Source organism: Protopterus annectens, chromosome 1.part1 (assembly GCF_019279795.1).
Source record: "Protopterus annectens isolate FY-2018-M chromosome 1.part1, PAN1.0, whole genome shotgun sequence".
Lineage (NCBI taxonomy): Eukaryota > Metazoa > Chordata > Ceratodontiformes > Protopteridae > Protopterus > Protopterus annectens.
The window spans coordinates 869,321,080-869,393,168 of record NC_056726.1 but is presented as its reverse complement, the minus strand read 5'-3'; positions in this window follow the sequence as shown (position 1 = coordinate 869,393,168).

Sequence of the window (72,089 nt, the reverse complement as noted above, 5' to 3'; positions counted from 1 at the left end):
TGCCCTTCCAAACCCAGAAAACACAGCAGCCTATGTAGAATTGTTCACAGAAACTCTGTGCAGCTATGTCAATGGCTGTATAGAGGTTCTTATATCAACAAGATACAAGTCCAAAACTAACAACAAAAACAAACCACGCTGGTAGCATCCCAAATTAAACAGGTTATACAAAAAAAAAATCATGCCTAAAATAAGTAACTCCTATAAAGTCAAGACCTCTCCAATTAAACAGGCAACTAAGACTGCTGATTAAGTCCAATCAATCCAGTTTTGAGGTCAAGATAACCTCCCACACAAAAGATGACCATAAGAACTTCTTTGGCTATGTCAGAAACTTCAAGTCACCACACGGAAGTGTGTTGAATTGGTGGTTGATGGTGACATATTTACTGAGCTGGCAATATAGTGAATCTCCTGGCTGACAACTTCAGTTCCAACTTTACCCCCCCCCCCCCCATTCACCTCCAGCCTCCCCCACAAAATACCTTCAGACATAACCCTTCAACTAGAAATACACAGCATGTTGTGGCTGTGCTCCCTAAGGCCAAGAACTCAGCCTCAACAGACACCGATAATATCCCAGGATGCCTCTTGAATAGTCTAAAATATATCCTAACAGGACTATTACAGTTACTATTTCATGCCACAAGAATGGAGGACTTCAATTGTCATCCCCCTTCATAGGTGCAGATCATCGACGGATCCCAGAAAATACAGACCCTTTAGTCTGACTAGTCTTATGTGCATAGCTATGGAATGAATGATGGAAAAAGGCATGAGTTGCACAGACACTGGATCCATCACAGGCTGGCATTATCAAAGGACTAAACCAGGTGAACTTATTTGAGAAAGTCATCAAGTTAACAGATTTGGGTAAAATAGTACATACTGTCTACATTGGCCTGGCTAAAGCATTTGATACAATACTCACTCTGGCACTGTTAACAGGCATGAAATAAGTTATAAACCACTATATAATGCACTGGATAAGCTGGCTCACAGACAAGACTGAAGAAATTTGGATTGGTAAGACCACTCCACAAAGAGGCTGGTCATCAGTGGAGTCTCTCAGGGATAGGCCACTCCTCTTTGCCATCTACTTCTCACAAGACAAAACCAAAGTCAAAAATCTCTGGCTGAGCAAGATTGCAGATGATTGCAAATTGGGAGCAGTCACAGAATCCCACTAAGATGCAAAAAAATCTTACAAGAAGGTCTAACACAAACAAAATGCCTGGTTCCAAAGCCATGGCTTAAAACTCAGTGCCAATAAATGCATTATAGTACCTTTTGGGAAGTCAGCCACCCTGGGAAACTACATAACTGGCAACACTTCCCTAAAAATTGACCCACCAATCAAGGATCTGAGAACACTCAGTCAGGGATCTGGTAACACATCTAGTAACCTGATCTTTGACCAACATGTGTGCAAGGAAGTAAGGAAATCCTTTTATGTTCCTCAGCTTATAAGTAAGGACATGGCATCTAGTTCCAGGGCTGTCATCATACCACTATACCATTATATTCTGCCCACATCAGTCCCATCATTGAGTATAATGACCCCTTCAGTATGTACATGACCAGATACATGCAGAAACTGGAACATCTGCAAAGGTTTCATACAAAAAAAAATGCAGGGCATAAGCACAATGCCCTATGCAAATGGCTTCAAAGCTGTATTTCCTACAGACTATTGAGAAATAATCTATGCCTGGAATACAAGGCATCCCTGGACCCCAATATGATGAACTTTTTATACATCCACAAAACAAACAGCATCAGAATCACTTGACTTAAAGCCCTAAAATTTGCTAGTGACATACATAGGGCATGTTGGAGAGACTTGTATGTATCTCAGAGTATTCCCATTCCCTGGAATAGACTCCCAATCCATGTAAAACAAAGTCACTCCCTAACCCTGTTTCAGTGTAACATGGACCACTGGATAAGAATTTGAAAATTCACACCTAATCCAGTGCCTATGTCTCTGATAGACAGAGACAACCAATAAATCATGTCATAACAAAAAATCACCCCTCTATATAAACGTCTAAAATATATAACTTGTAGGGCACATTTGGATTGCATGGCTAGGCTTATAAAGGCCCTAGTGGTCATTAGCCTAGTATACACCTAAGTACCTATGAGAAGTACTACTATTCTTGTCAGAAATATTAAGGAACAAAAATCTGAGATTGATAAACAACATGCTGTTGTGTGCCTTCCATGCAGCTTATGATGAAATGGAATACAATTCAGCCCCAAAAAAACAGGAAACTGTCAAGGTTCTCTGAGGGTGCTCAAAGCTGTATTAAGTATGAGTAAAATAAACTTATTTCCATAAAAAAATGTTAAGTAATAACATTTGTTTTCTGTCTTTAACTACACTTACAAGAGTGTTTTTATGCACAAAGGTAATAGAAAGATTGAAGTGCTTTCTGTATAATATTGCAGCCAAATCATTATCAGGCAAAAATTTCATATGCATTACCATTCGGTATGTTAAACCAGCACATCATATTATTATCATAGACTGTGATTGTAAATCACAACCATTTGATAGCAGTATAATGATTGTACCCATGTATCCATAAGCATTTCCAAGAAATTGTATTTTACTCGAATAAATATTTAATAAAAATAAAATTCAATGTTAATAACGATTGAAATGATGTTAAAATTATGTGTGAATTTGTCTGCATTTCTTCTTTGCCCCCCCCCACATCTCTCTTTTTCTTATTTTAATTATGTATTCCTTTGTCTTTCTTTATTTTCTTTCTCTCCTATTTCTTTTCATTTTCTACAATTCTAGAATCCTTAGGAGGAGCCCAGGCACATGCTTCCCAAGTTAGGGAACATTTATACCTGCCCATCCAGGGATATCCTCACAGGGTCGGAATGGTAGTATCAGTCTTGTAGGCCCCCTGACACATGGCATGCTGGTTAGCCTTACTGACCATGAGCTTTAGGACTTGATTGAATAATCAGTGGAGCAGATAGTGGAGAGGTGCCTTCAGCCAGTTTAGGATTCTCTTCAGTGGGTTGAAGACTCAGTACCCCAGTTTATTTATTTAACATTTGTTACCTGGAAAGTCTGACTTGGAACAAAGACAATTTTCAGTAGAGGCCTGGGGAGAAATGCTCCAGACTCATGTCTTTATGATGTGGGAGGAAACCGAAGCACCCGGAGAAAACCCACACGAACACAGGAAGGACATGCAGACTCCGCACAGAAGGCACCCCAGCCGAGAATCGAACTGGAGAATCATTGCTGGTTGCGACATACTAATGGCAGAAGGATTGTATACTGAAAGGCATAATAATGTGGTGATACTGTTGCACTGGGGATTGTGCAAACATTATGATACTGAAGTGGCCAAAAAACACTGGAAACATGAGCCGCAAAGTATCATAGAAAATTAAGAAATCTACATCACTTAGGATCATCCATTACCAACAGTTCAAAAGACAGATGCTAGAAAACCAGATATAGTGGTACATGAATAGAAGACAAGAGTAGCATTGATCATTGAAATTGCTACACCCAGTGACTACAGTGTCTTACATACAGAGAGAGACAAAGTCATAAAATATCAAGATCTGCAGGCAGAAACAAGAGCAATATGGAAGAAAGATACCCAGACAGTTCCAATAGTAGTAAGAGCAACAGGTCTTATAGAAAGAATTTACAGTCGTATTTAGATATGTTACCAATACATGTAATTCCATATTAACTGCAGAAGGAGTCATTACTGGGCACATTGCTGGTGCTGCTAAGAGCACTACTGGCTGAAATCAAAGATTGAAACAATACTAATTTCATGAACTTTAATCATACTTTGACTTAGGAATGATGTCCATTCCTGTCATGGTATTCAAAGCCCAAAAGACTTGGAGAAATTAAAAAGAATCTCCCTATATCCCTCTACTTTATGAAACCTGGTTTTGCACCTACCCTTCTTATTTCAATACTTTGGGTATGTATTTATATGTATAATTAGGTTGAATGACATTATTGTAAATATGTGTAATATAGTTATTTTCTTGATATATATTTTTTTATTCTCTCATTTTTTCATTTTCTGTGTTACTTACATGTGCATTTTTTCATTTGTGCTATATCTGTAAGGTTGGATTTCATCATAAAATTAAATAAAGATTTTTGGGGAAAAATTATGCAATATGGAGTAGATCTGGTACTTAGAAGAACTGTGTACCAAAGCCCTTTCACACAAAGTGCCACAAAGTGGGGTAAGATCCTTTCCACAATGTTATCCCTCTGTGTACTATAGTACTTAAACAACATAATATTCATGACCATTAATGATCATGTCCATTTCAAACATACCATGCTAAATGTATATGAGCTAATTCTAAGGGTTAAGCTAAAGGGATTAAACCAGTTACATACTAATGATGTAGTGCATGTGATCATACTGATTCCCTTTATCTTTTTATATGGTGCATGCTACTCGATATGAGAAACACATCAGTAATGAATTAAAAAAAATCTCTTTCGCATGGTAGGACATCCCTACTAACAGTCAAAATTCTTCTAGAGTAGACAACTTTGCGGCAACAAACACTTTTGCCTATTCTCATAAGCTGATGCTGCAGAGCTCCTTCCAGCTGTAGTTTCCATGGCAGCAGATCCCTCAATACCATAATATGGTGATGACCTTGGCCTTGCTGTCATGCTAAAAGAATGAAGGATAACATACTGTTGTGTAAGTTGAACTTGCCATTGCAGAAGATGTTTGAATGATCACTACTGCAGTCACCTTTGCTATATGGGTTATATCCTGTCAAGGATATGACAGCTAGCTTGCTTCCAAATGTTCAAAGCACTACCCATGCACCCAACTGTCAAGCAGCCTGAGCTGAGTTGAATAAAAGACAAATATGTGTGCAAAACCTTCAGTGCTTTCCTGCTAGCAGAGAGAGGGAGTCTGAGTCCTGAAAGGACAAGGCTAGGAATAATAAAAAAAAAATTGTCCATATCCCGCCATATAAAAACCCATCAAAAAACAAGGGTTGAGGTGGAGGGAGCATCTACTACAGTAGTGATCATTCAAACATCTACTGTTATGGTGAGTTCAACTTATGCAAATGTATTATATTCTTCATACTGGTCACTACTGCAGTAGCCTTAGCTATATGGGTAGATCACCATATTTAACTATATTTGGGAAGTGGAAGTAAAATGGTCCAGAAGCCCCTGTATAGTTGTCCTAGAAAACCATGATCTAGACCTAGAGAAGGAATCAAGTTTATAGTGCCTTGTAAAAGTATGTACAGAGGACCAAGTAGCAGCTTCTAGAATACTTTTAGAATGCAACTCTTTCCAAAAAGCCATAGAGAAAACCAAGATCCTGTTAGAGAGGGTATTGACACTCCCTTGAATAGATTTGTCATGGTGAGTACAACAAAAGTTAATAGCCTTAGACAGTCATTTGGAAATAGTCTGTTTTGACATAGATTGTCCCTTTTTACCTTCACAAAAAATGAACAACTGATCCCAAAATTTGAAAGATTTAGTTCTGCAAAAATAGTACCTGTATTTTCTGTGGACATCCAAGGTATGGAGTAGCTTTTTTCCCCTCATTCTTAGGTTCGGGAAAGAAAATGGGGAGATAAATAGTTTAGCTTAAAGTAAACTCAGATACCACTTTAGGCATATCAATGAAACCCTACCCTTGTGGAAAATAAGGTAGGGTTGACTCACTATAAGAGCTTGTAGTTCAGATACCCATCTTGAAGAGGTCAGAACAATCAGCAAAATTGTTTTCTAAGTGAAGAACCTCAAGTCAGCCAGATTAGCTGGTTCAAATGGAGCAAGTGTTAGTTTCTCATTCACAACATTGTCCTTTTTAGCTTCATCTTGCATCTGAAATCTACAAGACTTTGTTATGATAAACTCATATTACCAAAAGATAATGGAGGATTGGGACTACCATATTTAAAACTCTATTATACTATCATTAACACCAGTAGATTAATACAAATACCTAACCATGATCCAAATATCCAAACTTGGTTTCCCCTATAGACAAAAATCTGTTATAATATGATAACCTCATTAAACATTAACCCAAAAAGCCTCCCCTTTGTAACCCTAAAAAAACTGTAATATATTAAATCTCCACTCCATAATTAAAAATAAAATTTACCTATTCCAGAATTTATTAACATCGCTTCTTCTAATAAACACATAAGAATTCCTACAACCAGTTCACCTCAACCCTAATTTGAAGCTCAATAACAAATCAATAAACTTAACCAAGTATGCCTTAAGTAAAGACATCATGAGCTTGGAAATATATAAATTAAGCAAATGTAACATTGCCGAAATAAGATCCAAATTGGGAATACCAAAAAAATATGATATTATACTCAGACCGCTCATATGGCTCATGAATGCCAAATTCTCTATGAAATCTATAAAAGAACAAAAAATAAAAATAACCCAGTCTATAATAAAAACCTTATCTTATAAGAACTAAATGATCTCAAAAGACTACAAATTAATAATAGCAATACAAAATATATTTTATTTGCAACCTGTCGGCAAGAGCAAAACCAAAATATCACACTGGAGGGAAAATTACTAGATATAAAAACACACTCAAACTAACCCCCTTTAAAATCTTAATATATACCCAGCTCATGATAAATAATAATGCTTATTACACACCTACTGTTCTAAACAAATTCAGCTCTAAATATTCATCAATTTGCCCCTTCTGCCCTAAGGACAAAACAGACTTGTTACACATCTTTTGGAGCTTCAAGAAAGTATACAAACTGTGGTGTTCATTAAGGGTCAAACTTGAAAAAAAGTAGGATATGAGAAAACTACTTTCTCATGGGAAATGGCAATTCTCCACATCACACCAAATAGCCTTCCTAGCATAATCAAACATACCCTTATTACAATATGCACTCTAATTAAGCATTACATAACCAAAAATTGGTTAGATAAATCTAAGATCTCATGGGAAAATTTAAAACTATGACTGTAAAGTGCATATCTTCACATACGCTAGCAAACAAAACCCAAAATAAAATTATATATTTCCAAAAATACTGGAGTTATTTTTTTGATACAATATTAAAAGACTAGAGCTAAATGTCTTTTTCTTCTCTCTCACTCACTTTACTCTCCATATAACTAACACCCCCACCCCACTTTTAACCAATTTGCTTGTCCTTCCTTATACCTTGCTATAAATCCAACATAGCTAAATGAATACCAAGTGCAAACCCAAATTACTCTACTTATCTCTTCCTTTTCTCATATTAATATATTGTTTCCTCCTTAGTCAGAATTTTCCATTGGGAATACCATCTATTTGATTCTTAAGCTCACATCATCTGTTCAGTAGTAGCACATAAAAAGGAGTGGCATCTAAATATAAATAGATGTATATAGTTTTTCTTAGGGCTATTAATGATTTTGGTTAGTTTTTCTTTTTTTTTGTGTTCACTTCATACTGTCACCGGTATGGATACTTACAGGATGTCTTGAGAATATTAGAACTGTGAACAGTTTACAAACCTTAATGTTTAGAGAGGTAGTATATGTTGATATTCCTTTTTACACCAGTCTCACAACAATCTTAATATTTTATATATCTTAAAACATATTATTTTTTCCATTCTTATTGGCCAGTTGTTACTAACCCTATAACTAAGCACAGCTGCACTCCTGATGTTTATGTTATATACATCAATCTCAATGCATCGATTGTCTTATTTCCAATTGTATTACAACTGTTTTAAATTGTATCCATATCCCGTTGCATATGGTTTTATACGGTTTTATGTCAATATTAATAAAAATTATATTGGAAAAAACCCACAAAATTAACATCTCAAGGAGGGGGGCACTGGTCTACTTCAAGGCTTCTTATGCAAAATTGCTTTCAAGAACATTTTGACATGTGACTGCATTGAAAGAGGAGGATCCTTGGGCAGACATGCTGATAATTAACTTTGATAATGGAATAGGTAAGGCTATATATTTTGATAATGGAATAAGTAAGGCTATAGAATAGCAAATCACACACACAAAATCAGAGAACAGCTAGCCTTGAATGGGTGCTGGTAATGTTGTTGGCATCAACTAGAAAATCTTTTCAATTTGCTAATGTATAATTTTCTAGTAGCAGGCTTTGTTGCCTCCATTAATACCTGCAGAACATCTTCAGAAAACAGGTGCCTACAAGGAAATAAGACGGGCAGTCAATTGAATATGATTGATGGGGCATATCAAACAACCCTGTTCTTGAGTGAGTAGATCCATTCTGTGAAGAAGTTTGTGATAATTGTCCCAGGCATTTCCAAATGAAGGGAAGCCATGGTTGCCTGGGCCAGAAGTTGGTCGCCACAATGATCTAGAGAGATTCCTTCTGAATATTTAGTAGTATCATGGATATTACTGAAAAGTGTGGAAAGGCAAACAGGAACATTCCTGTCTAAAGAAAAGGCATTTGTCTTCCAAGTCTTATTGCATGGAGTCCTGGAACAGAATTTCCCCAGTTGACTATTCAGAGAAGAGGCAAAGAGGTCTACTTGAGGAACTCCACACAGGTGGAAATAATCTTAGAAACCCCCCTGGATCTAGAGTCCATTTGTGACAGTTAGCCCTGGTCCTGATCAGCTTGTCTGCAACACAATTTTGCTCTGATAGAATGTAGGATACCTGTAGAGTGAGACTGTGCAATGAACCTATATCCCAAGCTAACATGGCTAGTCTACAAATGGGGTATGACCTAGTCCCCCTTGCTTATTGATGTACTAAATCACTGTAGTACTGCCTGTAACCACTTGAAAAGGTCCAGGGGGTCAATGATGGTTCAGATAATTGACTGCCCTGATTAGGTTAAGCATCTCTTGAAATGTATGTGCTTATATCTGTCCATGGTGTCCCACACCTCTTGTAGCACTTTTATCTTTCCTGAAACCAATCCCCAAGCCAAGTCCAAAGTATCTGTGGTGACTAACTGATTTGAAGCAGGGATGGAGAAAGGCAGACCTTGATTTAAAGATATCTGTTGCCTCCAACAAGTGATTACTCTTTTTTTACAGTTGTTTTTATTGAAATTGTTCACAACCATACATTAATATATGATAATAGAAATATTATAAAACAAATATACATATCTAAAAGAACAATAATAAACAACTAAAATAACTATTAACCAGGGGTAGCTCGTGCTATAGGACTGCAGGACTGCAGCCCCCCCCCCACCTGCAAAAAGAAAAATAAATTGCATGTCCCCCACTGTAGAATAAAAAAAAAAATTCACAAGTCCCAGAACTCCACACATGCATGCTTAGTTCCTGACTGCTGTGTTAGGTAGTCCAGAACTACACTCACACATGCGTGCTTAGTTCCTGAACTCCAGCCTGCTCTGTTAGGCAGTCCAGATAGGGAAGGAAAGGAACTCCACCCTGCCAGCTCAGAAGTCTGGGTGGTACTCACATGTCATGGGGAAACTAGAACAGCCTGCTATGGAGAACAGACAGGTGATCAGGCTGCTGTAGGACACAGATTCAGGCCTACAGAGGATTTAGCTGCCATGGAGGAATATATCTGCTGGAAGTAGTGTGTGTGAAATGCCCCAGTAGCTACATGGTGGTGGGTAGAGAATAAGGATTGAACCCTGTACCTTAGGCCCACGTGGCAAGGGCCTGAATTTCCTACCCACCACCATTTCTAAAACATTTGCAGATTTTTGCCTCCTATTTGTTTTGTTCTGTTCCTCATAAAATCTGTGGTTTCTGTATTTTTGTTTCATAAGACAGTCAGTAGTGCAGTGGTGCAGTGATAGCATTGTTGCCTTGCAGCTACAGGTTGTCTGGTTTGATTCTTGGCTGGGGTGCCTTCTATGTGGAGACTGCATGCCCCCTAAAGGTTTGCTTTCATGTTCTTGATGGATATTTGTCCCTAGTTTTTGGACTGTATTCCCCCATTATTGGCTTTGTCCAGGTTTTTTGTGCCAAGGTTGAGAGCTATGGTGATAACTGAACTCACTGAATATGTTTGTGGGCTACATCCTCCCATTATTGGCTTTGTTCAGGTGTTTTGTGCTAAGATGTTGACAGTTATGGTGAGAACTGAATTCACTAAATGGTAACCGTTTAAGTTTCAGTCTTCCTTTCTTTCATAAAAGAGATGATTTGGCATAGTGGTATGTTGCTCTGACTGATTTGCACAGGGTCCTGGGTTCAGTACTTGATAATGCAATGTATGGTGGCAACACAGCATTTTATTGTAACAACTTTCCAATATTATACAAGCAAAGTTTAAAATGTGTCCCTGTTTTTTGGTCTTTTGCCCCCCCCCCCCCGGAATTTTGGATTTTTCCAGATTTCTTGTGCTGCAAAGTGCAGAGATGCAGCTGAGTGTCAAGTAGATTTTACAAGAAGATGAGAGCTGCAGGGGAGAAAAATTTTAGTGCTGCTTATGGCAAGTCCAGTTGCATTGTTAATAGTACAATAGGTAGTGTGCTTACTTTTGATGCAGAAGGCTGTGGGTTCTACTCCCACAGTAGGTAGATGCATTGCTAATACTGTACTGTATTGTAAAGGGGCTGGATGCTGCGGTCCTTTTTGGTGAAGATACCTAGTAACTGTGAACCTGTTATCAGTTTTCTATCCATTCCCTATTGCAATATTACTAGCTTATCATTTTTTTAATGCAACTTAGCAATTTATTCCTCAAGGGCAACAGGCACTTTATTTGTAGATGAAACAATGAAATATAAAGTTGTTTGCTAGCAGCAACCTCTTCATTAGTTACAGATTTCTTTAATGTGGAATTATTTAGATGACTTTTACTTCTTCAAAGATTGTGCATATTTACTGATATTGGTGGACTGCAGAAGTTTGAGTAGACTTTTATGATAGAAATGTTCTGAATTGGGCAGTTTTGTCATTATTGGTGCTTGCATTTTGTTTCATTGTTTACTGGAAAATGTTCTGAATTGGGCAATTTTGTCATTACTGGTGCATGCATTTTGCTTCATTGTTTACTGGAAAAATGTTCAAAACAAATTTAAAATACCCTCTAACAACTGTGCTATATTGTGCAAGGAATATAATTTAATACAATCAGGAAGGTGTATCAAAGACCACGGGCCAGATTCAGGAAGGCTTACACGGAGTTCAAGAGTAGTGTAAGCCTCCCGATTCAGGTACAGCCCAAACCTCCGTGTAAGAGACAGCTAACACGTCTCTTACACGGACTGGGCGTGGAAATGCTCAATACCTCATTTGCAGCTCCAAGATATGCAAATGAGGTATTTGAGCGATCCACGAAGCAGAAACCAGTCCGTGTAACGGACGTGTTAGCTGCAGAAATGTACTCAGCTGACAACTGAGTACATTTCTGCAAAATCAAAAACGGAGCTATGTCAGCTCCAAATAAAGAGGTGCATATGTGTCATTAAGCATGCCAATGGCCAAATATGTGGCCATTGGCATGAAAAAGTGTTGCAAAAATAAGTTATTTAACTTTTTTTTTTTTTCACGGGATTTTTGTGTGTTTAACTGCAGCGCACACCAGCATAACGGGTGCGCTACCCAAAACTGAAAACCGAAGCTTATAAGCCCACAATTGTGGGATTTATGTATTACATGGAATGTCAATGGAGGGACTTGCAGACTAAAAACAATATGGCCTCCGTTTAGTGGTTGTCAAGGGGGGGAAGCTCCGTGTAAGATATGTAACTAAGCATTACTAGGCAATCCTATGTAAATGAGGGTTACAATACTGAATCACACTGCCACATAGGTAATGAGCACTTTCTGAGTAGTGTAAGAGTTAGAGAAGGGGAGGAACAGAGTAAGAGGTAGGTGACATCACAGAGGGAAGGATAGAAAAGAAATGTCCCAGATTGGAGGGCAATGTAAGGTAACAGATGACAGACAGACATCAGGGGAGGTGTGTCCCAACAGAACACTAGGAAAGTCAAGAAATTGAGGGTATACGCTATCCCTACACTCCAAGTTTCTTGATATCGTGTATCTTGTGGCGTGTGCTGTGGCGAAAGGCAGGTTCAACATGTGGGAGCGTGTGGCACACTGTGTACAACGGTTTCGCGGGCGTGCGATGTGTAAGGCAGTGTCTTGTAGCGTTTTAGCATGAATCAGCCTAGCTAACACTGTGTAAGGATGTGTGCGTGTAACACTGTGTAGGGATGTGTGCGCGCATTTAAGTGACTGTGAGCGTGTTTAAGCTGGTGTGCACATTGCTCCCCCTCAGGAAACAGAGAGGAAACAGGAAACAACCAAAATACAGGGAAACTGCCAGGGAATACTGCTGGAGTTAATTGGTGGAAACAATTACAAGCAGGCAATTACACAGGCAGACTAGAAGCCCAGCCCAGCACTTAAAACACAACAAAGAGCAGTGAAGGCTGTTTCTCACAAGAGATACTGCCAGAAGCTAAGCTATCAGAATTGAAAACTGAAATAAAGCTGAACTCAGAGCAGAAATGCTAGGGGCTGCCATGGCTATTATAATCAGGCATAGGCGAATTGCTGAGGGTGGTGACAATGCAGATGCTGACAGACAACCCAGAGTGAGGAGAAGGAGAAGAGTATACAGGCCCAGGGTCACCTACCATGGGTTACATGAGCTGGAGATAGTAGAGCGCTATAGAGTGGACAGAGAGCTCCTGCAGCAGATTGTTGAGCTGTGCAGGCCACACCTCACACACAGAACCAACAGGGGAACCCATCCCAGTGGAAACCAAGGTATGTGTTGGCCTAAGAATACTAGCAACAGGTACCTTCCAGAGACCAACTGGTGATATGATGGGATATCACAGGCATCAGCCTCCAGGGTACTGCACCAGTTCCTGGATGCCATGTCACCACATGTCAGTGATCATATATATGTCCCTAATGACCGTGAAGTTGTGGCCAGCAATATGCATCTCTTCCAGCAAATAGCGGGATACCCTGAGGTGCTGGGGGCAATAGACTGCACGCACATACGCATCAAAGCACCAGCCGGTGAGCGGGTAGAGTCTACATTAACCACAAGGGATACCCTCCATCAACTGCCAGGTCGTGTGTGATGCCCAGGGCATAATAATGAATGTGTGTGCTGGCTGCCCTGGGAGCTACCACGATTCCCACATCTGGCATCTGGCGAGCTGTACCAATCATTCGCCAATGGGCACTTCCCACACGGACACCTACTGGGGGATGCAGGTCATGCACTTGAGCCGTGGCTGATGACACCCATCAGAAATGCACACACACCTGAACAGGAACGCCATAATGAGGCACACGCACAAACACGTAATATCATAGAGCGTGTGTTTGGGCTGCTCAAGTCACGGTTCCGTGTCTGGACACATCTGGTGGAGCTTTGCAGTACACACCAACTACATGTACCCAAATGATCATGATATGTGCTATGCTACATAATATGATCCTGCGGAAACAGCTGCAGCAGGACCAGCACAGGGCTGGGCCAAACATCCCCCCACCATTGCCAAGGCCACCACAGGCAGGGGTGACTCGGAGGGGGAACAACCTGACCTTGTCCCAGTAGGCAGAAGGAGGTGTGCCCAGTATGCCCTGGCCTTGGCAAAGAGGCAACGCATAGCACATACGCTTGGTCAGTAGGAACACTGGGACTGATACCCGCTCTGACTCACTCATACAGTAATAGGGATGCCTAACATGACACATCCTGCTTCCAAATGTACAGGGAGTGTAGTATGTGTATCCGACAGAGGTGGCCCTGCAGCACCACCTGAGGCATGAATGCCATGTGTTAAGTAATGTAATATCATGTACAATATGCACACCTGAGGACCCCAACTAACATCCATATCCACGCATATGACCCTGTGGAAACAGCTGCACGTCATACAGTGATGTACATGTGCAAAAACATGGAACAAGATACAAAATGAGGGTGTCTAGCAATAAATAGCATGGATAACCACGCACACCCATGTTTGTACCACAACAAGAAGCAACATGGAATAGCCATGGTCAAAAAACAATGGCTAAAACTGACTACTACTATATAGCCTGCTGCAGACCACTGTCCTAATAGCAGGAACTGCCCCAGGCCTATGTCCATAGGTTCATACTAGGCTATATGCCCTAGGGCATTAATAAGCCTAGGCCAGAGTTTTGTGGCGTCTGCCACCCCTGCAAGTTGATCGATAATATGCCCATTATTTTGCTGTGCCTCTGTCAAGCAGTGATACTGAGGTTATCCCTGGGGTATACCTGCAATCTCCCATCCATTGGTCAAGATCTCACTTGAACAAAGCCAGTGAGGTGCTCAGCCCCACATGTACCAGGATGTTGTTCCACAGCATATGGACTCTCTGGGTGATGAATCTGTCCCTCCAGCACATCCTAGTAATATCTGTGTTGAGGTTTAGGTCTCCTGCCCTTGTAGTTCTGATGGATGTAGAGGTCTTGAGGTGAAGCATGTTCATAAATTCTGGGTTGGACATAGCCTTGTATGTCAGGCACAGGTCACCTCTGAGCAGTCAGTAAGTGACTGAATACAGCTGGAATTCCTTCAGTCGGGCAGCATAAGAAATATGTTTGAGACCCTTTCACCTCCTGTCGAGGAATTTGTGGGCCCATCCAATCTGAATGGGGCAGTGTATGCAATCATTGGTGTGATGAGTACAGGGGAACGATGACCTCCTTTGATCTAGATGTGAATCACTGCATGATGAGGTGGCCAATGTAGAAGGCCTTCCAAACTACCCTGGCAATGTGAGTGTCAAGCAAAAGGTCACTGTCAACCTGGGTGCCCAGGTCCCTGATAACCTACGTTGTGCTTAGAGGATTGCCACCTAGATGGGAAGTAGTGGTAACCTTGTTCTTCCTGAAGGGTATGGCTATGCATTGTTTAGTGTTTAATGTAAGACCATGGCCGTAGCACCAGTTATCTGTGTCTATGAGACCCTTCTGAAGGATGTCTGTGTCAGATGGGTTTCCAGCTATGCTTCCCAGTTTGCAGTCATCTTCAAACTTTGTCAGCCATAATCCTCCTGTGTTTGCTCGTACTTCTGAAAAGTAGATACTGAACAAATGTGGGCCCAGGACTGAGCCCTGTGGGACACCACTTGTGACAGCTCTGGAGTGTGAACTGGCACCAGCAACTTTGACCCTGTGTGTTCCGTCACTTAGCCAGTTTGCAACCCATGCTGTGATGTATGGGTTCACAATTAAGCTGGTGATGTTTTCAATGATACCTGAGTGGGGTATTGTGTCGAAAGCCTTTGCCAGGTCAAGGTAGGCTGTGTGGACTGCCTTGCCCACGTCAATGGCCTGGGTGAGTGTTTTGAAAAGTCAACCAAGTTTAAAAGGCATGATCTGCCCTTGACAAAGCCAAACTGGATTGGATCCAATGTCTGCAAGTCCCCTATGTCTTCATTTAGAATTCCCATTATGATCCTCTCCATAGCTTAGCAGAACAGGCTTGTCAAGCTGATGGGATGGTAGTTTCTGGGGTTGGTGGAGGCACCTCCTTTGTGAAGTGGGTCCACCATTGCTGTATGCTACTCCTTGGGAACATATCCTGAGGTGAGGCTAAGATTAAACAGCTGCCCTAACTGCGGGTGTAATTACTCATTGAGTTCATGGAGCACACAACTGGGGACACCATCTGGTCCCATGGATAAAGTGTTTTCTGCCTTGGATTGAGCAGTTCCCACCCCAGCAGTGGAGATGTTTGGGGGCTACAATCCTCTGGTGTACATACCCCCAGTTGGGGGAGGGAGAAATCTGCACTGAACCTGTCAGTCAGTATGTTGCCAATGTCTGTAGGTGCAGTGATATCAACATTATTCTGAACTAAGTCTGAGCATATCTGGGAGTTTCCTCCCAGGTTTCAAACATAGGTAAAAACGGCCTCATGATTGTCCCTGATGTCCTGAGTGCGTTTACTCTCAGAACATGCCTCGGATGATTGTATGGGGAACCCAGTGTTTTACTCACAATGAGCAGGGGTGCCTTCCCCACGGATTACGCTTTATCTTGTAGTAGCTCCTTCCTTGTGTTGTACAGCTTGTTTATGGCTAGGGTCCACCAGACTGGATGCTTGCCTGTGGTACAAAGAGTCATTATTATTTGGGATTGCCTGAACCATGCAGTCCTGGAGGTGCTGGTAGAAGGCATTTCTAAGTGATACAGTGGCTTGGGTAATGGTGTCTGCTGGCCTGGGGGCCTTGAAAGAGACCACACCAGTCCTCAGAAATGTGAAGTCGGCATTTGAGAAGGTCTTCACCGTTTCATTTCCCATCTGGGGTGTGGGTGGGATGTGGACTCCCACTGAGAATAGTCCATGATCTGATCTCACCAATGATGGGTATATGTCTGGTGTTGAACAGTGTGACCCCATGTTCGTGATGATGTGTTCTAGTATGTTGCCTCCACTTGAGGGGATTGGGACCAGTTGTTCCATGGCATTTCAGTGTATGAACTCTTGGAACCTTTGTGTTAGAGTGTTGTGGCATGATTAGTGATCCCAGTCTATATGTGGATAGTTGGAATCACCCAGTAGGATGGTGTTTTGAGATACATTTATCCCCTTCAGTGTTTGCAGGATAGCTGTGTGAGGTACCTGAGTTTGAGCGGGTGGCATGTAACATGCTACAAACTGCAGAGCAGTCTTGCCTACGGTCACTGGCACCTGGATGGTCTCTGATGCATCATGTGTTGCCACCAACCATGAGGTGAGGGTGTCCTTGATGAATATGGACACCCACCATCCTTCTTGGTGTTGTCGGGATGCTGGTGCCAGAATGCATGATATGAGGTAACACCTGATAGTGCCGGTGTGCTGTCAGAAGCTGTGAACCAGGTTTCAGGCACAGCACAGACATCAATGTGCTACATACTGAGAAGGGCATAGAGTGTGTGCAGCTTGAGGTTGAGACCTTGGGCATTGAGCAGCATTACCCTTAGTGTCTTTCCTTTACTGTGTTCTAGGGTGGTAGGTGTAGAATCTGAGTCTTGCATAAAAAAGGCACAATGGGGGTGGCAAGAGCATCATCTGAAATCCGGAAGCCCAGGGGTGACAGGTGCAAGCCGTCCCTTGCAAATCACCGTGGCCTGTCCAGCATGTCATCCCAGGCAGACAGACATTGGACCCCTTAGAATGACACCATAGTCTAAGCAAAATACTACAGCTGATCATCTTGTCTCTGTTTATGTGGCATCATACTTGGTGAAGGTAGGATACTGCCGAAGGTCAGGGTCATACCTGCCTGGCCTACATAATCAGAGGGATCCTCTATGTCTCTTTCCATGTAGTCCAGAGAGGTACATCTCAGGTTGTTCACACCAGCATGGATTATGACTGGGTCAGACCTGTACTTGCAGTTTAGTGACCTGAGTGCTTGCATTATGTGGTGGATTCCAGTGCCCGATAGGCAGCTTACTGTGACCTCCTCTGTACCTGATCTGGTGAGTGGGACATCAGTGTGTCTGACTATGGAGTCACCTATGACAAGTGTGTCGGCATTGTGTTTGGCCTTAAGGGCTGTGACTGTTTGGCACACCAACTCTGTGGTCAATGTGTTGCATGTGCTGTGCCCTGTGGAGGCAGTTGTGTGAGTGTCTGCTGTGGTGGCCACCGCCATTCTGGTAGACTTCTGATCAGAGCCTCAGAGAGTGTCTCTGTGTGTCTATGTGTATGATCTTAAGTTGTGACAGTGCCATGTGAGACTGGATTAAAGATGTGTGTGTGGTTACCTTCACCCTCTCTCTGGTCTTGCTAGTCCTATGTTGAGAGAGCTCAGCCTCCACTTTGGCTATATAGTTGCATCTCTCACATGTATGTGTGTTTATGGCAGAAGGAGAGGGTTGTCAGTGTACATGAGGCAACTGTAACAGTGCCTCAATATTCCCAGGTTCACCAGCTGAGCAGGAGAGGACACTAGCAACTGATCCCTAGACATGCTAGAAGGAATAGACAAAACAATGTTGGAATACAGGGAGATATCAAGCCCCCAAGCCACATCATACTGTTTGATTGACAATAGCTACACATACACGGTGTTTCATAGTGTCATAGTGTACTACTAGGCTATCTGCCCTAGTGCATGTATAAGCCTAGCCATAGTGATGTGGCTATTGCCACCCCTTATAGTGGTAATAAGTGTACAGAATAGATTCTGAATATTGTGCCTCTGACTTAGTAGTGACACATTATGACCCCTTACGTAATTGAATAACATGACTGTGTCTCTGTCTAGTCTGTGCCTCTGTCTCATATGCAGTTGTCCAGATGTCTCCTGAAGAGAGTCAGTGAGGGACTCTGTCAAACATGAACTGGGATACTCTGCTAGAGTGTGAGATGCCTCTGAGTTATGACTCTGTCCCTCCAGCATGTCCTATACATGTATGTGCTGAGGTTCAAATACTCAGCTCTCATGGCTCTGGTGGATTTGGATTGCTTGCAGTGGAGTATGTCCACCAAATCCTGATTGGACATGGTATTGTATGTCAGGCATAGGTCAACTGTAAGTATGTGGTATGACACTGAACAAAGCTGGACTTCCTCTATTCTGGAAGCATATGACATGTGTTGAAGAACCCTGATCTTCATGGTAGGTACTTTTCGGGTGCAAAGGTGCAAAAGGCAGGATCTGCCCTGTACAAAGCTGAACTAGGTGGGAACAAGGGTCCGTAGGTCAGTAATGTGTCTGTGTAAGAGCTCCATGACTCCTCCCATATCTTTGCAGACAAGGCTGGTTAAGCCTGTGTGGTGGTAGTTGCCATGGTCTGTGGAGGCATCCCGCTTGTGGAGTGGGACCACTGTTGCCGTATGCCAGTGTTCAGGTACATATCCTGTAGCAAGACTAAGGTTAAACAGCAGTTGTATATATGGGTCCAGCCCCTTCTGGAGTTCACATAGCATGCAAATGGAGATACCAGCAGGTCCCATGGATGCTGTGTACTTGTCTTTGCTGAGTGTGGCTCTCACATGGACATCCAAGATGACAGTGAGGTTGCATACAGCAGTGATAACTATCTTGTTTTGGGGGTGAGGATGCGGGTTAATCGCACTGAAGCTGTCCGCCGGAATGTTGCCAATATCTGTCAGGTCACTGGAATATATGTTGTTGTGTACCAACTCTGAGCATATCCGAGGGTTCACAACCAGGTGTCTGACATAACTGAAGAAAGCAGTGTGGTTACCTTCATTGTCTTTGGTGATTTATGTCCCCAAGTTGACCTTGCATGTCTTTATGAGATAATGTAGCTTTCTACTAGTGCTGATCACAGCTGTCTTCCCTTTTGGAGATGTAGCTCTGTCTTGCATTAGTAACCCTCATCTGTCATACAGTTTGTTTATGGCTGGGGTCCACCAGACAGGACACTTTCCCTTTGTGGAGAGGGTCCTGTTTTCAGTTGTGATTGTATGGTCCATGCTGTCTGACATCTAGCTAAGGGGAGGTCATTCTGGTTCTGCAGTTATCTTTCATCAGCATTAGAAATGACCACAACAGCCTCTGTGGGGTGTACCTCATGCACACACATCCAGCACCTGTAAAGTCCACAACAGTACCTCACCAGGAGTATGACAGAGCTGGAACACATGTAATGTGTAGTCTGATTAAACAGAGTGCAGCTCCACACACTGCCATGCTGTCCACCCAGATGCAAGCTGTGCCTGATGTAGAAAGCCATGTCCAAGCTGGAATCAATGCACATGCTGCACCTTGTACAATCTGAATGGCAGGGAGCTATGCACATGAGGGACCTGAACCCCAGCACTGACATATATAGGACAGGCTGTACTGCATTATCCAAAACACAGAAGCCACCCCCCACACATGAGTAAACTACCAGTACAGGTTGTCCATAGAGACACTGGTTGAGTCCCCTCAACAGGAATCCTAATGAGTGGATGGGAGATGGGAGGTTTACCCTGGGTATCAATGTTATGTCACAGGTAGACAGAGGCACAGTATACTAAACAAGACATATGACATGTCGAACTACACTTACAATGTGTTGATGGACAAACACATTCTCCGACTAGCATTAGGTCAAGATACCTCTTGAACACAGCCAGCAAGGTGCTCTGCCTCAAATGGACCAGGATTGTATTCCACAGCATAGGGAGTCTCCGAGTGATAACTCCATCCCTCCAACATGTCCAACATACATCCCTGCTAAGGTGTAAGTCACCTGCACTAGTGGTTCAGGTGGATCTTCTGAGTCTGAGGTGGAGCATGCCCATTAAGCATGCCCATTAATCTCTGTTTGGACATGGCCTCGCATGTCAGGCACATGTCACCTCTAAGCAGACAGTATGTGAGTGAATAGAGTGTGAGTGTCGTCAATCTGGCAGCATATGACAGCTGTTGGGGTTCCTTGATCCTTTAGGTGGGGGACAGTCAGGGTGTCTCCAATTGCTGCAGATGTTGTGTGAGATACAGCCAGAATAGGGCATTCGACTCGATCACCGGTCTGATAAGTGAAGAGTACAGGGGAACAATGACCCACTAGATCTGGATGTGAATCCCAGCCTGATCAGGTGGGCAATGTAGAAGGTCTTCCTAGCCACTTTAGCAATGTGAGTCTCTGAAGAATGGCGACTGTTAACCTGGGTCCCCAGGTCCATGATAACCTCCTCTGTGCTTAGAGGATTGCCACTTATATGGTAGCTTGGGGTCACCTTGCTTTTCCTGAAGGGTATGTCTACACATGTTGTGCACTCTGACTTCAGGCCATGGCCCTGGCACCAGCTATCAGTTACTGTGAGTCCCTTCTGAAGGATATCTGTGTGTGATGCACTGTCCACTATGGTGCCCAGTGTGCAGTCATCTGCTAACATTGTCATCCAAAGTCCTCCCATGTTGGCCTGTACTTCTGGGAAGTACATGACAAACAATGGGGGCCAAGGACTGAGCCCTGTGTGACCAGCCTGGAGTCTAACATAGTGCCAGCAACTCTAACCCTGTGGGTCCCGTCCTTAAGCCAATTTGCAACCCATCTTGTGACATATGGGTTTACATTTCAGTTGTTAGGGTTTTCCACAATACCTGAGTGGGGTATTGTGTTGAAAGTGTTTGCAAGGCCAAGGTAGGCTGTATGGACTGCCTTTCCCCAACAATGGCCTAAGTGACCAATTTGAAGATGTCAACCCAATACAAAAGGCATGATCTGCCCCTGACCAAGCCAAAATGGGATGGGTACAATGTCTGCATGTCCCCTATATCTTTGTTTATGAGCTCAATTATGATCCTCTCCATAGATTTGCAGACTACACTTGTTAAGCTTATGGGGCAGCAATTAACAGGGTCTGTAGAGGCACTGCCTTTGTGCAGATGTGCACAACTGGACCCTAACCAGGCTGTTGTGCACACTATGGAAATGTAAAGCAGTGATAGGACTAAAGCCCAGGATACTGACCACCACAGTGAAAGTACTGAAACACTACACTAGACAGTACTACAGTGTTAGGTCAGTATGAACGGATGTTGACAATTGTGTGCAAAGTATCCCATGCAAAACCTGCAGGCACAGTATACTCCCTGTTTTGTTCACACAAAAAGCATTCGGACAGTAACTACACAACATGGCACAGAACACACAACCATAAACTTCAGGTATTTGTTGAAGGTCACACTCATCCACAAATGTGATGGGCTGCAGAGTTCAACATATGTAAAGCCCACACTGGGCATGCTCACACACTTAGATAAATGAGACATCTTTCACACAACATGCCACGGGAAGGCTGAACTGGGCATGCTCACACACTTGGTCCAAATGTTACCCCTAGCAAATGTGAAAACACACCAGAGGATGCTCATTCCCCTTTCTAGACACTGAACATGTAAGCACCCTATAAGTATATTGGAGAAAAGGATTTTCTCAGTGATCCAAATAGCGTGCTGTGCTAATGCGTCCATCTCTAGTGTCATAACATAGTTAGGTAGGGGTTTGAATCCAGCAGGTAGCAAGTGTGTGTGAAGGGGTGTAAGTGTGTATGAAAGAAACATCCCTTTTGGCAACTGGGAAAACACACCACAGGATGATCATTCCACTTTCTAGACTCTGATGATGTCAGCACCCTATAAGTATATTGGAGAAAAGGATTCTCTCAGTAATCTGAATAGCGCGCCGTGCTAATGCGTCCATCTCTAGTGTCATAACATAGTTAGGTAGGGGTTTGAATCCAGCAGGTGGCGAAGGGGTGTAAGTGTGTATGAAAGAAACATCCCTTTTGGCAACTGGGAAAACACACCACAGGATGATCATTCCACTTTCTAGACTCTGATGATGTCAGCACCCTATAAGTATATTGGAGAAAAGGATTCTCTCAGTAATCCGAATAGCGCACCGTGCTAATGCGTCCGTCTCTAGTGTCATAATATAGTTAGGTAGGGGTTTGAATCCAGCAGGTGGCAAGTGTGTGTGAAGGGTGGTAAGTGTGTATGAAAGAAACATCCCTTTTGGCAACTGGGAAAACACACCACAGGATGATCATTCCACTTTCTAGACTCTGATGATGTCAGCACCCTATAAGTATATTGGAGGAAAAAATTTTCTCAGTAATCTGAATAGCGCGCCGTGCTAATGCGTCCGTCTCTAATGTCATAACATAGTTAGGTAGGGGGTTGAATCTAGCAGGTGGCAAGTGTGTGTGAAGGGGGTAAGTGTGTATGAAAGAAACATCCCTTTTGGCAACTGGGAAAACACACCACAGGATGATCATTCCACTTTCTAAACTCTGATGATGTCAGCACCCTATAAGTATATCAGGGGAAAGGAAATTCCCCAGTAATGCGAATAGCGCGCTGTGCTAATGCTTCCGTTTCTAGTGTCATAACATAGTTAGGTAGGGGTTTGAATCCAACAGGTGGCAAGTGTGTGTGAAGGGGGGTAAGTGTATGAAAGAAACATCCCTTTTGGCAACTGGGAAAACACACCACAGGATGATCATTCCACTTTCTAAACTCTGATGATGTCAGCACCCTATAAGTATATCAGGGGAAAGAAAATTCCCCAGTAATGCGAATAGCGTGCTGTGCTAATGCGTCCGTCTGTAGTGTCATAACATAGTTAGGTAGGGGTTTGAATCCAGCAGGTGGCAAGTGTATGTGAAGGATGGTAAGTGTGTATGATTGATATATCCCTTTTGGCAACTGCGAAAACACACTACAGGATGCACATACCCCTTTCTAAATGATATCACAATTATGTATGGCTTTTGATTACAGACATGCCATGTGTGTTGTGCACACACAGAATGCCCATGTGTGTGGGTTGTCCCTCACAATAATGCATGACATTGATTACACCGGTTATGGCAATGAACACATGCTGTATGTGTGCCAAATACACATATGTACCTGTGACTTTCAATAGTTACCATGTGTGATGCCTGCCACATGTGAATACATGGTATTTGCACAGGGTAACATTATGACCGTGGTCTTCTGTGCAGATGCTGCATGTGGGATGTGTATATACAGTGTGAGATGTAGATGCTATCAGCCTAGTAGTGAGGGATGCACACACCTGGTCTGGGGCATAAAGTCTACATGTTGTTAATGTACAGGAGCTGCATGTTCTCACCTGTTGTGGGAGTGGTAAGACAGTATTCCATAGCAATGCAGTGGCTGAATACTAAGAACCATTCAGCTAGGGTGTTGTAGCTACACTTATTCATTAGCATTCATTAATTTGTCGTAATCCCTGGTGAGGGTCTGATGCCAACCAAGGTCAGGGGTCTACCAGCCTGTGTCACTTGCTCAGTGATCCCTTCCATGTTCCCTATCACGTATCCCAGTGAGCGACATCCCACATCAGCTGTGGTGGCATGGACAATGACTGAGTCATGTGTCCATGCATCTGACTGACTTGTATGTTGTTGTTACAGTTTGGCCATGTGTTTCCATCTCATACATGTGATGTACATCAATGGGTAGGGATAGGGTTGACTGTGTACATGTGGCAGCTGTGACATTACTACATGACACACATATTCCACAACTGTACCATAGAGGTGACTGACAACTGACCTTTGCACATGCTACCGGAGTATTGAGATTACATTGGTGATTGACAGCACATAGGGCCAATGGTGAAAAAAGACATAGGTCCATAGGTTCGTACAGGGATATCTGCCCAGGGCAGGTATCCACCTAGCCAGAATGTGTGCCTTTCAACATGCATTGTGAATCTGTCTTGCTATGCCCTTTTCCAAGGTTAGTATACTGTGCCTCTTTCTCACAGTGACACATAAGTGATACCCAGGGTAACCCTACAATGTCACATCCAGTCATTAATATCGCTCTTGAAGATAGTCACTGAGTCAGTCTGCCTAACCTCTATTGGGATAATAATCAGGAATGAAGGGAGCCTCTGAGTTGTGAATGTGCCCCTCCATCATGTCCTATGTATATCACTCCTGAGGTTCAAGTATTTCCAGCTTGTATCCTGGTGGGATCTGGATATTCTGAGATGCAGCATGGCCATTATGTGAGGGTATGACCTGGCCTTCTATGTCAGGCACAGATTGCCTATGAAGAGGCAGTATGTCACTGAGTAGAGCTGCTGCTACTTTAACCAGTCAGTATGTGGCATCTGTTTGAGCACTTTGATCCCCTTGTTGAGGTACATATGTGGTAGCCCCAGTTGCTGCAGGTGTCTGGTAAGGTGCATGCCGACAGGTTCATCATAGTCAATTATGGGCATGATGAGGGATGAGTAAAGGGGCACAATGTCCTCCCCTGGCCTACATGTGGATCCCATGATGATGTGGCCCATATAACATGCTTACCTAACCACTTTGTCCATGTTGTTGTCAAATGGTAGAATGCTATCAACCTGCGTACCCCAAGGTCCATAATTCCTTGGTCTGCACTTACTGGATTAACACATATGTGGTACATTGTGGTCACTTAGTGTTTGACAAAGGGGATGACTATACTCTTTCTGTCATTCACGTTGAGGCCATGGCTGTGGCACAAGTCGTGTGTTTGCAAGAGTCCCATTTGGAGGATGCGTGTGTTAGCTGTTGAGTTGATTATGGTGTTCGGTCTGCAGTCACCTGCGACTTGCTGAGCCACAGTACTTCCATGATGGCCTGTACCTATGACAAATATATAATGAACATGACAGCTCCTAGGGCTGTGCCTTGTGGGACACCACTTGTACCAGGTTGGAGGCTGACATGGCTCCAGCAATTCTACCATGTGTGTTCTGCCCTTGAGCCACTGTGCAATACCCATAGTGACATAAGGGTTATTATGTGCACTGGTGAGCTTCCCTAGAATGCACAAGTGGGGTATTGTATCCAAGGCTTATGCAAGGTCCAGGTAGGCTGTGTGGACCTCCTACCCCTTGACAGTGGCCTTGGTGACTGTTTCAAACAAAGCAAACAGGTTTGATAGGCAGGATTTGCCATTGACAAAGCCAAACTGTGTATGGTGACATGTCTGTAGGTCCACAATATCTAGATATGTGAGGTTCATGATGATCCTTGCCATAGCTTTGCAGACAAAGCTAGTCAGACATATGGGGCAGTAGTGTCCAGGATCCGTGACAGCACCACCTGCATGTTGAGGGACCACTGTTGCTGTATGCCACTCTCTGGCCACATATCGTGTATTAAGGCTGGGATTGAACAGTGGTGTTATGTCTGGGTGTAGCTCTTCTTGTGGTTCATGTAGGACACAGCCTGGGACACTGTCTGGTCCCATTGATGCAGTGTTTATTGCTTTGGGAAGGGCATCTCTTACCTGAGCATCTGTGATGTCAGGAAGCACTGTGCTGCGAGACATATGTTCCCTTTTGGTGTGGTGGGGAGAGAAGGCAGCATTGAACCTGTCCACTAGGATGATGGCAATGTCTGTGTGTTTTATATTTTGTGTGACATATTGTATTACCTCTGAGCATATCTGGGTAGTACCACTCAGGTTACTAACATAACTAAAGGCAGCCTTGTGATTATCCTCAGTGGCTTGTGGAATCCTCTCTCAAAGATGGCCTTAGACAATCATATGGGTGCCTGTAGTTGTCATCCAATACTCATCAGTGGTGCCTTCACATTTTGGGAGGTTATTGTATCATGTAGTGGCGCCATCCTTCTATTGTATAGTGTGTTTTTGGCTGGTGTCCGGCGCCCAGGGCATCTGCCTTTGGAGAATTGGGTCATGCTTTCATATGTGGCTTCATGAACCATGCATTCCTGAATGTGTCCACAGAATGACTCTATACAGGTATCTGCAGTCTGGTCCATATTTTCAACAGGCCTTGGGCCTTTGAAGGTTTCCACATCATTTATGAGGGGTGTGCACTTGCTTGACATGAGCTGTTGACAGACGTGCCGCCCTCCAGACAGAGCAAGGGGAGGGTCACAGTCAGCTACCTGTTGGGACGTACCTCCCGGACCACATGGAAAGAGACACAGAGGAGCTCTTACAGCACCCTCTCAAACTCAGGTCTCCCACACAGCCTTCATGCTGACACAGGAGAGTTTAGATTACTCTGCAAACACCATCATACTGGGTGATGCCAGCTACCCAAACATAGACTGTGAACATTACACAAGCCACAATACCCAAGCTCTAAGGTTCCCATTGATCGGACATTCTTTGGCTATGGAACAGGTAACCAACCTTCCCACAAGAGGGGCAGATATAGTAGAGCTGATCTTTACAAACATGAGTACAAACTGCTCACCACTGGGAGTATATCCCTCATTGTTGCAATCAAACCATATACTAATCACACTGGAGTTCTGGATCCCCCACATATGCAAACCACCAACACATCGATGTGTGTGTGTGGGAAATGTCCCTATTAGCAACCGTGACAGTATGGTACAGGATGCAGATCCCCCTTTTGAAACAGTGATGATGTCAGTATCACCTGTAGTGAAGTCCTCAAATAATTTGCATAGCGCGCTCTGCTAATGCGTCTTTCTTCAGTGTCATAACGTAGTTAGGTAGGGGATTGAATCCTGCAAAGGGAATGTATGTGTGTTAGTATGAGTGTGGTTTATGTGTGTGCACTATGCTGGGAGGGTTAACTGCCTTTTGCCAACTGTGAGTACACACTACAGGGTGCACATCCCTCCTCCTACACACAGATGATGTCAGCACCCTCTAAGTACAGCATTAGTAAGGATTTCTCCAACTACTGCAAATAGCACACTCTGCTAATGTGTCTGTTTCTACTGTCATTGCACAGTTAGGGATGGGTTTGAATCTTGCAAATGGAAAGTATGTGTTTTACTGTTGGTGGGGTTAGTGTGTGTGCACAATGATGGGGTGGGATGTGGCTTTTGCCACATGGGGCTATGCACTGCAGGGTGGTCATTACCCTTAACAAGCAGTCATGTCCTACCTAGCAGTAATGAACGTGATGCACCTCAGGCAATCAGAGTCCCATACAGCCACATGCTCAGGAGAGCTGGACCTCAGCACTGACATACATGGACATGCTGGAGGGCATATTCCTAACCGAGAGGCTCCTTCACTCTGTAATGAGCTCACACTACTGGTTAGGCAGAGTCCCTCATTGACTCTCTTCCATAGGAATCTGGATGAGTGGATGGAGATCATAGTTGTACCCCAGGTATCACTTCTATGTCGCTGTTAGACAGAGGCAAAGTATACTAAAGTCGGACAAGGGCATAGCAGCATAAGTTGTGATTGGGTGGCAAAGACAAACACATTCTACTAGGGCTTACCAATGCCCTAGGGCAAATAGCCTAGTATGAACCTATGAACTGTTCATTCTCAACTGTTCGAGCTCATTACAGAGTGAAGGGAGCCTCTCAGTTAGGAATTTGCCCTCCAGCATGTCCATGTATGTTCTATTCAGTCGCCACCACTTGCTCAGAGGTGACCTTTGCCCAACATACAAGGCCATGTCAAACCCAGATTTGATGAATATGCTTCACCTAAAAAACCTAGATCCATCAGAGCCACAAGGGCAGGAGACTTAAACCTCGACACGGCTATTAATAGGACATGCTGGAGGGATAGATTCATCACCCAAAGACTCCCTATGCTGTGGAACAAAATCACAGTATATGTGAGGCAGAGCACCTCGCTAGCCTTGTTCAAGAGAAATCTTGACCAATGGATGGGAGATCGCAGATATACCCCAGGGATTACCTCCGTGTCACTGCTCGACAGAGGCACAGCAAAATAATGGGTATGGTTCCCCATACTAAAGGGGTGGCGTAAGCCACAAAACGATGGGCTAGGCTTGTAAATGCCCTCAGGCAGATAGCCTACTATGAACCTATGAACATGTGTGTACTGCTATAGTACATCTGCCATATGTTGCATGTGTGTGTGTTGTGGGGGATGCACAGGTAATGGCCAGATACTTCTGCACAGGTGACACGTCTGACACATTCTGGGTGTTCATCCATACAGGATGTGTGCTGCCATCCAACCCTGTGATGTGGACACACATTACTCAGCCTGGATAAACATATCTGAACAACACCACAAGCACAGTACACTACCTTGCTATGTATGCATGTTATTACACAGTTATTCAGTAGTTATGACAGTGATGCTATCCATGCAGCCCACTGGGCCAGTGGAAGCCACAACACACACCGCCAGCACCTTTGCATATGCGTACCACAGACATCCCACATACTGCATGTACTGTGCACACAGTTATCTAACCCAGAACAACTGCACACCACTTATTAATCCTGTCCAGTGGACTACAGATACAGGCATATTGTATAACAATAGTAGGAGGCTACTGCAGCACAGGGCAGATTCACATGACGGAAGGCATCTGTTGTCTGCAGTGTTAAGATGCTTCACATTCACCAAATGCACAGATATTGCCAACATTGTTGCAGACAGTTTAGGTGCAGGTACCCCCCCCCATTGTCCTACACATGTGTTATTAGTTATCCCAGATTACTGTAACCTCCCTATCCTCTCACATGTCCAGGTGAGAGCCACCCTCATCATTGCAGAACACATATCATCACTGTTACGAAATGGTATCCCTGGATGTGTGCTACATTCACCCCTGGAGGACATAGCACCACATGACAGACTGATATTAACCCTGGCCATACTACAGGATATGTACCTGAACAGTGCCATACATACACAGTGGTCCCACACCAATGAGGAGGAACCTCTACTGACCCTGGGAACTACTGCATCATATGCACAACTGGCCTTGTGTTCTAAGCTATGGAAGTGTTAGTTATGGCCCACATGTACAACAATATTACATATGTTTATATTTCATGACTATGTACACACAACCTATCTCATGGACATACCTATAGATAGTGAACTATGATACATTTGGAGGTGTCACAGTATACACAGGATTAACCTGCTACTTTGCATTACCTGTGTTTGTGGCAGCTGTTGGTGTGTCACTGGTGCTGCTTGAAGTTTGCTGCTGCTGCTGCTGCTGCTGCTGGTTTTGCTGCTGGCTGTCTTTATTTCTGTTTTGTTCTCTCTCTGTCTCTCTCTCTCTTTCTCTGTCGGTTTTGTGCAATGAATGTATTGCATGAGTGTAGTGTGGGTACTCATTGCTTTTGTAGGTATCTGCATAGGTCCATGTGATGGCCTCTGCACCAATTGTAAGGCAGCATTTGCTAATTGCATGCAGCTGGGTGTGTACTGATTGCATGTCTCACTGTGATTTCAGGACACTGCTATAAAAGGGTATGTGAGATAGGCGTTGCCCTTTCAGATTGTAGGGCGTGGACCATGCTGGTATGCTGTTGACAGTGTTTTGTGAGTGTGAAGGTTAGTACATCTACCATGCTTCATGCTGTGTTGTAGATTCAGGTTGCTGCATTTATCTTGCCTGTTCCCTATAGTGAGTGTGTATGCATACTGACACCTACAACTATATGTCATATGTATTGCTATATAAATATATATATATATATAGATATATATATATATATATATATATATATATATATATATATATATATCTGTGTACATATACATACTTTCATATATGTACATTAGTTGACATTATTGGGTAAAAGCTAACAATTAGCAGGGCTGTTTCTGTTAACACTACACTAGTATGGGAACCCAGTAATTGGGACTATAAAAGTCTGCATGACATGCTTTGGGTAGTAGACATACTATATTGCCTTTATCTTCATTCATACTATTACGTGTTCCACTTATTTAGCACTATATTCCTGTATGAGAGTCATGGCTTAGTGGTAGGTCATACAGACTAGTGTTACAATGGTCTTGTGGTAGGGTCTACTAGTATGCTCATATTCTGCTTTTGAGTTGAGTATAGGGCCTATCAATCAAAGTGCTGGAGGCACCTTTAAGCAGTTAAAGGGCTTAGTAGGTCTCACAGGAGCCAGGCTGTGTTGCAGATTCTGGTTGCTGCATATATCTTCACTATTTCCTGTAGTGAGTGTGTATGGCTACTGAGACCTACGACTATATTTCATATGTATTAATATATATTTATATATATGTATGTGTAGATATACATACCTTCACATGTGTACATTACCTTACATTATTATGTACAAGCTAACAGGTAGCAGGGCTGTTTCTGTTCACACTGAACTAGTATGGGAATCCAGTAATTTGGCCATTAAAACCCTACCTGACATGCTTTAGATAGTACATCTCCTATATTGCCTTTATACTGATTCCTACTATTACATGTTATATTTATTTTAGCAGTGTGTTCTTGTAAAGCAGGCATGGCTTAGTGGTAGGTCATACAGACTAATGTTACCAAGGTCCTGGGTTTGAGACTGACAGTGGGAATTTATTTTTCTTAGCAAACTTTCAAACTGAGTACAGGACCTGTCAATCAAAGTGCCATAAAGGCACTTTTAAGCACTTTAAACCAGGTCTGCGCTCATTTGCTGAGCTCACGTGCAAGACTGGCGGTGAGCTCCGCTAACACAAGACACCCGCTAATTTCTTTGAAAGAAAGAAAAAGGGGTGACAGGAAAGTGGTGAAAAGGGGTCACAAAGAGGGTAAGACAGTAGGGAAACAAGCGTGGGATTTGCAGGAGGGATGTAGGTAAGGCCCATAGATGCCCATGTCTTTGGCAGCAACAGCTGTGCATTTCCATGTATTTTGGTGAGACATTAGAAACCTTTCACCCCTGAGAGAGGTGTCAGGACAACATTAATAGTTGTTGTAGAGCCAATTGTAATTAACTGTTTCAATGTCAAGCAGACATGTGTGCGACATGGACAGCTATGTATGGGGCGTAATTTTTTTGTGGGTACAGAGTGCCCTTTTTTTTTTTTTTTTTTCAGGTGAGAGTGGTATGTCAGGTGAAGGAAGTCGGTATAGCTGGGGAGGTAGGTTGGGTAGGTTAACAGACAAGACAGACAAGACGCATACAGGGTGTGTATGACACACGTGGGGGTTACACAATTGACGGGACGGAGGTTGGGATTTCCAAGATGCATGAGCCCACAGATGGCAACAGTGGAACTGATATCCCCACCCATAGGCAGTTGCCACTGTTCCTTCACAGCCCAGGACGGGCTGTGCTGGGGCTGTGGGCGGGCAACGGCGGGGCCGTTAGCTGTGCCACACGAGCCTCGAGCTGGCGAGGGGCCCAAGAACAGTGTCTTGGATCTCCTTCGCACCACAGACCGGACACCTTGGAGGGTGAGTGGACAAACCCTCCGGCCACACTTGCAGAGGGGGGGCCCCATCCCTGCAGCGCTTCCACCCAAGGTGACACAGGGCCACCGGAGGGGTCCGCCTGGGCACTAGTGCCAGGTGCAGTCACCAGCTGAGGTGGGAGAGGTGGGTCCGCTGGGACCTGCCTTCCCAAGCGTTCTAGGTTTGTGAGTAGTTATGTTAGTTTGGGTTAGTGGCATTGTATTCCATTCAGATTAGTTGTAACAGCATGCATTGGTATTCCCATCAAACAAACACCCAGATATTAACACCATTGAACAAGGGGCATATCAATATCACATGCATTATTTGAACAGAAATACACAGTCAAACAACATGCAGGGTTGATTAATGGCAAAAGGCCATCAGATTTGCAGGTATGAACAGGGCACATGCACGAACAGACATGCATATATTTTGAAACGGACAAATGTCCATGATTAATGAAATGTTCACATACCATTATTTAGTGGGTGTTGTTATATGGAATTATAGGGTTAGGCGGAGATAGAAAGTGATGACACATTCATATGTTACACATTGATTTACATTTATAATAGGTACACAATTAAGTTGAGGCTGATGTTTCAAAATAAATTTTATTTGACTGTCAAGCTACACCTGTTACAAATACATCACTATCCTACTTATTTTGAATCTGATCAGATACATCATCCTGCTACACTTTGATGACAGGACAGGGGACAACTATGGCTGTTTAGTCTGTCAGATAATCATTCATTCTATCTGCAAATTGTTTACTGTGATCACCATATACAGCATTTGGCTAGACATTCCAGATTCTGACACACTGAAATCAGTTTGGTATATTAAGTTGTACTTCCCACATGCATTTAGTTCTGTAGAAACACACTGGGGCTAATATATTCCGGGGTTATTACTACTTTATTTATTCATACATGACCCTTTCTGTCAGTCTCACACTTCCTGCAAATTCACAGTTCAGGTTGCTACTTCTAGGCTTTGTTCACATGTTAGACTAGTGGTGATTCAAACACTTTCCAACAGCCTCACTTCTGTCATGATTCAGCATTTCAACAGGGATATATCTCACATGTGACTACCTCAGATTCTGAAGCTGTACTCTTGAGACTACTGCAGGTTACACTATATTTAATTAATGGTGGGACATCTGTATGACAGCACTGTTTAATTCTATCAATTATATTTCCAGTTACACTTGCATACTGATGAACTTGTTGCAGCCATACCTGCAGACTTTCAAATCTTGCTTGCACATTATATTACTTTTAATCAATACACTGCAGTGTTCTGATACATGCTACAGTATAATATTTATTTACAAGTACTGGGTGGGGTTACTAACCTGCACGGTGGCGCATCCGCACCAGCCTACGGGCATGCATCTCTCGATTCGTAGAGCGGACACCTGCAGCTGTAATACAAAAGAAGTAATATTGGACTACACATATCCATGGTATCAGCTAGTTGAAATCCTTACATACATAAGTAAAATGTAGCTTACTCAGTAGTGGGGCATTGGGCATATCCCGGGCCTCCTGGATCCATTCGGACAACTGGTCTTGCTTGCGTCATTTCAAGTCCGCATGGTGGTGACGGACCTGCTCACCACTGCGTGGAATGCCAGTAGCACTGGTCAGATCACGAGCCAACTGGTCCCATGCCTCTGCCCTATATGCTCCCCATGAGACCTGGCCCTGCATGAGTTGGGCCTCGTGATGGTGGACAAGGAGCCAGACCATGTATCTGGACTCCCCAACACTGTGCTCGAAAGCAACGTCCCTCACCTACTCCACTCATTCTGACTGCAGCTCTGATCTACAATCGTTTCTGCTGTGTATTCCCGCCTATGGGGCTTATATATGCCGATTTTCCGCACATTTCTCTGATTGGCCATTTTGGAATTGTATCTACTTCACTGAAAATGCTTTATCATGCTCCATTCTGGATTTTATCCCATATATATGCTATTTCTGCATTTCTAGGTATTGCTGTCATGGCTTAGTGGTTTAGTACCTTGACTCTAGTGCATGGTATCCTGGGTTCGAATCTGGCAACTGATTTTTGATTTTCCTGACAGAAATGAGTTGAGACCTGTCAATCAAACATGCCAAAAGCACTTTTAAGCACTTAAAACCAGGTCTGCGCTCGTTTGCGCGGAGCTAACGCATGCGCACTGGCAGTTAGCTTGTGGGAGCGCCGCTCAAACGGTGTGCGCTGGGATAAACCTTAATTGGCTAGTGACACACATGTTCAGCTAAGCAAAGCTAGTTGCAAACAGTTTCACTCTGTTAAACCGATGCCTAGCAACAGGCACGCAGTTTACAGCTTTTTAAACACTACTCAGTTACGGGCACTCCGTCTCACAGCAGACCTATCAGTACATTTCTGACTATTTTTGTTATTGTGTTACTTCAGAATATATGCTCCGTTTCATTCCATTTTACAAAAGGGAATACATTTACATGTGTACAATACTGTCAGGGGCTTTTAGTACTTATTTACAAAAAAAAGGTTGTTGTGGGGCTTGAACCCTGCCTGCCTACTCTTAGGCCGGCAACTCTACCGCTAAGCTATTACTTCTTGGCTTACTTTGCATATTTAGTTCTTATATCCTTTTCCACTGATTGCTAACTGTGATTGCGCTAGTAGCACACCCGCGCACACAGTAGCAAACATTTACGGGTTTAAAAAAAAAAGGTTTTAATTTAATTTTATTACATCTCTTCACTTTATACAGTGATGGTCTATCGGGGCATGTGTTGTGTAGTGTGTTTATGCACATTTCCATGGCCTCTCTCGTGGCTGTTTACTTTCAGCCATTCTAGTCTTCCGGGGGCGTGTCCGCTTTCAGGGCTTAGCCTACAGACACGCCCCCTACTCTCTTACACGGACCGTGTAAGAGTTACTAGTGTGATTCAGCATGCCTTATGCACCTCATGCATATGCATGACATGCTGACATCACACAGTTTCACTGCAGCCTCCGTGTAAGAGTTATAACTCTTACACGGAGGCTTCCTGAATCTGGCCCCACATGTATGTTTTGTGTGCAAGGGGCCTATGATTTGAAAACAGCCCAAAGTTAATCTTTATCTGCCACTGACAAAATGTATTTTCTTTGAATGTGGGTTTCAATTCTGTTTCAATGAATGTGAGTTTAAAGGGCAGAGACGGTTTAATGCTAAGTCTGTTTTCATTGTGAGATTGCATTGCTTTATTTAGCAGCTGTCTTAGTGTCTGTGCTGTAAATTGCAAAATAAAACTTTCAAATGAAGTCCAAATCATCGTAGAAGTAAAGTAGTATGCACATTACTGTTTATGGTAAATGGGGTGAAATAGCCAAGTAATGGTTCATTGCAATGGCTGCAGGAGGGAGGCTCCATTTGACCATGATTTTGTGAGAGGGAAGGCTGGCAGACTCAAAGACAGCCCTGGCTGAACTATACCTCTCATCTGTCCAGATTTTCACGGAATGAATAGATGTTTGTTTCTTATCTTTGGTTTGTTCCTAATAAACTGTGTGGTTTTCTGGCAAATAATTTAGGAATTAAGTCACTAAATAATGACAGACATGGAGTTTCAGACTTCATAACCTTCAGAAAAATGCATGCTAAAGCAAGACCTGTTATTCTATCAATTGTCTCACTTTATACAACAATTTATAGTACTGTTTATATGTTCCCCCAGTACATTTGGCCTTGTGCAGATATCCTGCATTAACAGGTTGAGAGGTACGTACAAATAAATTGCTTTATAGAATTAGGCATATCCAAACCTCTCAACTGTCCCCAGTTTTGACTCAAAATGTTGTTCTTCCCCTAATAATCCCGCCGCAAAATGGCAATTTTGGAAGAAAACGTGAAGGGCTTACAATTAAGAAATAACTGTAATAATCAGAGTTATAGATTACTTTTATTTCAGAAATTCATGTAGATTCTTTTATTTTGTCAGCTGCTCAAGTTAGCAGTACTAATATTTAAAAAGTGTCCCTTCTTTGACAGGTTCCCAGCGGTATTGTGTGGTTATTTTATATTTTTGCATCACATTTTTGGTCCAATTTTCATAAAATTGTGTTTTTTTGGCAAATTAGTGGCAAATCATTAAAGACTGAAGTTAGAAAATAATGACAGACATTTGAGTTTTAGATTTCGTACCTTTCAGAAAATTCATACTAGTGCAAAACCTAATATTCTATTATCTTTCTAAGTTTATAAGAGCAATATTTTAAAAAAAATTGTCCTTATTTTTGGGCCTTTGTTCCACTTCTATGTATGGCTCTGTCCATATTTCTTGTTCTGAGGTTGAAGTATGGCAAATGTGAGAGGGCCATCACAGTCAGCCAGAGAAATTTCAAATTGTGACATACTTGTTGCACCCCACTCCCCCATGTAGTGACTCTAGATGTGTTCAAGCAAGGCAAGGAGCAGTTATACAGTGTAAATGTGCAGAGCATCCCCCCATCCATGGTAGACACAAGTGCTACTTTTATTCTGTCCCTGATTTTGCAGAATGTTCTGATTTCTGTCATATTTTTATACTGTTGATTTATGCTTATTATTACTCAGAAAGTGCATGTTGCTCTGTGTTTAAGTAGCAATGCTTTAATGACATCAGGTTAGCTTGTCTGAGATTGTAAAATGCAAGTAAGCTTTAATAAGTATACTGTTAAAGAATTGCCAACACTGAAAGCCTTTCTGTTGTTGCCATGCATAGAATACTTACATAACTAGATAATGTATAAGCCTTGGGTATTGAAATGCATATGACAGTATTTTTAATAAAGGACAGGATTACATTATTTTAAGAAGCTCATTACATTTGTTGGAGACTTGCAGTCAGCTTTGCAGGCTTTACCTGTAAACCAAACAGAATGCCAATCTATCATGTGTGGTCCATTACCTGTACAGTAATCCATTAAGCAATGTATCCTGAGCTTCTTTCTTGTTTGCTTTCCATTTTTTACTTTGATCATGTTTCCCCGTGAAACAGATAGTTGTCAGGCAGCAGGTCTTTTTTGGATAAGAAACATGTTTACAAGTGGGGGTATCACAGAGATTGCTACTTTCATCATGATACTTAGTACTTTAATAAAGCTGAATATAAATAATAATTAGAACTGCAGTGCAAGGAGAAGTGGTTTGAGTTGAGTGCTGCTTGTTTTTCCTTATACTTGATTCAGTAATGTATTTAAATAGTAATTTATTTTTTCATGCCTCACAACCTTTTTGTTTCCATTTAGATATAAAGTAAGCTGTCATGCAGCCAATGCACTGAAATATTTTTTTTCTTCACACTTCATTTTGTCTTGATTGGACTCTCATAATGACAGTTTGGCACCCAGGACAGCGTATTTAATTAAAGTTACAGTTTTTGTGGTTTTGAGCATAGCTCCTCCATTTTCTAGTTGGCCGCACCCCTTCCCATTGACCCCACCCATTCAGCTGTCTCCTGCACTTGATTTGAAGTCACCAGCTGCAACTGCTATTAACAATGGTGTCTACTATAAAACAAAGTTTTTAAACAAAAAAAAAGAAATCCAGTAATAGTATTTGTTAGTTAATTATTGAAATCTGTTTATCCTGCAGTTTTTTTTGAATTTCAACTATACATTATATGGAGAGGTAATTCTAGATATTCTTTTCTTGATCCTGATAAGTTCAAGATGACAAACTTCAGTTGCAAAGTGTACAAATTCCTTCATAGTAGGAGTCTTCTGATTCTTCCAGTTATTGGTGATGGCTTTTCTTGCTGATGTTAAGATACTCTATAAAAGAGGATATTTTATTTTCATGACACAAGTGGGGAGAGGTGAATGAAATAAAATAAGAGAATTGGTCAACATAAATTTATCATTGAAACAGAGTGTAAGACAGAATTAATATTATCCTAATATATTTTAAGTTTTATACAACTGCAAAACATATGCTGCCAGTCATTTTTAACATCTAGTTTAAATCTCCAGCATCCTGTGTCTTTATTAAACATAAGTTCAACTTTTTGTGGTATGATAAAGATTCTGTGTAAGAATTTCCAAGAGAATATCCTCCATATTAGTGATGAAGTAGTTTATTTTCAAGATTGGAGTATTACTTTTTTATCATCTTCACTTGGGGAGTTATTATTAACAATATTAAAATAGCCCCTACAGCTTTTTCTGTGATATACTATTGATTTCTTACATATCTTATATATTTTAGATAGAAGTCCCTTTCCAATTATATTGTAGTGCATTAGAATAATGAATAAATCAGTGAATATGCGGAAGAATTTCTAACTATTGGTTGTATTAGATTAATCTTATGTTCAGCCAATTGTTTACAATTTTGAATTTCTAATCACGTCTTTACTTAACTCAAACTTATTAATGATGTGGTCAGCATTTTGTAACTTTCCATTGTCCTGTAATTAATACCAGTTTAACAGGTTTTTGTCTTTAAATATAGTCATAGTTAAATTAAATGTATTAGTAATATTTTGAGTGTAGGTAATTGGACATACATAGACAATCCATGGTTTTTATTCAGGATTCCTGAAAATTAAAATGTTAGAGGAGATTATTATCATATTTATATAATAAGAGTTAACTGTTTTTTTTTTCTATAAATAGTCTTTTTCTAACCAATACAATTTATTAGTTGCTATTTTAGTATGATATAACTTCGTTAAATTATTGGATTTATACCAAATACCTCCCTGAATATCTTTCCATTTGGCATTATAATTATTATTTAACCAAGAAATTATTATCTTAACAATTGAGTATGTTATTGTGTCTTTCGGCTTTTCCCAGTTAGGGGTCACCACAGCGGAACTCCGGTCCGCTAATAATTGGCAGTAGATATTTACATGCCGAGTTGCCGGTACTGATGCACAACCTTCAACGAAGGTACGCCCATTCACGCATGTCTCCACACAGAAGATGCTCTAGCTAAGAATCGAACAGGACAACGTCTTACTGTGAAGTGACAACACTACCGCAGCACTACCACGGCAGTCCTGTCTTAACAATTGAGTATAAGGAACGTAACTCTAAATCTGGAAGACCAGTATCACCTGATGTCCCAAGAAACCATAAAAATATCAGAAACAAAGATGCATAGTCTTTTATATTTTTGGGGGGAGTGGGAGGGATAAAGATTGTATTATATATAGAATGTTAGGAAGGATAATCATTTTGGAGAGTCTCTTCCATAGTGAAAAAAATTCCATTTATTAAGATATTTTATTATCGAATTTATGTTTTTATTATAATTAAGGGTTGTTATATCTTTAATATAATCAGACAAGATTATCCCTAAGTAAGTGATTTTTACGATCTTGTACAATGTATGTATGTAATTTCTTATCTATTTTGTTAATATTATAATTAACTGGTAGTATTTTAGTGTTATTCTCATTAAAACTGAGTCCCAATTTCTTCTGGAATATTTCTATTGCTTGGAATACTGCAATAAGAGAAGAATTGCAATCAGTCAAAGTGGATAGGATGCCATCTGCAAATAATTGTATTTTGGAGATTAAAGCATTATTTATTAGTATGCATTTGATGTTTTTATTGTATCTTATATAATTTGCAAAAGGTTCCATAACTAGAGCAAAAATCAGTGGGGACAAGGGACAACTATGTTTAGCACTTTTAGTTATCATGATTGATTGGGAAGTACATGAGCCTATCTTAATGTATTCAAAGGAGTTTTCATAAAGAAGTTTGATTACTTGCAAGAAGTACTTGAAAAATTGTATTCCTCTAGCACTATTAGTAAGTACTCCCAATTCACTGAATCAAATGCACTATTGATATCCAGACTAATCAAAGTTAGTTATTTTTTGCATTATTAGTATAATCAATTATTGATAGTATTCTCCTGATATTATCATAGGTGTTTCTGTTCATTATAGATCTAGTCTGATCATTGTTTGTCAACACTGGAAAAAATGTTTTATTCTACAGGCATGGATTGCCATGAATATTTTATAATCTACATTTAATAATGAAATCGGTGTATATGAAGAACATCATGTTGAATCCTTGTCAGGTTTTAAAGTTATGGATATTAGGGTGTATTTCCAGGATGGTGGCACCTTTGGAATCCATTAACTATTGAAACTACCTCTAGGAAAACACTCAAAGCATTCTTAGTCATTTTGTATAGTTCAGACAATATGCCATCATTTCCAGGTGCCTTATAGGGTTTTAATTTATTAATTTGAATTTTGAGTTTAGACATAGATATAGGCTTGTCAATTATTTTTATTTGATCCTCTGGCAGTCTATTTTCTGTCTATTATTTTATATATGTTTTAATTAGCTCTTGTGTATCCACTGTTGACTTGTGTTGATTAATCTTATTAAAATGATACCTGAAAACATCCAGAATATTTTCTGTTTCAGTAACCTTTTACTAGTAGAGGAGTATAATTTTTGATGTGGCTAGATTTAACAATCCTTGTTGTTCTTGCAGCCAATTTATGCATGGATTTAGGATTTTCTAAATTTGATATAGTATTATGTTGTAAAATTTCTAAATATATACTGTTTAAGCTATATACTTCTTCTGTTATTATTTCCTTTTTGACTATCTAACTTTAATGCACCAATTTCTCCTGTATATTCTGTTAATTCTTTGTCCCGTTGTTTCTTTTTTGTGCATACCAACTTGTAATTTTGCCAAAAGGTATGTTGTTAAAGAGTCCCATACAAAAATTTCTGAAGTGTTACCTGTATGATTCATTTCAATAAAAGTTTGAATTTCTCTGTTAAAGGACTCCTTAAAGTCTTTCTTATTGCTTATAAAATCCAGGGATCCTTTTATTGGGATGTTATTACCAGAATTCAATATAACTAATGATGTGAATGTAGATGATAAATAAACTAACGATATGGAAAAAAACTACAAAAGGGCCTCACTGAGACAGATACCTGGTGTCAAAGCCATGGCCTGAAGCTCAATGCCAAAAAGTGTATTATCATCCCTTTGGTAAAAACTCTGTACCCATGAACTACCACATAGCTGGTAGTCTACTTAATGCCGAAAATGTGATGAGACCTTCGGACACAGGTGGACAGTAGTCTCTCCTTGATAATCACATTACCACAGTGGTCTGGAAATCCTTCTACGTGGCTCATCTCATCACCAAAGGATTCTCATCCAGAAAAAAAGAGGTCATTGTTCCCCTCTACTCATCACTCATTAGACCCATTATAGAGTACAACTCCCTTTTTGGTGTGTACCTCACAAGACATCTACAACAACTGAAAAGACCACAGAAATACCTCACAAAGAGGATTACTGGCCTCAAACAGATGCCCTATGCAGACCGTCTCAAAAACTACAGCTTTACTCCATCGCATATAAACACTCAGGGCGATCTCTGCCTAACATACAAAACTATGTCAAACCCAGAGCTGTTGGACATGCTCCACTTAAAGAAATCCCAATCCCTCCAAGCTCCACACTCTAGGAACCTAAACCTTGTCACCACAATAAACAGAACATGCTGGAGGGATAGATTCCTGTCCCAGAGACTTCCCATACTCTGGAACAGACTACCTATCTATGTCAAACAGAGCTCCTCATTAGCACTCTTAAAGAAAAATCTTGAAGATTGGATGGGAAATGGGAAATTCACCCCAGGGATCACTTCTGTGGCTCTGCTTGACAGGGGCACAGGAAAATAATTTTCTTGGGCGGCGAAAGCCAGGGTACATTTTTTGGCTAGGTTTGTATGGGCCCTAAGGCAGATAGCCTAGTACCTACCTATGAACCTATGAACTTCAAATGTTATCATGTTATGATATGACAGTAGGGAAGAGACTACTTAAACGTTATCTATTCTACAAGTGATCTCATTTGAAACATATACTCTATCTATTCATGAGTGTGTCCCATGCCTCTGTGAGAAATGTGTAAAGAAGAATAAGTCTTGATACTGACAATTCATTTATATCTCTCATATTATACAGGCCAGTGAACTCCATCAAAGCCGTGACTGAGGTAAGTTTCTTCCTTTACAGCTGGTGTTGGTATCCTTGACAGATAAAATTCAAATAAAGTTACCTGCAAAATAATGTTTCCTTTTGATATTTGTATTATTTCCCCCAACTAACTGTTTGCATTCTGAAACTAGGTATTCAGTAGACATTAATAAAAGTGCATAGTTTTCTTTGAATCTCTAAAGTCACTGAACAAAGCATGCGTTTTTCATCACTAAATGTATTCAGGAGTTTAGGTACATGCAAAGAATGTTTCCATAAAAAAGCCACCTCTCTTCTCTTTTGTTTATAACGATAGCTAATCTACAAGACTGATAAATTAGCGAAGCGGATCACAATTAGAGTACGGCTTCTATAAGTCACAAATAAATTTATTGAAGCAAATAAAAGGTGAGCGTATAAACGCTTTCGGCAAACACAATGTCTCGCCTTCTTCAGACAAATAACCTAATACAAGTTTAAATCTATGTTATATATTCATATCAGTTGAAGTAATCCAATCACTTGAAAATGCATTCATATGAATCTGTGTTACCAAGGGAACCTTAAAGAAGTAATTCCATAAATGCTTGTGAATAAAAACTTAAATGAAGTAAAATGATAAAACAAATATATAATATAAATACAAATGCATAATCACTGAATATTCACAGTTACTTCATGGAATAGGGCTTGTAAACAATACCTGAATGAGTCTATAAAGTATAAGACAACAAGAAAAAGATGCATTCATAACATAAATATTGTAAGCATTTTAGCATGCATTACATGTACGTATTCTGAATGAATGATTTAATAATAATACTAAAATTACTAAATAATAGCCATTAATGCTACCTAAAATGTAATGTATAATTATAAATATAATATATAAATGCCTTCTTTACACTATAAAATGTATGAATAGCATTTAAGTAAATGCTATTATAAATACTAGTAAATAAATAAATTGCCATAATAAATTTAAAATTGATATACTATACATATTGTAGCAATAAATTGGTTTAAAGTTAAAAACTTATTTAAAATATTACTATCCATTAATTAATGAATTCCACTGTAGTTTTACAGAATAATGCCTCGACTAAAATGTCAATAAATATCACATCTATATGCAATAACTCCAAACAATCAATTATTGAATATGAATAAATGCAAACTGAAAATATGTGAAACATTAATACATTGCCTCTAACTCAGGTCATTTTAGTCCACCTATTGGTTAAATATCATCTATTATAAGAAAGCCATTTTAACACATGCTTTATAGATAAAGCTTCGTTGATACCTGGGAAAATATGGGCTCTAGTTCGCACCTGCCAGAGTAATTCATTTATTTCCAATTGAATTTGCCAAGGGCCCCCTCTATTATCTAAATCTCTTTTTTGTAAAATTGTGAAACTAAAAGTGTGGCCTTCATTCTCTAAAATGTGCCTAGCTAAGGCATTATTAACATCCTTCTTGTTTATCGCATACTGATGTTCATATATCCTAGATTTTAATTTACGCTCGGTTTTACCGATGTAAAATGCCTTGCAAAAATTGCACAATGCCACATATATTACTATTTTTGTTTCACAGTTATAATAATTATTCACTTTATATATTCTATTATTAATAGTAAACTGATTACCAACCTTTATGAACTTACATTGGGCGCATGAGCCGCATTTAAACATCCCATGCTGCCTTTTTGTGTTGGCCTTTTTCTTAGTTCTTTCTAATAAAGATTTAAATTATCCCCTCTCCTATATGTTATCTTAGGGGTATCACCTAATGAGCTCAGCAAATGTCTGTCATTTATAATAACATCCCAATTTTGAAAATAACTTCTCTGATTTCTTTGAAATCTAAAGAATAGGTATGCAAAAGCTGATGCAATACTTATTATTATCTACAGTGCTTATTCTCGTCTTATCTTTGTGTATTTTCTGCTACATAATCATTGATTGGAGTAAAATTATCATTTTCACCTAATAAAGGAAAAAAGAAGCCTTCATCACGTTTAGATGTAACTTCTGTTACGCTTAAAATCAACGTGGAAGGGTAACCCTAGCTACTCCTAAGTCTATCACATTCTATTTCATAATCATAACGGTCAGTCACCATCTGTGCGCTCATACTATCTGACCTTTAATGACTGCTTTTTTCTGATGATATGGATGGTTGCTTGAATAATGCAACAGAGAATTGGAGTATGTTGGTTTTCTATAAATAACACTTTTGAATTTACCATTAATTCTATCATTGGTTAACAATATATCTAAATAGTTAATCTCATTAATCCTAATATTATATGTAAAGTCTGAAAAATCAGTCATTTTGGAGATCTTATCGACAAATGCAGGGATGAGTTCCTGATTTCCGTCCCAAATACAAAATATGTCATCCTGGTACCTAGTGTACCAGGTGACATATTTCTGAAACCAGTCATCTTTGAAAAGAAACGTGTTTTCCCAGAAAGCCATGACAGCGTTAGCAAATGTGCCCCCACAAGGAGAGCCAATTGCCACACCTGATGTCTGCAAGTAAAAATTATTCTCAAACATGAAAAAACTATTAGTCAACACCACTTCAAGCAGTGTCTCAATCAGATAGATGGTATCATCACACGCCTTCTTGGACAACATGAACTGCTATTATTTAGTAATTTTTAGTATTATTATTAAATCATTCATTCAGAATACGTACATGTAATGCATGCTAAAATGCGTACAATATTTATGTTATGAATGCATCTTTTTCTTGTTGTCTTAAACTTTTATAGTCTCATTCAGGTATTGTTTACAAGCCCTATTCCATGAAGTAACTGTGAATATTCAGTGATTATGCATTTGTATTTATATTATATATTTGTTTTATCATTTTACTTCATTTAAGTTTTTATTCACAAGCATTTATGGAATTACTTCTTTAAGGTTCCCTTGGTAACGCAGATTCATATGAATACATTTTCAAGTGATTGGATTACTTCAATTGATGTGAATATATAATATAGATTTAAACTTGTATTAGGTTATTTGTCTGAAGAAGGCGAGACATTGTGTTTGCCGAAAGCATTTATACGCTCACCTTTTATTTGCTTCAATAAATTTATTTGTGACTTATAGAAGCCGTGCTCTAATTGTGATCCGCTTCGCTAATTTATCAGTCTTGTAGTTTGTCTATTGTGGATTATTTTGTGTTCGTGATATGGCGTCCGAGTCCAGAGAGGCTTCTCCAAGTTTATTCACACAAGAAGAAAATGTGAATGCAGCAAGCGATCGTACTTCCGGGAACCTTACAGCGCTTGTGCAAGCGTTATTGGGCAGAGTGGATACACTAACACAGAAAGTGGATGCTTTTTCTATGCAACAGCCAAGAGTGGACTTGTTTCCAACAAGCAGCCAACTATCCTTTGCGAGGGTAACAGCTAATATGCCACCAAATGGGCAGCGGTCTCCTCATAATGGAATTAACAGCGGAGCTCAAATGAACGGTAACTGCCAAGTAGCAGTTACCGAAGAACAAGATGCTGTACCCGTTTTGGCAGGAAGCAGCCTGCAACGAGGTAATTTGAATTCTGCATCTCCAATACCAGTTTTTAACAATCAAATGCTTTATAATGATGGCGTACCTGTAATGGGTAATTTTTTAGAAAATAATAATTTTTTTGGCCAAAATTCAAGGTCTAACATAACTGTTCTTAACATTAATGAAGTTGAGAATCGTGGGCTGGCAAATAAAAGAGATGACTTTGATACCAAATTATTTGTGTAAAAAATTACAACTGGAGGTATCGTATCTTGAAGAGTGTATTAAGAATAAAGTCATCCCAAAAGGTCTACGCCAGTGGCGGTTTCCAGCTGGTTTGACTGACAACACCCCCTTTTACCAAGAACTCATTGAATTGTTTGACAGACAAGGGAAAGAGTTTTTACAAGCCCTTATTGTCTATTATTCTAAGGACATCTCCATTTTAAAAACGGAATTGGAAAAATTAGAAAATGAAATTAAGGCTGATGCTGAGTTCCTGCGGTACAAATATGAGTACTGCAGAATATACACAAGTATTGACGCTACAATGGATAAACTTTTATTTACCAAGAAAAAGAAATTAACCTGAGACATTAATGATTATACAAACAAATGTGCCTACCCTAGACTCTCAGTACAGATGCAAACGGCACCTAATGTTAGTATGGATAATCAACATTTAAGAGGGCAATCTAATGCACCAAACTTTAGTAACATTTCAAATGGGTCGGGGGAACAAAGACCTGTTCCGAGAAGAAGTCCCAGATTAAATAATAACAACATGAATAATAATGGGAATAATTCTGTAGGCACCACAGGACAAAATGTTCAACAAAATGATGGTATAAATAACATGATTCAGGAGCCTGAATCACAAAACCATCAAACACAACAGGTTTTTCACCAAGTAAATTATTCCCGGGGCAACAATTCGAATTATGTGCAACAACAGACCAACACAAGGATCAGGAAGAAGGCACGGAAGAGATGAACATAACTCTAGATTTTGGTTTACAACCAAAATTACACAAGTGTTCTAAGGGTGATTTCACTATTTATAACTATACAGTTATGGAAATACACCAAGACATGGTCGATTTTTTGGCAAAAGATTTGTCTTTTGTTCCAGGCCGGCGTATGGACATTAGTAAAACTATCATTGATTTAAAAGTATTTGTACATAAACTTAATCTCAATTCCCTTTTAGGTAATGATGCAGCTTTTGTCAAGTCCCTTAGAGTGTCTAGCTCATATAATCCACCACTTCATCCTATCTTAAATATTTTTGAAAAGATCTGTGAAATGGACTTATGGGCTATCCAAAACCATGAGATTTACAGGAATTATACACACTCTAGTAACATGACTGCATTAGAGTGGGATTTTATTCATTTGTTAAAAGATTGCAGTATAAGAGTAATGAAACCTGATAAAGGTGGAGGCCTTGTTTTCATGGACTATTGTACATATGTAGATTACATGTTAAAACACTTGGATATCCCTGCATATAAATTGGTTTCTTTAAATGAAATTCATGTCGCATATAAAAAGATTAATAACATCTTAAATTATTTATTTTTGGAGGGGTTTATAGATACGGAACTCCATGGATACTTGAAAATGGCCGCACCTAGAATCCCAGCTTTTTTTGGAACTCCCAAATTGCACAAGAGATTATGTGATCCCCCGTTTAGACCTATTATTGATGGCAGGGGCTCAATCACCTATGCTTGTGCTAAATATATTGATAGCGTTATCAAACCACTTATAGAGAGTGAAAAACAGATCTACAAGGACTCATGGACTTTCTTGGAGAACATAAACAAACAAAAGTATTCACCAGACATCATCTTCTTGACGATTGACGTCAAAGATTTATACACCACTATACCCCAAATGGTGGGGCTTAATTGGGTGAGGCAGTTCATGTTGTCCAAGAAGGCGTGTGATGATACCATCTATCTGATTGAGACACTGCTTGAAGTGGTGTTGACTAATAATTTTTTCATGTTTGAGAATAATTTTTACTTGCAGACATCAGGTGTGGCAATGGGCTCTCCTTGTGGGGGCACATTTGCTAACGCTGTCATGGCTTTCTGGGAAAACACGTTTCTTTTCAAAGATGACTGGTTTCAGAAATATGTCACCTGGTACACTAGGTACCAGGATGACATATTTTGTATTTGGGACGGAAATCAGGAACTCATCCCTGCATTTGTCGATAAGATCTCCAAAATGACTGATTTTTTAGACTTTACATATAATATTGGGATTAATGAGATTAACTATTTAGATATATTGTTAAACAATGATAGAATTAATGGTAAATTCAAAAGTGTTATTTATAGAAAACCAACATACTCCAATTCTTTGTTGCATTATTCAAGCAACCATCCATATCATCAGAAAAAAGCAGTCATTAAAGGTCAGATAGTACGAGCGGCACGGATGGTGACTGACCGTTATGATTATGAAATAGAATGTGATAGACTTAGGAGTATGTTTTTAGCTAGGGGTTACCCTTCCACGTTGATTTTAAGCGTTATAACAGAAGTTACGTCTAAACGTGATGAAGGCTTCTTTTTTCCTTTATTAGGTGAAAATGATAATTTTACTCCAATCAATGATTATGTAGCAGACAATACACAAAGAGATAAGACGAGAATAAGCACTGTAGATAATAATAAGTATCGCATCAGCTTTTTGCATACCTATTCTTTAGATTTCAAAGAAATCAGAGAAGTTATTTTCAAAAATTGGGATGTTATTAGAAATGACAGACATTTGATGAGCTCATTGGGTGATAGCCCTAAGATAACATATAGGAGAGGGAATAATTTAAAATCTTTATTAGAAAGAACTAAGAAAAAGGCCAACACAAACAGGCAGCATGGGATGTTTAAATGCGGCTCATGCGCCCAATGTAAGTTCATAAAGGTTGGTAATCAGTTTACTATTAATAATAGAATATATAAAGTGAATAATTATTATAACTGTGAAACAAAAATAGTAATATATGTGGCATTGTGCAATTTTTGCAAGGCATTTTACATCGGTAAAACCGAGCGTAAATTAAAATCTAGGATATATGAACATCAGTATGCGATAAACAAGAAGGATGCTAATAATGCCTTAGCTAGGCACATTTTAGAGAATGAAGGCCACACTTTTAGTTTCACAATTTTACAAAAAAGAGATTTAGATAATAGAGGGGGCCCTTGGCAAATTCAATTGGAAATAAATGAATTACTCTGGCAGGTGCGAACTAGAGCCCATATTTTCCCGGGTATCAACGAAGCTTTATCTATAAAGCCTGTGTTAAAATGGCTTTCTTATAATACATGATATTTAACCAATAATTGGACTAAAATGACCTGAGTTAGAGGCAATGTATTAATGTTTTACATATTTTCAGTTTGCATTTATTCATATTCAATAATTGATTGTTTGGAGTTATTGCATATAGATGTGATATTTATTGACATTTTAGTCGAGGCATTATTCTGTAAAACTACAGTGGAATTCATTAATTAATGGATAGTAATATTTTAAATAAGTTTTTAACTTTAAACCAATTTATTGCTACAATATGTATAGTATATCAATTTTAAATTTATTATGGCAATTTATTTATTTACTAGTATTTATAATAGCATTTACTTAAATGCTATTCATACATTTTATAGTGTAAAGAAGGCATTTATATATTATATTTAAAATTATACATTACATTTTAGGTAGCATTAATGGCTATTATTTAGTAATTTTTAGTATTATTATTAAATCATTCATTCAGAATACGTACATGTAATGCATGCTAAAATGCGTACAATATTTCTGTTATGAATGCATCTTTTCCTTGTTGTCTTATACTTTAGACTCATTCAGGTATTGTTTACAAGCCCTATTCCATGAAGTAACTGTGAATATTCAGTGATTATGCATTTGTATTTATATTATATATTTGTTTTATCATTTTACTTCATTTAAGTTTTTATTCACAAGCATTTATGGAATTACTTCTTTAAGGTTCCCTTGGTAACGCAGATTCATATGAATGCATTTTCAAGTGATTGGATTACTTCAATTGATGTGAATATATAATATAGATTTAAACTTGTATTAGTTTATTTGTCTGAAGAAGGCGAGAAATTGTGTTTGCCGAAAGCGTTTATACGCTCACCTTTTATTTGCTTCAATAAATTTATTTATGACTTATAGAAGCCGTGCTCTAATTGTGATCCGCTTCGCTAATTTATCAGTCTTATAACGATAGCTAGTCAATACAGAATAATGTTTAGTATTAAGTGTGCCCATATCTTCTTTTATTAAATGTGTTTCCTGTTAAAAGATAACTTGTGAATAAAATATTTTTAAAACTTTGCATAGACTACTCCTTTTACAACTATTATTTAATCCATTCATATTAATTGATATAGGTTCATAGGTTCATAGGTTTATACTAGGCTATCTGCCCTAAGGCATTTATAAGCCTAGCCCAAATTTTTGTGGCTTACGCCACCCCTTATATGAAAAAATGCTGTGCCCATTAATTTGTTGTGCCTCTGTCCAGCAGTGACACAGAGATGATTCCCAGGGTAAACCTACGATCTCCCATCCACAGGTCAAGATTTCTCTTGAACAGAGCCAGCGAGGTGCTCTGCCTCACATGGACCGGGATTTTATTCCACAGCATAGGGAGTGTCTGAGTGTTTTACATAGTTTTTCTAGCTCTCCATTCATTGCACTTCAGCTGTCTCCTGCACTTGATTTGAAGTCACCAGCTGCAACTGCTATTAACAATGGTGTCTACTATAAAACAAAGTTTTTAAACAAAAAAAAAGAAATCCAGTAATAGTATTTGTTAGTTAATTATTGAAATCTGTTTATCCTGCAGTTTTTTTTGAATTTCAACTATACATTATATGGAGAGGTAATTCTAGATATTCTTTTCTTGATCCTGATAAGTTCAAGATGACAAACTTCAGTTGCAAAGTGTACAAATTCCTTCATAGTAGGAGTCTTCTGATTCTTCCAGTTATTGGTGATGGCTTTTCTTGCTGATGTTAAGATACTCTATAAAAGAGGATATTTTATTTTCATGACACAAGTGAGAGTGAATGAAATAAAATAAGAGAATTGGGCAACATAAATTTATCATTGAAACAGAGTGTAAGACAGAATTAATATTATCCTAATATATTTTAAGTTTTATACAACTGCAAAACATATGCTGCCAGTCATTTTTAACATCTAGTTTAAATCTCCAGCATCCTGTGTCTTTATTAAACATAAGTTCAACTTTTTGTGGTATGATAAAGATTCTGTGTAAGAATTTCCAAGAGAATATCCTCCATATTAGTGATGAAGTAGTTTATTTTCAAGATTGAGTATTACTTTTTTATCATCTTCACTTGGGGAGTTATTATTAACAATATTAAAATAGCCCCTACAGCTTTTTCTGTGATATACTATTGATTTCTTACATATCTTATATATTTTAGATAGAAGTCCCTTTCCAATTATATTGTAGTGCATTAGAATTATGAATAAATCAGTGAATATGCGGAAGAATTTCTAACTATTGGTTGTATTAGATTAATCTTATGTTCAGCCCATTGTTTTCAATTTTGGAATTCTTATCACGGCCTTTCTTTACTCAAACTTATTTATGATGTGGGCAGCAATTTGTTACTTTCCCTTGTCCTGTAATTAATACCAGTTTAACAGGTTTTTGTCTTTAAATATAGTCATAGTTAAATTAAATGTATTAGTAATATTTTGAGTGTAGGTAATTGGACATACATAGACAATCCATGGTTTTTATTCAGGATTCCTGAAAATTAAAATGTTAGAGGAGATTATTATCATATTTATATAATAAGAGTTAACTGTTGTTTTTTTCTATAAATAGTCTTTTTCTGACCAATACAATTTATTAGTTGCTATTTTAGTATGATATAACTTCGTTAAATTATTGGATTTATACCAAATACCTCCCTGAATATCTTTCCATTTGGCATTATAATTATTATTTAACCAAGAAATTATTATCTTAACAATTGAGTATGTTATTGTGTCTTTCGGCTTTTCCCAGTTAGGGCACCACAGGAACTGTCCGCTAATAATTGGGAGTAGATATTTACATGCCGAGTTGCTACTGATGCACAACCTTCAACGAAGGACATTCACATGTCTCCACACAGAAGATGCTCTAGCTAAGAATCGAACAGGACAACGTCTTACTGTGAAGTGACAACACTACCGCAGCACTACCACGGCAGTCCTGTCTTAACAATTGAGTATAAGGACTAACTCTAAATCTGGAAGACCAGTATCACCTGATGTCCCAAGAAACCATAAAAATATCAGAAACAAAGATGCATAGTCTTTTATATTTTTGGGGGGAGTGGGAGGGATAAAGATTGTATTATATATAGAATGTTAGGAAGGATAATCATTTTGGAGAGTCTCTTCCATAGTGAAAAAAATTCCATTTATTAAGATATTTTATTATCGAATTTATGTTTTTATTATAATTAAGGGTTGTTATATCTTTAATATAATCAGACAAGATTATCCCTAAGTAAGTGATTTTTACGATCTTGTACAATGTATGTATGTAATTTCTTATCTATTTTGTTAATATTATAATTAACTGGTAGTATTTTAGTGTTATTCTCATTAAAACTGAGTCCCAATTTCTTCTGGAATATTTCTATTGCTTGGAATACTGCAATAAGAGAAGAATTGCAATCAGTCAAAGTGGATAGGATGCCATCTGCAAATAATTGTATTTTGGAGATTAAAGCATTATTTATTAGTATGCATTTGATGTTTTTATTGTATCTTATATAATTTGCAAAAGGTTCCATAACTAGAGCAAAATCAGTGGGGACAAGGGACAACTATGTTTAGCACTTTTAGTTATCATGATTGATTGGGAAGTACATGAGCCTATCTTAATGTATTCAAAGGAGTTTTCATAAAGAAGTTTGATTACTTGCAAGAAGTACTTGAAAAATTGTATTCCTCTAGCACTATTAGTAAGTACTCCCAATTCACTGAATCAAATGCACTATTGATATCCAGACTAATCAAAGTTAGTTATTTTTTGCATTATTAGTATAATCAATTATTGATAGTATTCTCCTGATATTATCATAGGTGTTTCTGTTCATTATAGATCTAGTCTGATCATTGTTTGTCAACACTGGAAAAAATGTTTTATTCTACAGGCATGGATTGCCATGAATATTTTATAATCTACATTTAATAATGAAATCGGTGTATATGAAGAACATCATGTTGAATCCTTGTCAGGTTTTAAAGTTATGGATATTAGGGTGTATTTCCAGGATGGTGGCACCTTTGGAATCCATTAACTATTGAAACTACCTCTAGGAAAACACTCAAAGCATTCTTAGTCATTTTGTATAGTTCAGACAATATGCCATCATTTCCAGGTGCCTTATAGGGTTTTAATTTATTAATTTGAATTTTGAGTTTAGACATAGATATAGGCTTGTCAATTATTTTTATTTGATCCTCTGGCAGTCTATTTTCTGTCTATTATTTTATATATGTTTTAATTAGCTCTTGTGTATCCACTGTTGACTTGTGTTGATTAATCTTATTAAAATGATACCTGAAAACATCCAGAATATTTTCTGTTTCAGTAACCTTTTTACTAGTAGAGGAGTATAATTTTTTGATGTGGCTAGATTTAACAATCCTTGTTGTTCTTGCAGCCAATTTATGCATGGATTTAGGATTTTTCTAAATTTGATATAGTTTTATGTTGTAAAATTTCTAAATATATACTGTTTAAGCTATATACTTCTTCTGTTATTATTTCCTTTTTGACTATCTAACTTTAATGCACCAATTTCTCCTGTATATTCTGTTAATTCTTTGTCCCGTTGTTTCTTTTTTGTGCATACCAACTTGTAATTTTGCCAAAAAAGGTATGTTGTTAAAGAGTCCCATACAAAAATTTCTGAAGTGTTACCTGTATGATTCATTTCAATAAAAGTTTGAATTTCTCTGTTAAAGGACTCCTTAAAGTCTTTCTTATTGCTTATAAAATCCAGGGATCCTTTTTATTGGGATGTTATTACCAGAATTCAATATAACTAATGATGTGAATGTAGATGATAAATAAACTAACGATATGGAAAAAAAACTACAAAAGGGCCTCACTGAGACAGATACCTGGTGTCAAAGCCATGGCCTGAAGCTCAATGCCAAAAAGTGTATTATCATCCCCTTTGGTAAAAACTCTGTACCCATGAACTACCACATAGCTGGTAGTCTACTTAATGCCGAAAATGTGATGAGACCTTCGGACACAGGTGGACAGTAGTCTCTCCTTGATAATCACATTACCACAGTGGTCTGGAAATCCTTCTACGTGGCTCATCTCATCACCAAAGGATTCTCATCCAGAAAAAAAGAGGTCATTGTTCCCCTCTACTCATCACTCATTAGACCCATTATAGAGTACAACTCCCTTTTTGGTGTGTACCTCACAAGACATCTACAACAACTGAAAAGACCACAGAAATACCTCACAAAGAGGATTACTGGCCTCAAACAGATGCCCTATGCAGACCGTCTCAAAAAACTACAGCTTTACTCCATCGATATCACTCAGGGATCTCTGCCTAACATACAAAACTATGTCAAACCCAGAGCTGTTGGACATGCTCCACTTAAAGAAATCCCAATCCCTCCAAGCTCCACACTCTAGGAACCTAAACCTTGTCACCACAATAAACAGAACATGCTGGAGGGATAGATTCCTGTCCCAGAGACTTCCCATACTCTGGAACAGACTACCTATCTATGTCAAACAGAGCTCCTCATTAGCACTCTTAAAGAAAAATCTTGAAGATTGGATGGGAAATGGGAAATTCACCCCAGGGATCACTTCTGTGGCTCTGCTTGACAGGGGCACAGGAAAATAATTTTCTTGGGCGGCGAAAGCCAGGGTACATTTTTTGGCTAGGTTTGTATGGGCCCTAAGGCAGATAGCCTAGTACCTACCTATGAACCTATGAACTTCAAATGTTATCATGTTATGATATGACAGTAGGGAAGAGACTACTTAAACGTTATCTATTCTACAAGTGATCTCATTTGAAACATATACTCTATCTATTCATGAGTGTGTCCCATGCCTCTGTGAGAAATGTGTAAAGAAGAATAAGTCTTGATACTGACAATTCATTTATATCTCTCATATTATACAGGCCAGTGAACTCCATCAAAGCCGTGACTGAGGTAAGTTTCTTCCTTTTACAGCTGGTGTTGGTATCCTTGACAGATAAAATTCAAATAAAGTTACCTGCAAAAATAATGTTTCCTTTTGATATTTGTATTATTTCCCCCAACTAACTGTTTGCATTCTGAAACTAGGTATTCAGTAGACATTAATAAAAGTGCATAGTTTTCTTTGAATCTCTAAAGTCACTGAACAAAGCATGCGTTTTTCATCACTAAATGTATTCAGGAGTTTAGGTACATGCAAAGAATGTTTCCATAAAAAAGCCACCTCTCTTCTCTTTTGTTTATAACGATAGCTAATCTACAAGACTGATAAATTAGCGAAGCGGATCACAATTAGAGTACGGCTTCTATAAGTCACAAATAAATTTATTGAAGCAAATAAAGGTGATAACGCTTGGCAAACACAATGTCTGCTTCTTCAGACAAATAACCTAATACAAGTTTAAATCTATGTTATATATTCATATCAGTTGAAGTAATCCAATCACTTGAAAATGCATTCATATGAATCTGTGTTACCAAGGGAACCTTAAAGAAGTAATTCCATAAATGCTTGTGAATAAAAACTTAAATGAAGTAAAATGATAAAACAAATATATAATATAAATACAAATGCATAATCACTGAATATTCACAGTTACTTCATGGAATAGGGCTTGTAAACAATACCTGAATGAGTCTATAAAAGTATAAGACAACAAGAAAAAGATGCATTCATAACATAAATATTGTAAGCATTTTAGCATGCATTACATGTACGTATTCTGAATGAATGATTTAATAATAATACTAAAAATTACTAAATAATAGCCATTAATGCTACCTAAAATGTAATGTATAATTATAAATATAATATATAAATGCCTTCTTTACACTATAAAATGTATGAATAGCATTTAAGTAAATGCTATTATAAATACTAGTAAATAAATAAATTGCCATAATAAATTTAAAATTGATATACTATACATATTGTAGCAATAAATTGGTTTAAAGTTAAAAACTTATTTAAAATATTACTATCCATTAATTAATGAATTCCACTGTAGTTTTACAGAATAATGCCTCGACTAAAATGTCAATAAATATCACATCTATATGCAATAACTCCAAACAATCAATTATTGAATATGAATAAATGCAAACTGAAAATATGTGAAACATTAATACATTGCCTCTAACTCAGGTCATTTTAGTCCACCTATTGGTTAAATATCATCTATTATAAGAAAGCCATTTTAACACATGCTTTATAGATAAAGCTTCGTTGATACCTGGGAAAATATGGGCTCTAGTTCGCACCTGCCAGAGTAATTCATTTATTTCCAATTGAATTTGCCAAGGGCCCCCTCTATTATCTAAATCTCTTTTTTGTAAAATTGTGAAACTAAAAGTGTGGCCTTCATTCTCTAAAATGTGCCTAGCTAAGGCATTATTAACATCCTTCTTGTTTATCGCATACTGATGTTCATATATCCTAGATTTTAATTTACGCTCGGTTTTACCGATGTAGAATGCCTTGCAAAATTGCACAATGCCACATATATTACTATTTTTGTTTCACAGTTATAATAATTCTTCACTTTATATATTCTATTATTAATAGTAAACTGATTACCAACCTTTATGAACTTACATTGGGCGCATGAGCCGCATTTAAACATCCCATGCTGCCTTTTTGTGTTGGCCTTTTTCTTAGTTCTTTCTAATAAAGATTTAAATTATCCCCTCTCCTATATGTTATCTTAGGGGTATCACCTAATGAGCTCATCAAATGTCTGTCATTTATAATAACATCCCAATTTTTGAAAATAACTTCTCTGATTTCTTTGAAATCTAAAGAATAGGTATGCAAAAAGCTGATGCAATACTTATTATTATCTACAGTGCTTATTCTCGTCTTATCTTTGTGTATTTTCTGCTACATAATCATTGATTGGAGTAAAATTATCATTTTCACCTAATAAAGGAAAAAAGAAGCCTTCATCACGTTTAGATGTAACTTCTGTTATTACGCTTAAAATCAACGTGGAAGGGTAACCCCTAGCTACTCCTAAGTCTATCACATTCTATTTCATAATCATAACGGTCAGTCACCATCTGTGCCGCTCATACTATCTGACCTTTAATGACTGCTTTTTTCTGATGATATGGATGGTTGCTTGAATAATGCAACAGAGAATTGGAGTATGTTGGTTTTCTATAAATAACACTTTTGAATTTACCATTAATTCTATCATTGGTTAACAATATATCTAAATAGTTAATCTCATTAATCCTAATATTATATGTAAAGTCTGAAAAATCAGTCATTTTGGAGATCTTATCGACAAATGCAGGGATGAGTTCCTGATTTCCGTCCCAAATACAATATGTCATCCTGGTACCGTCAGTGACATATCTGAACCAGTCATCTTTGAAAAACGTGTTTTCCCAGAAAGCCATGACAGCGTTACAAAACACACAACACCTACTAGTCTGTCTTACAGCACACTGATGTCCCACTCACCAGGCTAAACAAGGAGATGGTTACTGTCAGCTGCCTGTCGAATGCCAGGATCTGCCACATAACCCACGCACTCAGGTCACTCCACAACAAGTCCAAATATGACTCTGTCATTGTCCATTTTGGTGTGAACGACCTAAGACGTACCTCCCTGGACTACATGAAAAGAGATATGGAAGAGCTCTCCAATCTTGTAGCCCAGGCAGGTATGACCCTAGCCCTGGGTAGCATTATGCCATCACCCAGAATGATGCCGCAGTACAAGTAAAAATGATTGACTTCAACAATTGACTAAGCTTCTGGTGCTATTCTAAAGAGATCCAGTATGTGTCTGCCTGGGATGACATGGTCGACAGACCACAATTCTTTGCCAGAGATGGACTGCACCTTTCACCCCTGGGATTCCGGGTGCTGGCTAAGGTTCTTGCCACCTCTATAGTGCCTTTTTAAGACAAGGTTCAAATGACAAATTCACCACCATAACAGGAACAGGCAAGCAAAAACAGAGGGTGATGCTTCTCAGTGCTAGAAGTCTAAATCTCAAAATGCACTCACTCGAGGCACTCCTTAAAATGGAGAACATCGATATCTGTGCAGTGACTGAGACCTGGTTCAAGGCTCCAGAGAGCACCCCTGCACTACCAGGCTATAACTCATACCACACTTTTCGGCCATGTAACCTGGACCGGAACACCAAAGGCAGAGGTGTGTCCATATTCATTAAGGATATCCACACCTCCAGGCTAGTTGCTTAGCATAATGCAGCTGAGGTTATCCAAGTGCAACTAACTCTGGGCAAAACTGCAATCCAAACTGTAGCTTGCTACATATCACCCACCATGCCCCAGGATTCCATCTCCTCTTTTCTTGATGTACTGGAAAATATTAGGGTTCAACCAAACACACTAATAATAGGCAATTTCAACTACCCCACCATTAACTGGGAAAACTACTCCTGTACCAACTCCTTCACTCAACGCTTTCTGGAATTCATAAACACCAATGCCCTGGATCAACTTATCTACACCCACACCAGGGACAACAATATCCTAGATCTAGTCATTACCAACATGAGTGACCGAGGTTCCACACCTGAAGTCAACACCTCATTGGTCCGATCCGACCATAAGCTAATTACCCTAGATATCCACATCCTGCCCCCACCCCCCATTAAGGAAACCATGGTACAAAATTTCTCCAAAATCAACTTCATGCTTCTTAAGACAGAAGTGGTGAACTTCATGACACCCATGCAGATGGACAATACAGTTATGACTACTGAATCCTACACAATCACACTTTATAAGCACTTACATGAGTGCATGGATCATGCTATCCCAAACAGAACCAAGATGCTATCCTCCAAAAAAAGGAAACCAATCTGGTGGTCCCCTGCCATAAACAAACTGTACAACAGAAGGAAGAAACTGTTGCAAAAGAGAGTAAAATTCCATGAGTGGAGGAGCTCCCTGGTCAGCCTCAGTAAGAAGCTGTGATCCCTGATAAAGACCTCCAAAGCTATTTACGAAAACAAAATCGCCACTGATTCCAAAGACAACCACAAAGCATTCTATAGCTATGTCAAGAATCTCAGTGGCAACACTCAGATCTGTTCTGAGTTACAGCACAATGGCACTAAATATACAGACCCAACTGATATTGCCAACATTCTGGCAGATAGGTTCAGTGCTAACTTTACCCCCCTCTCACCCCCTAAAGAGCCCATCTCTATACCAGAAGAATGCAACGTTCCTGTAATCACAGCTGCACAGGTAAAAACCATACTCTCCAAAGCCAAAAACACAGCATCCATGGGACCAGACAACATCCCAGGCTGCGTTCTACATGAACTACAGAATGAACTGGCACTCCACCTAAGTACCATGTTCAATCGTAGCCTCACCTCAGGCTTTGTGCCTGCTGAATGGCACACAGTGACAGTTATCCCACTCCACAAGGGGGGAGCCACCACGGACCCCGGGAACTACCGCCCCATTAGTCTGATGAGCCTGGTCTGCAAGGACATGCAACGTATCATCATGGAACTTATAAACAAAGACATTTGTAATCTCCAAACTCTGGACCCCACCCAATTTGGGGTTGTAAAAGGCAGATCATGTCTCCCAAACCTGATAGACTTCTTTGAATCAGTCACCAAAACCGTAGACAACGGTAAAGTGGTTCAAACAGCCTATCTGGATCTTGCCAAGGCTTTTGAGACCATACCCCACTCTGGAATTATAGATAAACTCACTAAAATAGGTATAAATCCCTATGTCACAAGATGGGTTGCCAACTGGTTCACTGACAGAACCCACACTGTGAAAGTAGCAGACTCCAAATTCGACTTCAGACCAGTGAAAAATGGAGTACCACAGGGTTCAGTCCTGGGTCCTCTCCTGTTTGGTATCTACTTCTCTGAAGTACAGGCTAACACAGAAGGTCTTTGGCTAATGATGTTCACAGATGACTGCAAACTAGGAGCCATAATCGAAACTCCTAATGATGTGGACATCCTACAAAAGGGCCTCACTGAGACAGACACCTGGTGTCAAAGCCATGGTCTCAAGCTCAATGCCAAAAAGTGCATTGTCATCCCCTTTGGTAAAAACTCTGTACCCATGAACTACAACATAGGTGGTAGTATACTTAACACCGAAAGTGTGATAACAGACCTTGGAACACAGGTGGACAGTAGTCTATCCTTTGATAATCACATCACCACAGTAGTTAGGAAATCCTTCTACTTGGCACACCTCATCACAAAATGTTTCTCATCCAGAAAAAAGGAGGTCATTGTTCCCCTCTACTCATCACTCATTAGACCCATTATAGAGTACAACACCCCTTTTGGTATGTACCTCACAAGACATCTACAACAACTGGAAAGGCCACAGAAATACCTCACAAAGAGGATTACTGGCCTCAAACAAATGCCCTAAGCAGACCGTCTCAGAAAACTCCAGTTTTACTCCATCGCATATCGCCTACTCAGAGGTGATCTCTGCCTAACATACAAAGCTATGTCAAACCCAGAGCTGTTAGACATGCTCCTCTTAAAGAAATCCCAATCCCTCTGAGCTACACACTCTAGGGATCTAAACCTTGTCACCATAATAAACAGAACATGCTGGAGGGATAGATTCCTTTCCCAGAGACTTCCCATATCCTGAAATAAACTACCTATCTATATCAAACAAAGCTCCTCATTAGCACTCTTCAACAAAAATGTTGATGATTGGATGGGAAATAGGAAATTCACCCTGGGGAATACCTCTGTGGCTCTGCTCGACAGTGGCACAGGAAAATAATTTTCATGGGGGGAAAAGGCAGGGTACTTTTTGGCTGGGCTTGTATTGCCCCAGGGCCAATAGCCTAGTACCTACCTATGAACTTATGAAAACTCCTGGATTGAATAACAATCCCATTCAAACACTACCACCTACCCACAAATAAATATCTGGCGTCCTGCTACAACTTGTAAAGTTGTGGTATATGAAAGGTCTAACTTATATAACAAAATTAAAAGGACTTGGTATATACATAATATTCAGATTATAAACACTTTGCATGCTATAAAACTGTAAAATATAGCAAATATTATAGTCATTTGGTTCTAGTCTATTTATAATAGCCTGTATAGTATTATAATAAATCCAATAAATTATTTCAGTTTTGAGAAGGAAAGAGGTTTGCACAGATAAAAGACAATACATATAACATTGTTTATAACAATCATGCTATATTACTAATATTCTATTATTGATAATGTGACTAACTAGTTAACTATTTAAACTCAATTCTGACTACAAGACTGCATGTGCTTGGGTATTATGGCAGGCACATTTTATATTCCAAAGAACAAATAAACTTCTCTAAAAAAATGTTTCTTTATTTGTCAGGACTTGCATAGACAATTATCTTTCAAAATGTATCTCCTATAAATAGGAAATCTTATTCATTAAAACATACTATAAGATATTAAATACTAAAACAGTAACTGTGATGTCTAAAATAACTAATAATAATGTTCCCTGACAAACCCCAGTACTGAGATCTGAAAATGTAAAGGGTGTTGATGATGGGACCAGAGAGATTTCAGATACCAATGTATCCTTCTCATGTGGAGTCTTGCCAGGGGTATCATGAAAATCATAGATGCCATGAGACCCAAAATACCAAGGTATGCCCTCATAGTGACCGAAGTCTGAGTGGAAAACCATAGAAACACATCTAATTAAATATCTATTTTTTCCTGTGGATAAAAAGCTGTTCGAATTGAGGTATCTAGTTGACATCCCAGCAACAAAATCCTGAGTGGAGTCAAGAAAGACTTTCAAATGTTCTTTTGGAATCCCAGCTTGTAAAAGAGATCTTTGAACCAAGAGAGAGATTCCTGTAATTTTGAAAAAGACTCTGCAAAGATAAACAAGTCATCTAAATAGGGAAACGTGGATATTATGTAGCCTGCAATGAGCTCTAACTGGAGCTAGACATTTTGTGAACACTCTTGTTGCAGTGGATAGTCCAAAGGGTAAGGCAGAGATCTGATAATATGATCTAGACACACAAAACCTTAAGAAATGCCTAAAGGCTGGATGAATTGAAATGTGATAATGAACATCTTTTAAGTCTAGTGTTACCAGGAAACTTGAAAGAGGAAGAAGAGTCAGCAGGTTGTAAAATGACATTATTCTGAATTTGGGCACTATCATAAACAAGTTTAGGAAAGAAAGACCCAGAACTGGTTACCAAGTATTTTCTTTCTTTGGCATTAGCAACAACCTTGAATAAAACTATTTCCCCACCTGGGAAGTAGGGACTGGTTCTATCACTGCTTGAGACCAGCATGTGATAAAAAAACAATTGGAAACAAAAGAGTCTGATCTGTAGGATGAGGAATGCCTCCTTGGATGGAGGAATTTCCTCATACTGCCATCCGCAACTCTTAACGAATGATATTCAGAACCCATTTGTCTGAAACAATGTGTTACTAAAGAGAAAAATGGAGATTCAGACTTTCTGGAAGAGAAAAAAGGCCAGGCTGAGAGGGGTTCACAAGGTCTCTTGAACAGTCATTCAGACTTGTTGGAGTGTCCTTGTTTTGGGAGGTTTGTACCTTCTTTTTGGAACTTCTTTGCCACTTTTTCTTAAACATGTGTTTACCTGAACTCGGTTGAAAATTATTTGGAAAATTTGGAAAACCAAGGCTGAAAAATCTTAGAAATTCCCTGGATCAATTTGCTCCATTCAACATACTTTTTAATCCGCCTCTGCAGTAAAGAGGGCAAATGCTAAATCTCTATCCAAGGGAAAATTTAAATTCTCATTTTTACATCATCTGTGAGGTTCTGAGAATGCAGCCAAACAAACCTTCTTAGAACATTAATAGTGACCATAGCCCTGGAAGAAGTACCAACAGTGTCATATACACTGCAAACAATGAGTAGTGACCTATGCAATAGAAAAAAAAACAAATGTCATTTAAAGCATATTTTTTTATTCAAAAGAAGAAACTGTAGATAAAACGCTACTCATATTTTCACAATATTTCAGAATAAACTTTAACATATGAGTCTGACAATACTGAAATTTTGAAATTCAAAGCTGAAGTATAAACTTTTTTTCTCATACCTACAAGTCATTTTCCTATACTTATTAGAAAGAGTAGGATTAGAATTAACTAAGTGCTTAGTAGCGGAGCAGTCAGCTAAGGCTATGGGTGCTGGGTCAGGTTTGGAGATAGAGTATAAAAAATTAAAAGAATGAGGAACTTTATACAACCTACCATGGCAGGACTAGCCACCCGGTGTTTAAACCTTGGTTCAAGATGATTGTCACTTTTTAAATAACACCCCGACTCCATGTGTAAAATGGGAAAAAGAGGTTGAGGATGGCTGGATGGATGGCTGGATGGATGGATGGATGGATGGATGGATGGATGGATGGATGGAAGTAAGTTTATACAGCCTATCTGCCATTTTAGAGACAGCTGGCTAACTATCAGGAAATTTGCAGACAGTAAGACACACATCCTCTAAAGCAGACAAGACAGGAGAAATTGGTATAGGTTCTGGAAAATCCTTCTGAAACACTGCAATTCATTTCCTGAGGGACTGAGAAGCCTCAGAGTTCTCCCACTGAAAACAATGGGACATTCTAGCAATAGTCTCAGAGAAAGAGAATCCTGAACAGGGAGAATCAGAAAGTGCGCTCTCCTCTGACTCTGAATCAGAAATTTAGGGAAGAAAACCTTGAATCCTTCTCTGTATCTTCCTATTCAGATTCAGAATCTTGAGCATCTTCTGGAAAGGACCATGTAATGCCTCAGCACTGGCCCAGTAACTAAGTAGCCTCAATCGTCACCACTGGCAATAGTGGGGGATGTACACAATGGGAGGATAACAAGTGCACACACAGTAAAGGGCAGTTTCCCTTAAAAGCACACAGCAATCACAATCAGTCAAAGGCTGGTTTCTCCATCTTTTTCCACCTCCCCAGTAAGACTCCCCACTGGCACAGCTATAGAGTCGAGACCTTAGCCAGGGTTCCAAACCAAGTCCTCTAACACTGTCTCTGTCCACCAATGCTTCATGTCCCTGTCCAAGTAGCTGACACACACACTTTGAGATTTATTTTACACACACACACACACACACACACACACACACACACACACACACACAAACACACACCTGGGGAAGGCTGGCACAGGTTTACTAGCTATGCTCCCTTCTGCCCAGACTATAAAGTAGTTATATCAGCTACTATAAGGCCCTTTCAAAGGGTGTCCAATCCTACTTTGTAATGTTACTATTAATCCAAATGGTAGTTTTGACCAAGCAACAGGCTAATGGAAGTGGCCCATACAGTTTCACCAAATACATATGCCAGTACTCTAATAGCTTAAATATTTCTCACAAATATTAGCCACAAATATAGATTCACATATATTTAATAATAAATAAAAAAGAACAAACCAATACTCAATCAACACAATAACATCAGAGTTCAAAATCGCAGGAAATATTTTAAAACAACATTGCAGTACAAACTTAAATAAATACAGACAACTTCTAAACTAATCTTTACTATATTCCTATCTACATCTAAGAGAGATACTATGCCTTAAATCTTACAGTCAGGCAAGTGCAGATGATGATGAGTGGATGTTCTTGCTAGGTCCAAGACAAAATACAAAATGCATAGTCTCTCTCAGAGAGTTTTTAAATCAATATCACATTTTACTACTGGGTTAGCCTGGATGACATCACTTTTTGTCACCTGACTTCAGTCCCCAGGCAAAAACAGAAACTAACAGAATTTTAACACCTCTGTGTTAAAAATACATAACTCTCAGATGTTTGCAGATCTTGGAAGTCATAAAACAATAAAACACTTTACATTTTAAATCTAGTAATTATGTTTCCTCCAAGACAATGCAAAAACTTCTAGCTCTAGACATTGTGTTTGCTTCTGCATTGAAACTGGGGGATAACATCTCTTGTTTGTGGCCCAGCTATAAAGTAACTTAACCTCAACTGTTAGTTTTGCAAGTTAATCTTCTATGATCCAGCAGGGTATGCTGTGGTTACATTTTTGAATCTCAGTATATAACATGCAGTTCTGTATAAATCATATCAGTATTCACAAATTACAGAATTATTTACAAAATTCCAGATAGCTGGGCTGGCAGCATGACAGAGCTATCCCTCTTTCTTTTACCAGAAACTACTCTACAAAAAGGAGCAATAGAATGAATCAAACCTACTCCTATCCAAAGAAATATGAGGATGAGTAAATAAATGCTTGGTTGTCTGTTTCTTTTTGATGAGAAAAATGGAGCCAAGCATGTTACTAATGCCAGCAACTCTCACACAAAAGGAAAACCTTCTCTGTTCCCTATCTCAGGACCAGCAAAAGTGGCTGTCCCTTGCCCACTGAGAAGACCCCAACAGCGACAGAGGATGTGGCTAACCCCCAGTCCATTGCAACTGTAGGTGCTGCATCATATGGATCGGGAGTAAAAGATGAGTGGTTTGAGGTACAGCAGTTAGGCACAGCAGAGTCAACTACATGCAGCTGAGGCAAATTGCTAGCCTGTGTGGTGGCAAAGGTTGACTGATTAACTTTTTTCTTTTTGTGACTGGAAGAAGGATAGACTGTGGGACTGACAATCTGTTCCATGATCAAGCCGAGAATGGTTTCTCTATACTGGAATAAACAAGCAAATATTGTCAGTAAAGCTACCAGTTCACTAAAGTTACTTTTTGATGGAAAAAAATCACAGTAAAAGCAGTTTCAAAACAATATGGCAACCCCATAATGGAAAAATAAATACAATTTCTCCACAGAAAATCTTTTATCAGTTAGTTAACATTATTTTTAAACTGACAAAACAAGAAATGCTCCATTTAAAATTACATTACAGTCCTGAGACAATCCATTAAAACAAAACACTCCTAGGTATAAAATAACTTTCCTGAAGAGGAAAGTAATAAAACACCGTCAATAATAAGAAAATGGAAGCTTTTCTTTCCCAAAGAGAACTTAACTGCCAAGCTAAGGAAAGCACAAGCTGAACATCGATCCTCACAAGCCTCGGAGGAGTGTACTGCTTAGCGGCAGGAAAACTCTGTAGAGCCTTGCACCCAAAAGTGGGTTTTAGTCAGCTCAGCTCAAGTTGCTTGACAGTTTGGGTTCATGGAAGGTGCCCTGAAGATTTGGAAGCTGGCTGGCTGTTAACTCCTTGACAGGATAAAATCCGTGTAGCCAAGGCTATTGCAGTAGTGATCAGTATGAAGAACATGTGTTTATATCTCACACGAAGGCATGTCACAGTAAGGGTTAGCTATTTAGTAAAGCAGACAATTCATTCCTTATGAAAAATTGTTCTTTTTCATGCTGCACTGAACTTCATCACAACAGCGTGATCAATAATATCTTTTGCACTGAAGCACTTAGAACACAACTGTAAGCTATGTGCATCTGTGCAATACTTGTCTATCTATATATTAATATCTCTACATATATCTGCATCTATCTATCTATCTATCTATATATATATATATATATATATATATGTGTGTGTGTGTGTGTGTGTGTGTATATACCATCCTTTGTATGCTACATGCAATATATTCAGAGCACAGGTTTCTATGGGAGAATGCATTTATTGCATTTATATAGCTGTGCACTACGATTGTGAATCCCATGGCCTGATTCCTTCTTAACTTCTGTCATTAAAAGTTAACAAAGTATACTAAATTGCCAGTTGTGAATCATTCTGAAATCAAAAATCTTGTTTATTTTGAACATATACTTATGATATGATAGTGTATATGAACCCCACTTTAGGAAATGAGATGTCACATGTTTTAATGTCATACAAATAAAGGTTTTAGAAAATGTTAATATTTTATTTTTTGTAAGGATGACATTAATCCATGGGATGAAGCTAATGTTATTTTCTGAATAAATGTATTTGTATTGTAGGGTAGAATACAGAAAAAGAACATTATTATTGCAAGTTTAAGCAAAGACATATCCTGTTTTCTTCTGACAGCTGCAACAGTAAAGAAAAAGTAATCTGGATGCTATTTTTCTACACTGGAATATAAAAAGAATACTAGTTGAGCAATCACAGAGATTATATGATTCCTAAGCATAATCTTTATCTGCTTTCTTAAATTTGTCACAGATTAGATACACAACCTCTTTTAAACAGTAGAACATATTTTCCATCCACCATAATAGATACCAAAAATTGGCTTTCAGAAATGTTCTGTTCTCTTAATATCATTCAAGTTCTTGTGAACACACTGAAATATTGATGCAATCAATAGACCAAGGCCCAGTTCTTTAGTATTCAGAGGGGCACTTCGGGCAAGAGACATGGTCATTTCTTGTTTACTCTGTTACGTGGATACTCAATGTTATGACAGTAGAATAATATGTCACATGAAGCATTTCTTACTTGTAATGATGTTTAGAAGTATACTGTCCTGCAGGTACTCAGAAACCACATTACATAGGTATGAATACTTACCTACATTCTTTATAGTACCAAAAGACTTTGGCAAAATGCATGGGGAATTATAGGTATCTACATGCATGATACTGTTAATGGCTGGCTAGGTAATGAACTGTTACAGCAGTAAACAAAAAACATTTTGGATATGAGCACAATTTGTATATTCAGAAGCGGTATCATGGCCTACTTTATTTTTGTAGTCAAATGTACAGATTTGCGGTCATTAGCTATATTATAGATAATAATAATGGGTCATTGATACAATCCAGTCAGTTGTTTATAATTTAGTATACAATATTGTTGGTGTGCAAATAGAAACTGTACAAGCAGAGATTTTCTATGTGAGACAAGGATTGCAAGGTTAATGTTTGGTGAATTGAAATCAATGAGTTGATAGCTCATCCAATGCAAACCTGTCCCCTAGTAATTTCAGATACAAAAGAACAGCCACAACAATATTATACAAAGACCAGCTTTTTCTGTCATAGAAGTAGGTAAGGGAAATATGGGCCATATTACAGACTAAGATGAAAATGTATGTTCATTATTAACAAACACATGGTTAAAAATAGAATTGCAATAATGTAAACTGAATTTCTTATATTAATGCAATTTATATCCTTTGCAAGAACATCAAAACTCTAGAAGAAGCAACTTCCAAATATATAAATGCCATGATTCTGAATAATTTAATTAATGATGAAACATTTATTTGTTTATAATTCAGTTAGCTATAATAATATGTCACTGCCACGGAAAAAGGATAATGTGAACAGTAAATACTTCTTGCACTTGCATGTTACAAATACAGAATACAGCAGAATTTATATTGCCCCAATGACTTTTCTACACTCATATCAGAATTATTGTGGCTAAGTTACTAAATATGTGTTCCAATCACCATGACTCATACCATTATAAACCTACCCAAGTGGATTCAATAAGCCCTACATGTTCATTTTCTACCATGTGCACAAAGATTCAGTAAGCACCGTGTAGAGGCACACCACACTGCACAGACAAGGTAAACTCCTTGGCATGCTAATTACAGCATAAGCAGCTGAATTGCATGCTAACAGCCAATCCAACATGGTGGATCTAATCAACAAGCTGTAAAGCATCTGTGTAGACTCTGTGCTGTTTTTTCCTTCAAATTCTAAAACTTTTAGAATACAACCATGTAAAGGAGTCTACACGGAAAGAATGTTAGGGGCTTCTGCTGCTCTAATTCATTTGTATGTGCTAGAGGCTGAAGCCAATGCTGCTGCTGCTGCTGCTAATAGGCATACGCCAAGAAGGGGAAGGGTTTTCAAGCCCTATTTAACTTTTCACAACTTACATGACATGGAAATTGTAGAGTGCTACAGGGTGGACAGTGACACACTACGGAAACTATGCAACCTCTGATGTCCTCAGAGCCAACCGAGGGGAAACCATCCTAGTGGAAACAAAGGTATGTATAGCCCTTAGAATCTTAGCTATAGGTACCTTTCAGAGACCAACAGGGGACATGCTGGAGGTGTCACAGATATCAGCATCCAGGATTGTGCATCAGTTCCTGAATACTAATTTCCAACATGCCAGTAACCACATATATTTTCCCCTAGCTCTGAGGAGATGGACAGAAATATGCAGGAGTTCTACCACGTAGCAAAGTACCTTGAAGTACTGAGTCCCATAGGTTGCACAGATATAGAAGTTGAAGGCACTACCCAGGGAACAGGATAGGCTCTACATAAACAGAAAGGGCTACCTCTCTATCAACTGCCAAGTCATCTGTAATGCCAAGAGAATCATCTTCAAAATATGTGCTGGCAACCCTGACAGTTACCACATCTCACATATCAGGCACACCTCCCAACTGTACCAGATGTTTGCTGGGGAGGATATCCCACAGGATCATTTACTGTGGGATGCAAACTATGCACTGGAACTGTGGCTGATGATACCCATCAGAAATGCACACACATCCATGGAAGAACGCAATAATGAGGCACATACACAAACCAGAAATATTATAGAGCATGTGTCTGGGCTGATGAAGGCACAGTTCCAGTGCCTAGATACAAATGGAGCAGCACTGCAGTACAATCCATGGGAATGTACAGAAATATTCACAGAATGTGCCATGGTACACATCCTGTTGAGGAAACAGCTTCAGCAGGATCAGCAAGGGAAAGAGGCAGACATCCAACCAGCAATGCCAAGGTTGGGAGGGTGGCCTAATGGTTAAGGTGTTTGCCTTACAAACACAAGGTGCAGGGTTTGAGTCTCACAGGGGATAATTGGCTAGGCTTAAAATGGCTCACAAGGGCAGTTAGCTTAGTACTAATCTATGAACCTATGAACCACAGCCACAGGCAGATGAGGAGTCACAGGGGAAACAACCAGCTGCTGTTGTTGTAGGCAGATGTAAGCATGCTCAGTTTGCCCTTGCATTGGCTAAAAGACAACACATAGCACGCTTACTCACTATCTAGGGGCATAAAACCTTCTTCCTACTCACATACATATAGCAACATTGATGCCAGGCAACTCACACAACCATTTCCTCACCATGTATTGGTTGTATACTGCTTTCATCAGACAGAATCAGCCCTGAACTAAAACTGTGGCAACTGCTGCATTTACAAGGCAAATCCTGAACCTAGACTGTATTGTTTAATAAAATGAATGTGTAGCATATTCTTGTATTTCATTAGCTGGTACAGTAATCAAGTAAATGGTGGGAGATGTGTACAGAAATTGCCTTAACATGTGACAGCAGAGATATATTTGACTTATATGTGTACATTACTAAGTAGTAGGACTCAGGCATCAACGATTTGCACAATCATACCTCTCAAAAGTACTGATGATCACTGCATGCCCTCCATGTAGCACCATATGTATTTACTGGAAAATCATGAAAGAGAGAAGTTAGAAAAAGTAATAACACAGTTGCATTTCTGACTTCACAACCCTCACAAGATCATTCATTATAAAGTTGGGAAATGTTGATGCTATCAACTGTCTAACTTTAAAAGGCCAATGTAAGTCAAAGGTACAATAACCAGTTCAAGAACACAAATGCAGATATACTAAGCACTAAGTTAGCTATGCACCCTGAGCATCAGGCACAAAGCTTAGGTATCTCTGAATCAAAAAGATAAAAAACAGGGATATAGCATAGTTGTCATGACTTGGACAAGGTGTTGTGTGGGTGGCCAGGAAGCCTAGGCTGACACAAAAGGACGGAGAATGTGTGTATGAGTAAGAAAGCAGCAGGCAGACATTTGGATAAAACAAGTGGCCAGTGAGACAAAATGAGTAACTGGTGTGTGTGTGTGTGTGTGTGTGTGTGTGTGTGTGTGTGTGTGTGTGTGTGTGTGTAGGGGTCCTCCAGGTGAAATTTGTGTGTGAATGTCTGCATGAACACAGCCAAGCTCTGTGCTGGCTCTATGTCTTAGTATGTCAGACAGGTGTGAGCCATGCTTGGTAGAGGTGGCATCTCATCGTTGTTGTCTCCAACCACAAGAACTGGCTCTACCAGGAGTTGCACTGGCATGTCCACACCTATGTTCAGATGTACTACTGCTACCTGAACATGACTAATATCTTCTGGATGAGCTCCATTCACAAGGATGCCCAGGATCATGACCCCATGGCCTGCCATAGGTTTGGGTGTGCAGGGCACACTCACTGATGGAGCGGTGGAAATACTGCCACTATGAGAGCATGATCAGACATGGCCACATTGTCTGACAGCAGGTGATGTGGCTGACCTACACCACAAGGATGCTGTTTCCCTCCCAGTAGATATTCCAACACAAACAATGCTTGCTCCATGACCGACATCCCTCGTTCTATCACAGGCATACCTCATTCCAATGTGTCATGCACCCAATCTATTAAATCAGCAACATGATGGAGGCAGTCACACGTCACCCTGCCCCACATCTTTAACCCTCAGCATTTGTCTGGAGAATCTACAGGAATGTGCCTGTGCCTCCATGATGGCCTTAAACATATGTTGAGTGGCACAGGAAGAAACACCTGCATCAGGTGGAGGATGGACAGCAGGCCCCCTCTGAGCACCCCTATCAGCTGTCCTGCATGGCACTTCACCCACACTTTGGCTATGGCCACAGTCAATAGGCACTGAAGCTACAGTAGCCACACTTCCCTGATCAATGGCCTTGCTCTCCACTTGTCCAATATCTGAGAGCTCACTGGAATGGGTAGACATAGTCCTACTGGCTGTGTCTGATGGAATTGCAGGGGATGGTTGTATGTGAACCTTGGTGTCGGATTCAACCTCTGTACCCCTGGGTTGTGCCTCAGTCTGACTACCGTCATCATCTGAGTCTGCTGATACACTGACATCAGGTGGCAGTGGGCACACATTGTAATGATCACCTGTGATAAAAGCCAACAGACACAGGAAAAAAATAATATCTACACTGCTATAGTGCAATGTATGCTAACAAAGTGACAGTGCTACCACTATTACACACAGTACAGCAATATGCACAGCAGGGCTGGCATCAACAGCACACACTGAAATATCTCTTTAAATTACTTAGCAGTACTGACATAAAAATGTTTGATTTATCGTCTGCAGATGAGATTTTCCTCTGCAATCCAGATGGTCCTGGAGGAAGTTAAGCAAGAGGTAAGGGCAACATCATCACAATTAAGAGTAACATGGTGATGGTAATACTTTTACCCCTTTATATCTCCATTAACTATACATTCAAGAAGAAAGTGGCTGTCAAATTCAACCTAAACTAATAACTGTAGCAATCTTCAATCCTCTCCCCAAAAATTACACGTGACACAGAAGTAACTTATTGATTTCTGTTTTGCCATACAGCAGTATTCAACTGTTGACTTACCAAAGCCTACCTGGAAGCTCCTCCTGGGACATGCTTGCTGTCTCTGAAACTGTTGGTTCGACATCCAGGACATGCTGTACTGCACTCTTCTGGGAGCTGTCTGGATCTCTGATATTGGCCAGGTACTCTTCATTGAGTTTTAGTGGTGGTTTCCTAGCATAATCTCCCCCAATATCCATCTGGTCAAGGCCCACTGGAG